At 46.3% G+C, this 72,089-nt stretch overlaps 1 protein-coding gene across 1 annotated transcript; it reads left to right on the top strand.

The window, feature by feature from the left end:
* Window positions 1-31,100: 31,100 nt before the first annotated feature.
* Window positions 31,101-70,451, top strand: LOC143767999 (uncharacterized). Its single transcript, XM_077256617.1, has 7 exons — window positions 31,101-31,267; window positions 33,685-33,825; window positions 33,955-34,134; window positions 34,218-34,341; window positions 34,425-34,522; window positions 34,721-34,811; window positions 67,577-70,451. Exons 2-7 carry the CDS (start codon window positions 33,748-33,750, stop codon window positions 69,196-69,198), a joined length of 2,193 nt encoding a protein of 730 aa, XP_077112732.1. The 5' UTR covers window positions 31,101-31,267; window positions 33,685-33,747; the 3' UTR covers window positions 69,199-70,451.
* Window positions 70,452-72,089: the final 1,638 nt, after the last annotated feature.

Genomic DNA, 72,089 nt, shown 5'->3' with positions numbered 1-72,089 from the left:
CGCTATTTATCTGGATCGTTATGGACGCTGCCTGTGGCATATATAGTGGGTATGCTTGCTGTGAACTAACTGAACATGCGCAGGGATTCATCTTACCCCTGTGACCACACTGATGTAAACAAGGATCCCATTGGACTACTGTTTTTTTGCATTGGACTACTGTTTTTTTGCATTGGACTACTGTTATTTTGCATTGGACTACTGTTATTTTGTTTGGGAGCTGATCGATATCCTGGATACTAATCCTGCTATGCGCAATGGAGACTTCTCCCATGTATGGACTGGATCTGTGCAGCAATCTTTTCTATCACCATGATCACATGATTTGTGGAGGAGTATTTGATTGGACTACGGCCGTTATGACATCATCCTGGGGGGGTGGTTTGTATCTTGACTACGGGGAATGCTATAGTTCTATTGGAGGAATGTCGTTTGTTTACATCTGTTTGAGGGCGATCTTTTTTGCATTTTTATAGGTTAGTTCGTTGGATTTTTAGAGATCAGGACTAGTATGCCTTTTTCTGATGCTGTATTGTCAATGTTTATGTATTTGTACAAGTATTTTTTGTATATTTATATGTATTTTGATGTACTGATGTATTGTGTCATTGTAGTACTATACTCCTATTGGTGTTTTGTTCTAATGAGGGGTGGTGCTTGGGATATATAATGGTGGTTGGAACATGTGTCACACTGTGCTTGATAAAGGTTTATACCGAAACGTCGCCGCAGTTGGCAGATTAAAGCTGTACGTTTTTTCTCATCACTGACCGTTGTGGCGCTGTCCTCTTTTTTACATTATGGAATAGATTTCCAATCTAACACCGGATTATGTACCTGTAACCATGGAAAACCCAGCACAATAGCATCATGCAAATTATGCAACACCAGAAAACGACAATCTTCCTGATAGGCTGGCGCCATGCACATGGTTAGCTGTGTCCAAAACTGGGGTTTATTTTTAGCCAAAGGTGTAGCATCAATGCCCCTTAAAGGAATAGGGTTCTGCAAAGACTGCAAGGGGAAACCACAATGCCTGGCAAATTCTAAGTCCATTAAGTTCAAAGCGGCGCCTGAATCCACAAACGCCATGACAGAAAATGACGACAATGAGCAGATCAAGGTCACAGATAACAGAAATTTAGGTTGTACAGTACTGATGGTAACTGAACTAGCGATTCTCTTTGCACGCTTATGGCAGACTGAAATGACATGAGCAGAATCGTCGCAGTAGAAACACAACCTATTCTGACATCTGAATCCTTGTCGTTCAGCTCTAGACAGAGTCCTATCACACTGCATAGGCTCAGGACTCTGTTCGGAAGACAACGCCACAGTGCGCACAACTCTGCGCTTGCGCAAGCGCCGATCAATCTGAATGGCCAGAGACATAGAATCACTCAGACCGAGAGGCGTGGGAAACCCCACCATAACATCTTTAACGGATTCAGAAAGACCCTTTCTGAAAATTGCCGCCAAAGCATCCTCATTCCATTTAGTCAGCACAGACCATTTTCTAAATTTCTGGCAATACGATTCTGACGCTTCTTGACCCTGAGACAGGGCCAACAAGGTCTTCTCTGCATGATCCACTGAATTAGGTTCATCATATAATAACCCTAGAGCCTGAAAAAAGGTATCTACATTAAGCAAGGCCGGATTCCCAGATTCCAGAGAAAATGCCCAATACTGAGGATCGCCACGCAGCAGGGAGATGACAATTTTAACCTGCTGAGTGGGATCACCAGAGGAACGAGGTTTCAGAGCAAAAAACAGTTTACAGTTATTTTTAAAACTCAAAAATTTGGACCTGTCCCCAAAAAACAAATCAGGAGTAGGAATCTAGGCTCTAAAACCGGAGTCTGAACAATATAATCGGAAATACCCTGTACCCTAGCAGCAAGTTGGTCTACATGAGAAGCTAATCCCTGAACATCAACGCTAGCACCAAACTCCTGAGTCACCCAGAGGAAAAGAGGGAAGGAAAGACAAAACAGACTACAGAAAAAAAAGTGGCTCAGCACTTTTCTTCCCTTCTTCTGAGATGCGTTTAACTCATTGTTGGCCAGTTGTACTGTTATGAACCGGTGACCCTGGAGCAGCATGAGACTATCTCTGGAGTAGGTGGTACCTGTACTGACCACAAACCTAAACTGACACCGCAACTAGAAGTAGCCGTTGGGTGTACCTAACACGGCCTAGACACCTCGACACAGCCGGAGGACTAAATACCCCTAAAGTTGGAAATGGGAATTCTATCTTGCCTCAGAGCAGATCCCTGTCATGAATTCCCAATGGCTAGGGATAGCAAGGGACAAGCAAAGTAATACAAAATATAGGACGAGCTCTAGGGTGATGGAACCTGGGCTGACCGCTGCCCTACGCCTGACAAACGCAACTAGAGATAGCCAGGGAGCGTGCCTACGTTGGTTCTAGACGCCACGCACCAGCCTAAGAGCTAACTAGTACTGCAGAGAAAATAAAGACCTCACTTGCCTCCAGAGGAATGAACCCCAAAAGGTATAGTTGCCCCCCCACATGTATTGACGGTGAAATGAGAGGAAGGCACACACATAGAGATGATATATATAGGTTCAGCAAATTGAGGCCCGCTGTAAACTAGAAAGCAGAACGATACAAAAGGGGTCTGAGCGGTCAGCAAAAAACCCTAATCAAAAACCATCCTGAGATTACAAGAACCCATGTGCCAACTCATGGCACATGGGGAGAACCTCAGTCCACTAGAGCTACCAGCTAGCATAGAGACATAATAAGCAAGCTGGACAAAAAAACCAACAACTGAAAATCAGCACTTAGCTTATCCTGAAAGATCTGGGAGCAGGTAGGCAGGAACCAAACAGAGCACATCTGAATACATTGATAGCCGGCAAGGGAATCACAGAAAGGCCAGGTAAAATAGGAAACACCCAGCCTCTGATGGACAGGTGGAAACCAAAGGCCGCAACCCACCAAAGTCACCCAGTACCAGCAGTAACCACCAGAGGGAGCCCACAAACAGAATCCACAACAGTACCCCCCCCTTGAGGAGGGGTCACCGAACCCTCACAAGAACCCCCAGGGTGATCAGGGTGAGCTCTATGGAAGGCGCGGACCAAATCAGTCGCATGAACATCGGAGGCGACCACCCAGGAATTATCCTCCTGACCATAACCCTTCCACTTAACCAAATACTGGAGTTTGCGTCTGGAAACACGAGAATCCAAGATCTTCTCAACAACATACTCCAACTCTCCCTCCACCAGCACCGGAGCAGGAGGCTCAACCGAAGGAACAACGGGCACCTCATACCTCCGCAACAATGACCGATGGAACACATTATGAATAGCAAACGATGCTGGGAGATCCAAACGAAAAGACACAGGGTTAAGAATCTCCGAGATCCTATAAGGACCGATGAACCGAGGCTTGAACTTAGGAGAAGAGACCTTCATAGGGACAAAACGAGAAGACAACCACACCAAATCCCCAACAAGAAGTCGGGGACCCACGCGGCGACGGCGATTAGCAAACTGCTGAGTCTTCTCCTGAGATAACTTCAAATTGTCCACCACCTGATTCCAAATCTGATGTAGCCTGTCCACCACCACGTCCACTCCAGGACAATCCGAAGACTCCACCTGACCAGAGGAAAAACGAGGATGAAACCCCGAATTACAAAAAAAAGGAGAGACCAACGTGGCAGAACTAGCCCGATTATTAAGAGCAAATTCGGCCAGTGGCAAAAAAGCAACCCAGTCATCTTGATCAGCAGAAACAAAACACCTCAAATAAGTTTCCAAGGTCTGATTAGTTCGCTCCGTCTGGCCATTCGTCTGAGGATGGAATGCAGACGAGAAAGACAAATCAATGCCCATCTTGGCACAAAACGTCTGCCAAAATCTAGACACAAACTGGGATCCCCTGTCAGAAACGATATTCTCCGGAATCCCATGCAAACGGACCACGTTCTGAAAAAACAAAGGGACCAACAGAGGAGGAGGGCAACTTAGGCAAAGGCACCAAATGAACCATCTTAGAAAAGCGGTCACACACAACCCAGATAACGGACATTTTCTGTGAAACTGGAAGATCAGAAATAAAATCCATGGAAATGTGCGTCCAAGGCCTCTTCGGGATGGGCAAGGATAACAACAACCCACTGGCCCGAGAACAGCAAGGCTTAGCTCGAGCACACACTTCACAAGACTGCACAAAGGTACGCACATCCCTAGACAAGGAAGGCCACCAAAAAGACCTGGCCACCAAGTCTCTAGTACCAAATATTCCAGGATGACCAGCCAACACAGAAGAATGGACCTCGGAGATGACTCTACTGGTCCAATCATCCGGAACAAACAGTCTTTCTGGTGGACAACGATCCGGTTTATCCACCTGAAACTCCTGCAATGCACGTCGCAAGTCTGGGGATACGGCGGACAATATTACCCCATCCCTAAGGATACCAGTAGGCCCAGAGTCTCCAGGAGAGTCAGGCACAAAACTCCTGGAAAGAGCATCTGCCTTCACATTCTTTGAACCTGGCAGGTATGAAACCACGAAATTGAAACGAGAAAAAAACAACGACCAACGAGCCTGTCTAGGATTCAAACGCCTGGCAGACTCAAGGTAAATGAGATTCTTGTGATCAGTCAAGACCACCACACGATGTTTAGCACCCTCAAGCCAATGACGCCACTCCTCAAATGCCCACTTCATGGCCAAAAGCTCCCGATTACCCACATCATAATTGCGCTCGGCGGGCGAGAATTTTCTAGAGAAGAATGCACATGGCTTCATCACCGAGCCATTAGAACTTCTCTGTGACAAAACCGCCCCCGCTCCAATCTCGGAAGCATCAACCTCAACCTGAAAAGGAAGTGAAACATCTGGTTGACACAACACAGGAGCAGAAGAAAACCGGCGCTTAAGTTCCTGAAAGGCCTCCACGGCCGCAGGAGACCAATCAGCAACATCAGCACCCTTTTTAGTCAAATCAGTCAAAGGTTTGACAATACTGGAAAAATTAGCAATGAACCGACGATAAAAATTAGCAAACCCCAAGAACTTCTGAAGGCTCTTAACAGATGTAGGTTGTGTCCAGTCACAAATAGCCTGAACCTTGACGGGATCCATCTCAATAGTAGAAGGAGAAAAAATGTACCCCAAAAAAGAAATCTTCTGGACTCCGAAGAGACACTTTGAACCCTTCACAAACAAAGAATTGGCCCGCAGAACCTGAAACACCTTCCTGACCTGTAGAACATGAGACTCCCAATCATCAGAAAACACCAAAATATCATCCAAATACACAATCATAAACTTATCCAGATATTCACGGAAAATATTGTGCATAAAGGACTGAAAGACTGACGGAGCATTGGAGAGTCCAAAAGGCATTACCAAATACTCAAAATGGCCCTCAGGCGTATTAAATGCGGTTTATTCATAGCCAATGGTGTAGAGTCAATTCCCTTCAGAGGAATAGGAACTTCCAGAGGCTCCAGACTAAAACCGCAGCGTTTAGCAAATGACCAATCCATAAGACTCAGGGCAGCGCCCGAATCCACATAGGCATCAACGGAAATGGAAGACAGTGAAAAAATCAGAGTCACAGACAAAATGAACTTAGGCTGCAGAGTACCAATGGCAAAAGATTTATCAACCCTTTTTGTGCGTTTAGAGCATGCTGATATAACATGAGCTGAATCCCCACAATAAAAACACAATCCATTTTTCCGCCTATAATTTTGCCGTTCACTTCTGGACTGAATTCTATCACATTGCATAGTCTCAGGTGCCTGTTCAGAAGACACCGCCAACTGGTGCACGGGTTTGCGCTCCCGTAAACGCCGATCAATCTGAATGGCCATAGCCATAGACTCATTCAGACCTGTAGGCGTAGGGAACCCCACCATAATATCCTTAATGGCCTCAGAAAGACCATTTCTGAAGTTTGCAGCCAGGGCGCACTCATTCCACTGAGTAAGCACCGACCATTTCCGAAATTTTTGACAATATATTTCCGCTTCATCATGCCCCTGAGAGAGGGCTAATAAAGCCTTTTCAGCCTGAATCTCTAGGTTAGGTTCCTCATAGAGCAATCCCAATGCCAGAAAAAACGCATCCACACTGAGCAACGCAGGATCCCCTGGTGCCAATGCAAATGCCCAATTCTGAGGGTCGCCCCGCAGGAAAGATATTACAATCTTGACCTGTTGAGCAGGGTCTCCAGAGGAGCGAGATTTTAAAGAAAGAAACAATTTACAATTGTTCCTGAAATTCAGGAAGGTAGATCTATCTCCAGAAAAGAACTCTGGAATAGGAATTCTAGGCTCAGACATGGGAGTATGAACAACAAAATCCTGTATGTTTTGAACTTTTGCCGCGAGATTACTCAGGCTGGAAGCCAAACTCTGGACATCCATGTTAAACAGCAAAGATCAGAGCCATTCAAGGGTTAAGAGGAGGTAAGAAGCAGCTAGACAGCAATTAAGGGCTAGGCAGCAAAACTCTGAAGGGAAAAAAAAAAAAAAAAAATTTCCCTTAAACACTTCTATTTCTCCTGCTTCAGCCCAAACAATTTAACACTTTGTGGGCCGGCTATACTGTCATGAATCCCCAATGGCTAGGGATAGAAAGGGACAAGCAAAGTAATACAAAATATAGGACGAGCTCTAGGGTGATGGAACCTGGGCTGACCGCTGCCCTACGCCTGACAAACGCAACTAGAGATAGCCAGGGAGCGTGCCTACATTGGTTCTAGACGCCACGCACCAGCCTAAGAGCTAACTAGTACTGCAGAGAAAATAAAGACCTCACTTGCCTCCAGAGGAATGAACCCCAAAAGGTATAGTTGCCCCCCCCCACATGTATTGACAGTGAAATGAGAGGAAGGCACACACATAGAGATGATATATATAGGTTCAGCAAATTGAGGCCCGCTGTAAACTAGAAAGCAGAACGATACAAAAGGGGTCTGAGCGGTCAGCAAAAAACCCTAATCAAAAACCATCCTGAGATTACAAGAACCCATGTGCCAACTCATGGCACATGGGGAGAACCTCAGTCCACTAGAGCTACCAGCTAGCATAGAGACATAATAAGCAAGCTGGACAAAAAAACCAACAACTGAAAATCAGCACTTAGCTTATCCTGAAAGATCTGGGAGCAGGTAGGCAGGAACCAAACAGAGCACATCTGAATACATTGATAGCCGGCAAGGGAATCACAGAAAGGCCAGGTAAAATAGGAAACACCCAGCCTCTGATGGACAGGTGGAAACCAAAGGCCGCAACCCACCAAAGTCACCCAGTACCAGCAGTAACCACCAGAGGGAGCCCACAAACAGAATCCACAACAGATCCCCAAAGGATAGACAGCCCCTCACAAATATTGACTGTGAGTTTAAGAGGAAGGACGTACACAGGCATAAAAACTGGGTTTAGCAAAAGAGGCACTTCTAGCTAAATAGAAAAGGATAGGACAGAATTCTAAGCGGTCAGTATTAAAATCCTAAAAATATCCACAGCAGAAAATACTATATTCTACATCTAACTAAAGACATAGAATGTATTTCTGCATCTCCAGAGAAACCAGGAAGACAGAAAAATCAAAACAAGTCTAAGCTGGACAAAAACATATTAAATTGCACTGAACAGTAAAGCAAACTGCAAGTATGCTGCAGGGACAAAAACCAGACACTTATCTTAGCTGACTTGACAGCAGGGCATGAGGAGCCAGACAGAGATGCAATCCCTTCAAGAACAATTGACAACTGGCACTGACTAAAGGATCCAGCCAGCCTAAATAGCCCAGTCAGATTTGCAATAAGCGGATACACCTGATGAAGGCTGCGATCCAGAGACAGCAGCACTACCACTTATAACCACCGGAGGGAGCCCAAGAGCAGAATTCACAACAACTATGCTCCTGTATAACTCATACCTCCCAACCATCCCGGATCCAGCGGGACTGTCCCAATTTTGACAGTTAGCCCCGCGATCCCGGGCGGGACATTAGTTGTCCCGCAGTGTTTCGGAGGTGTGCGTGCAATATCAGCCGGTCAGCCTCATCACTGCACCCGCAGAGCTGCCTGAGCACAGCACACAACATATTGGCTGTTCCCTGCTCACAGGAGAGGAGGACCTGTGATGAGGTCACAGGGGGGAGGAGTCAGGGGGGTCACATGATCGGGACCTCCGTGGATTGCAGGACGGCTGTGCTGGTTACCAACTTGCGATAGTGTTGCTGGATGAGGTAAGCTGCCTTGTGTGGGGTCAGGAGGTGTACAGTGTGGATGTAGCTGAGCCGTGTGTACGAGGTGTACAGAGCGGAGCCGTGTGTGTACGAGGTGTATGGAGCGAAGCCGTGTGTGTACGAGGTGTATGGAGCGGAACCGTGTGTGTACGAGGTGTACGGAGCGGAGCCGTGTGTGTACGAGGTGGACGGAGCGGAGCCATGTGTGTACGAGGTGTACGGAGCGGAGGCGTGTGTGTACGAGGTGTATGGAGCGGAGCCGTGTGTGTACGAGGTGTACGGAGCGGAGCCGTGTGTGCACGAAGCGGAGTCGTGTGTGTACGAGGTGTACGGAGCGGAGCCGTGTGTGTATGAAGTGTACGGAGCGGAGCCGGGTGTGTACGAGGAGTACGGAGCGGAGCCGTGTGTGTACGAGCTGTACGGAGCGGAGCCGTGTGTGTACGAGGTGTACGGAGCGGAGTCGTGTGTGTACGAGGTGTACGGAGCGGAGCCGTGTTTACGAGGTGTACAGAGCAGATCCGCATGTGTACGAGGTGTAAGGTGCGGAGCCGTGTGTGCACGAAGCGGAGACGTGTGTGTAAGAGGTGTACGGAGCGGAGCCGTGTGTGTACGAGGTGTACGGAGCGGAGCCGTGTGTGTACGAGGTGTACGGAGCGGAGCCGTGTGTGTACGAGGTGTACGGAGCAGAGCCACGTGTGTACGAGGTGTACGGAGTGGAGCCGCATGTGTACGAGGTGTATGGAGCGGAGCGCGTGTGTAAGGAGCGGAGCCGTGTGTGCAAAGTGTACGGAGCGCAGCCGCGTGTGTAGGAGTAGCTATGTGTGGCCATTATGCAGTACGAAGTATCATGTGCAGCCAATATACAGTATGGAGCATCATGTGGGGTCATTATACAGTATGGAGGATCATGTGTGGTCATTATACAGTATGGAGCATCATGTGGGGTCATTATACAGTATGGAGCATCATGTGGGGCCATTCTACAGTATGGAGCATCATGTGCGGTCATTATACAGTATGGAGCATCATGTGGGGTCATTATGCAGTATGGAGCATCATGTGGGGCCATTATACAGTATGGAGTATCATGTGCAGCCAATATACAGTATGGAGCATCATGTGGGGTCATTATACAGTATGGAGGATCATGTGTGGTCATTATACAGTATGGAGCATCATGTGGGGTCATTATACAGTATGGAGCATCATGTGGGGCCATTATACAGTATGGAGTATCATGTGCAGCCAATATACAGTATGGAGCATCATGTGGGGTCATTATACAGTATGGAGGATCATGTGTGGTCATTATACAGTATGGAGCATCATGTGGGGTCATTATACAGTATGGAGCATCATGTGGGGCCATTATACAGTATGGAGTATCATGTGCAGCCAATATACAGTATGGAGCATCATGTGGGGTCATTATACAGTATGGAGGATCATGTGTGGTCATTATACAGTATGGAGCATCATGTGGGGTCATTATACAGTATGGAGCATCATGTGGGGCCATTATACAGTATGGAGCATCATGTGCGGTCATTATACAGTATGGAGCATCATGTGGGGTCATTATGCAGTATGGAGCATCATGTGTGGCCATTATACAGTATGGATCATCACGTGCGGTACAGTATGGAGCATCATGTGGGGCCTGTTATGATCTGGTGGCTTAGGAGTAGCATGAGACGTGCTCTGTAGGAGGTGGTACCTGTACTGACTGCAGACCCTGAACTTAACACAACAACTATAAGTAGCCGTGGGATGTACCTAACACGGCCTAGACACCTCGACACAGCCGGAGGACTAGATACCCCTAAAGATAGAAACAGGAAAGCTATCTTGCCTCAGAGAAAATCCCCAAAGGATAGACAGCCCCCCACAAATATTGACTGTGAGAGGAGAGGAAAATAACATACGCAGACGGAAACAAGGATTTAGCAAAGGAGGCCACTCTTAGCTAAATAGAAAGGACAGGACAGAGTACTGTGCGGTCAGTATTCAAATACTAGAAAAAATCTACCACAGAGAATACAAAAATCTCCACACCTAACTAAAGGTGTGGAGGGTAAATCTGCTTCTCCAGAGCTTCCAGCTTGGCTGAATAAATACTTACACAGACAAAACTGGACAAGAAAAAACATAGAAATGCACTGAACTATAAAGTCCACAGCATGTGGACTGCAAAAGCAAAGCCAGGACTTATCTTAGATGATTTGGACAGAATAGCTGGAAAATCCAGGAGAGATGTGAATCCACCAAGAAACAATGGACAACTGGCACTAACTAAAGGATCTAGCCAGACTAAATAGCCCAGTCAGAATTGGTAATAAGTGGAAGCACCTGATGACTACTGAAATCCAAAGGAGCAGCAGTACCACTTATAACCACCGGAGGGAGCCCAAGAGCAGAACTCACAACAGTACTACTTATAACCACCGGAGGGAGCCCAAGAGCAGAATTCACAACAGGGGCCATTATACAGTATGGAGCATCATGTGCGGTCATTATACAGTATTGAGCATCATGTGTGGCCATTATACAGTATGGAGCATCATGTGCGGTCATTATACAGTGTGGAGCACTGTGTGGCCATATTTTTTTGTTTATAATTATTGTATATGAAACAGTGTGATCAGCAGTGCTAAATGGGTGTGGTTGCGACGTGGATATGGGTGTGACTAATTATGAATGGGTGTGGTCAGAGGCACACCGCTAACTTTGTCCCTCTTTCCCATCTTCAAAAGTTGGGAGATATGTATAAACCCTAATATGTCATCTCCATGAGGCATGGCACAGAAATGAAAGGTAAACCAGACACAAAGACAAAATAGGGATCACAGAAAATCTCTATCATACAAAAACACTAATCAACAATAGGGAGGAGGACAGGGACAGGGAGAAATAAGGTGAATGGGAAAAGAGACCAGGAAATAAACACACACATACAACATCAAACTACAGAACACAACCACTCCAAACTTCAACTACTTAGCTTCATCACAGAGCACAGCATCTCCTAAGAGCAAGGAAGCAGTGCTTTCACCGGCAGGACAGAGCAGGTCTGGTCAGGTTTTATAGGAAGAGTTAATGACCAGATAAGAAGCAACTGAAATGGAGCTTTATGTTTCTGAGAAGCATAGACAGGGTCATTAACCTCTTCAGCACCAAAGGAAACCAAATTAATTTAATATGGGATCCAAATACACAAGCTAAATGGAAGCACTGCGATTCACAATAAGCAGTCATTTTCTACCCACTAGATCTCCTAGGTTGGTGTGACATACTCCTGACAGTTCCCCCCTTCTACGAAGGGAACTAGGACCCTCGGTGCCGGGTTTACCCGAATGGGCCAAATGGGAGGACCATATCAACCTACCAACATTCACCTCAGATGCTGGCACTCACATTGTCACAGAGTTACCGCGACAGTTTGGCGGCAGAAGACCGCATCGTCTGATTGCTCCTATTCCGGCGCTGAGAAGAAGCACGTCTCCTTCATTTTAAATGTGTTTATTTCTTCTGGCAGAACGGGGATAATCGACCATGTTGGAAATCCCTGTTCTCACAGCTGTGCTTGGTTAGCCACTCCTTTTCCCTTTATTATCTGTTACAAATCCTCATCAGAGCTAACATTTGCTCCATGGCTAACGGTGGGACAGGAGTACATATGAGAGGGAGAATTGAAGGAATTATTAGTGACTGTTGTTTGGTTTTGTATGTAAGGTAATTCTTATCCTTCTCTGTTTTTGCTTGTTCCCTTACCTTCACACCCCTCACATTCCTCTGGTACATGTGAGTGAATATTTTGTATTCCTGGAGTTTTCTGTTAACCCTTGTCCATGTTGCCTTGTTTGTCGGGTTGGTGTACTACTGTGCATAGTAGAGCCCCCTTTTTCATGGGCGGGGAAGAAAACAGAAGAAGGTCTAACTTAGATAAGGCAAGGGCGGAGGCACCGGCATCATCTCTGAAGTATCCCAGGGAGCAGGGCGAGCTAGGGCGCCCCCTAACGTTAGGGACATGGAAGGAGCCCCTGGTCCCGGGTCACCCGACAGCTGTGTCATGACATTAGCTATAAAGGCACAGATGATTGGCCTCGGGGAGACCAAAACATCCAACACCGCGGAGACATCATCACGTGTTTCTCAACGCAGTGATCCAGAACACTGCCCCCATCCCTTATGGGAAATATGCAAATGCATGGAGGATAGCTGCGGAGACACCATCACGTGTTTCTCAATGCAAGCAGTGAATAGCCAGGCCTTTCCCCGGGAAGGAACAACCACGGGAAGGGCAGCATCCAATAAAGGAAAACATCCAATACAGGAAAACCACCTATGCCAAGCATGGTATCCATCCACAGACAGCTGTTTCGGGGTGTTTGCCATGACATTAGCTATGACCGCAACCATTTTCTCTGATCCATTATGGATCCAATCACTACTCTGACAGGGCAATTGGAGCAGCTCAGTCTGGAGGTGGCAGATTTACTCACTGTGGTTTTCCAGCAGTCTAATACATCTGGTGTGGGAATCTTGTCTCTGAGGAAAACTACAGTGGAGCCCAAGGTGGCATTGCCTGACAAGTTCTCTGGGTGGTGTGACATGTTTGTTGTTTTCAGAGAGGCCTGTAAACTGTACTTCAAGTTACATTCAGTTTCCTCAGGTGCATCATGTGGGAATAGTCATCTTGATCCTTCAGGGTTACCACCAAGCATGGGCATTTCCTCTCCCATCCGACTCTGTAGCTTCAGACGGTGAAGGGATTTTTTCAGGCACTGGGCCTTATTTATGATGACCCTGATTTCGTCTCTTTAGCTGAGTCCACACTGCACCAGCTTTAGCAAGGAGAAGAGCCTGCAGAGGAATATTGCTGGTTCTGGAGGTGGGCCACTTACACTAAGTGGAATGACCCCACACTCTGTAGTCAGGGTGTAACTGTAAGGGTGAAGGAAGCCTTGGCTCTGTATGAGACTCCTGACTATCTTGAGGCAGCCATGTCTGGATGATTGCCTTCTTCGCTAGAGACATAGGGAGTCACCTCTCTGTGCGGGAGGTCCTGGGTCATGGGAGGTCAGCACTGAGCCTACGGAGGAACCCATGCAGGTGGGTGCAGCATCACATCCTTATAAGTTGTCTGGTGTAAGGGGGGGTGTTTTCTTTTTTGGTGAAAAGGGCCACTTCATAGGCACGTGTCCTTCCCGACCTCTTAGTAAACAACCACCAGAAAACAGATGGCCCGGGTTGCGGGGAAGTTTGCAACCCGGGTGTACTTATCACCTCTGTGGTTAGGACCCAATTTTTTTCTACCTGCTGTAATCCACATGGGTGGAATTTAACTGGATGAGTCGGCATTTCTGGACAGTGGGGGTGGGGTTTAATTTGATTGAAGCTAGATTCCCATATGTCCAAGGCCTCATCCCACATACTCTATCCAGACCCATACCCATAATCACCATCGACTTCGCCCCCTTGAGACAGGGGCACTTTACTCAAGTCTAAGACTTGCGGCTTCAGATGGAGGCCATGCACACTGAGGTGTTAAACTGTTATGTGCTAGAGGGTCTGCCCTCATTGGTGGCACTAGGACTTCCTTGGCTCGCTCTGCACAATCCTGTACTAGATTGGCAGACTCAGGAAGTAGTTAAATAGCGTATGTAATGTCAAGGACACCGCTTGGGTGCGGTGGATACCCTGTCTGTGCGTAGTTACCTGTCGGTTTTTGGGGAAGTGTTCTCAGAGCAGGGGTGCCAAGAATTCCCTCCCCATCGTCCTTATGATTGCACCATTAATCTCGTTCCTGGTGCCAAGCTGCCCAAGAGCAGACTCTATAACATCTTTGATCCAGAGAGACAGGCCATGAAGGACTACATCATGGAAAGCCAGGCTAAGGGTCATAGTAGACCATCCTCATCCCCCATTGACGCGGGGTTCTCTTTTGAAAAGAAAAAGGTTGGGGAGTTACGCCTTTGTCTGGATTTCCAGGGAACTCAATACGATCACTGTCTGTGATCCATATGTGCTTCCTCTCATTCCAGACCTCTTTAATCAAATTGTAGGGGCATAATGGCTCTCTTAGGCTACGTTCACATTTGCGGTGTGCACCGCAGCGTCGTCGCCGCAACAAAACGCATGCGTCGTGCGGCCCTATCTTTAACATTGGCGCCGCATGGGGCCGCATGTACATGTGTTGTCATGCGTTGTTGCGTTGTACGCCGCATGCGGCGTTAGGGCGCACCTGTCAGGGCGCGGCAAACGCAACATGCTGCATTTTTCGGGCGGAGCCGACCTTTTAAAAAACGCATGCATCGTGTTTGCGTCGTGTTTGCGTCGTCGATGCGCCTTTTTCCCCATTGACTTGTATTGACAATGCAGACGACGCAAGTACTTGCGTCGTGGTGCGTTGTACGACGCATGCGTTTTCCAATAAAAAATGCAAAACATTGTCTAGACTTTGTCTAGACACTAAAAAAACACTATATATATATATATATATATATATATATATATATATATATAAAGGGGTTTGGCATTGTCTTTCACAAGGCTATCTACAGAGAAGACTGACTAGAGGGAATCTGCTTTCCAAACCTGTAAGTATATATTTCTCTTTGCATATTTTTTATTCTGTGTTTTATTTCTTGATTTTTATTTAATTTGTGCAATGTTTGGTCTGAGCTATTTTATGGTTATGGCACTGTGGGTTGTTATTGAAAATTTTTTTTTTTTAATCTGGTTCTGATGTACTTCTGGCGTTATATGCTGGCGTTTATTGTCTTCGGCCTTGCTTGGTTTTGGTTTGTTCAGGTGTAATGCGGTTGTTCAAAGTCTTTTTTTGGCTAATTTTTTCTTGTTAAATTTCTGGTGCATGTCTTTTTCTGGTTTCTATTGTTGGGGGTAACCATATGGCGTTTTCTTGGCTCATGTCTTGCTGTGTTTTATTATGCTGTTGGCATTTTTTTTTCTTTCCTTGAGTGTCTTTTCTTGCTGGTGGGGGGGCTACATTTATGATGTTTCATTTGTATTGTATTGTTCCGTGCTGCTATGCCATTCTATTTTCAATTGTATTTTCCCTTTTTTTTTTTTTTATCTCTGATGGTTTTACGTCGTTTTCCGTATGGCATATATCTTCCTTCCTTGACTGTTTGCATTGCCAAGTGTGTAGTATAATGGATTTTTTTTTTTTTTTGGTGGGGCCCTTTTTTTTTAATTTCATGTGTTTTCTTTTCTATTTGACTATGGTTTATCTTTTGGGTTGATGTATTTTGTAACAGCGGTGGTCCCGTAATGTTTATTGCTTATTATCTAGAATGGTATTAATTGCCTTTAACTGATGTATTTCTGTGGTTAGATGTCACCAGATGGTGTTGTTTTGGATCATGTCTTGTTGTAATTGTAATTTTTTTCCTGTAAGGTTTTTTTTGTAAGTTTTTATATTTAAAAATTTGGACATAGGTGTCTATTTTTGCTTAATTTTGTTTGGGTCTATTCTTGTATTGTTTCTTCTATTGTATTCTCTTGCAATGTATGGCGTTGTGGTGTCGCTTTTTGAGTTTGCATTGTCCTATCAGTCAACAGTCAATTGTGGTTGTTTTAATTTTTTTGGCCTATTTTATTGTATGTGTCATTGTTAGCTTTGGATGTGATTTTTTGCTCATTTTTTCATTGCAGAACAAACTTGCAAGAATGCCAAGTTCATCAGCATCTGGCCAATCGGCGCGGGGGAGTGCGGTGAGTAATTATGTCCAGTTGCTTACTATTCGCTGCCATTTTTAGCATTGACAATAATTTTTGTATACAATTTTTACAGGCTTCTTCAAGTGAGGGAGAAGGCACACAGCGGGAGCAGAGAGCTCGGGGCCAAGGTGTGGCGTCAAGCTGGCGAGTGAGTATTTTTTTTATTTATTTATTTATTTTTTTGAGTAGCATCCTGCTGTGAGGAACATTACATTTGAGTAGCATCCTGCTTTCACTAGGGATGTTTACTAAGCTTAATTACATTATAGCTTTTCAGGGCAGCAAGTATTGGGGGAAGGTAACATAAAGTTGAACTCCCTGCACAAAAACATTCCAAAATACAGGTGTAGAAACCATCACTATACATACATCAAATGGCAAAGGATAGGGCAAAGGTACATATCATGACAGGTGCTGGTGGTTGTTAATATTTGCATATTTGTAACCTTTTTGTTTTCTAATTTTTCTAGGTTTCACAACGGGACCAAGGAGACAGTGGCATAGATGTGGAGCTCCTGATCTCCAGCATCCAGGAGCGTGGCCCGTTGTGGGACAGCCGTGACCCCCGGCACATGGACCAGGTGGTGTTGAGGCGTTTGTGGGTTGAGGTGGCAAAGTCGCTGTGGGATGGCTTTGAAAGCGCTTCAAGCACGGACAAAAGCAACTTTGGTGAGTATTGCTGATACGCCCTGCTGATACGCTGCTATGACCCATCTTGCCAGGATAAACACAACCGTGTGTGATGCGATCAACGCCTAAACTTTGCATCGCACACGGTTGTTTTATCCTTTTAAAATGCTAAATATGTAACCTTTTTTTTTCTTTGCATTCACAGTTAAAAAGTTGAGGACCAGATGGCGATCCATGAAGGACCGTTTCAATAAGGGGATCCGTGCTGAGGAGGAGCAATCTCGGAGTGGTGCTGCTGCGGCCAAGTCTGTGCCCTACAAGTACAACAGGGCATTACAGTTCTTAAGACCGATCCTTGGCCGCCGACAGTAAGTATTTTGTCCACATACCATATTGCACAGCCACATTGTACATTGCCCAGCCACATAGCATATTGCACAGCCACATAGTACATTGCCCAACCACGTACATTGTGCATCCACATAGTATATTGCCAGGCCACTATATCGCAGCCACACAGTACACGTTCTAGCCACGTATCCACATAGTATATTTCCCATGCACATAGTGTATTGGCCATCCATGTAGTCAGCGTAGCATATTGGCCATCCACGTAACTTTTTCCCTAGTGGAATGGTATATAGCCCATTAGTAATTTTTTTGGTTAAGCGTGAGTCCTTGTAGTCCATGACAGGTTACGTTCTGAGTCAGGGTAGTTCTGATTGCAGGAATAATGATGACGTCTCGATCACATGATCCTAACGTCATGGCCGTTCCTGCCATCAGATCAGCAAAGTCACTGTGTATTTTTATTTATTTTTTTTTAAATTTTTGTCTTGACTTTAAATTTTATACTATTTTTGCGGCATAGGCAGCGTCAAGAAAGAGTTTTAGACAAAATTTTTTTTACCAATGACAGTGGTATGCGGTCAAAATGAACAGTCATTTTCTGCCGTTGGTATGTCCATGATTGTTATCGTCAGCCATAATGGTCAGCTGGCGATAACAATCAGCAATTTATTATAGGCCACACAGACTGAGAGACAGAGGATTTGTATTGTTGTGTAATGTAATGTTAATTTTATTACAGGAGTTGGCGTATGTGATAGGTTATTAATTGAAGACTAATTTTCCCCTTATCTTTTCACAGGACACACAGCAGCACCCTCGAGCGAGCTCGCCCCGCAGAAGCGGACCTTCATGAATCGCCATCTGACCCGTCACAGCCCTCCCACAGCGACAGCAGGCTTGCACCACCATCTGGAGAACTGGCAGCCGGTCCATCAGGTGTTCCCCTGCCTGGCGCACCTTCGTTCGGGAATTACCGTCAGCGCCAGCGGGCCTCGGACAGGCCAGCCATGCCCGAATTTTTGCATTTGAGCACGGTTTTCCAGAACTGTTTCAAGGCGTTGAGCGATAAAATGGACACTCGTCTGTCCAATATCGACCGGCGCCTTGAAACTATGGAATCCGAGCTCTCGAGTCCGGCCAAACATTTTTTTAGTACCATTGCTAAGGGCATGGTGGAACATCTTACGCCGGAACTCCAGATTTCGGTGATGCAGGCTTGCAACACTGCCTACGTGAGGGCTCTGCAGCAGGCTCGGGTCATGCAGTCAGCGACAATGCCCGTAGTGCCGTCGCTGGCTAGCATGACTCCGACTCCTGCTGCAGAGCCACTCCAGCCACCCCACCGAGGTCCACGTGCCGAGCGACGCCACCACAGGCACCATAGCATTATGCCGCCGACTCCTGCTCCTGCCAGGCCCTCATCCTCCCGTAGCCGTCATTCTGGGGGAGCTGCCGCGGGAGAGAAGAGAAAAAGGAAACGAAGGAGGACACACACGGAGGCTCTGGCTGCTCCAATACAGACACCAAGTGCGCGTCGGGGCTCTAGCCGCAGCAGGAGCAGCCAGGGCCAACCAAGAACCTTGCAAAGGATTGTGTTGCCTCCTCCCTCCCCTACAGATGTGGCGGTTTCATCCCCAGTATACCCTGCGGAGGGTTTGGACCTGCCATCTAGCCTCCTGGACTCTGGCTCAGCATCCTCTTCCTCTCCCCATTCCCAAACACCAGAGACTTACCATTCACCGCTGGTAGCGGAGGTTGATACCCCCTAAGTTTCTTTCCCCTTTTTTTTTCTGTTTCCCCCCAATAAAAATTGTTTGATTTAAAACAACAATATTTGTTCTTATTTTCCAGTATACTTCTCGGCAATTCACGCCGTGCGCCTTCTACACATATTTTGTGCTTCAAACACCTCATATATGCAATGTCAGACATTATTTTTACAATTTTTATTTTGCCTTTTTTTTGGGTGTCTCTCATTGCTGTATGAGGTGTTTACAAACACTAAAGTGTATGAGGTGTTTTCAAACACTAAGGGTATGTGTCCACGCTCAGGATTGCATCAGGATTTGGTCAGGATTCAGTATTTGTAAGCCAAAACCAGGAGTGGGTGATAAATACAGAAGTGGAGCATATGTTTCTATTCTACTTTTCCTCTAATTTTTCCACTCCTGGTTTTGGCTTACAAATACTGATGGAAAATCCTGACAAAATCCTGAACGTGGACACATACCCTAAAGGTACCTTCACACTTAAGCAACGCTGCAGCGAAACAGACAATGATGCAGATCACTGCAGCATCGCTATTTGGTCGCTGGGGAGAGCTGTCTGTGTGACAGCTCTCCAGCGACCAACGATGCCGAGGTCCCCGGGTAACCAGGGTAAACATCGGGTTGCTAAGCGCAGGGCGCGCTTCCGATGTTTACCCTGGTTCCAATTGTTAAATGTAAAAAAAAAACCAGTACATATACTCACAATCGCGTCTCCCGGCATCAGCTTCCCTGCACTGACTGAGTGACGGCCCTAACAGCAGAGCGGTCACGTCACCGCTGTGCTGTGCATTCACTTTACGGCCGGGGCTCAGTCAGTGCAGGAAGCGGACGCCGGGGGACGCGAAGATGAGTATATGTACTGTTTTTTTTTTTCATTTAACACTGGTAACCAGGGTAAATATCAGGTTACTAAGCGCCGCCCTACGCTTAGTAACCCGATATTTACCCTGGTTACCATTGTAAAACATCGCTGGTATCGTTGCTTTTGCTGTCAAACACAACGATACACGGCGATCTGACAAACAAATAAATATGTTATATGGTATGGTATAAATTTGTTCTTTGAAGCAGGGTAGAAAACTTAGAAAAATTTTTTATTAAACAACAACATTTTAAAAACAAAGGGTTCCAATTTTTTAGATAAGGCACATTACATTTGTGAACTATAGGTAGATGCCAAATTTGACAAAACCAAACCAACCAAAACGGATTACATTTATTGCACATTTACTGGAGAATTAGTTTATTATTATATTACATTTTAGCACAGTCACAGTAGAGGTATTTATTGGTGTAGTTAAAACCAGAATACAGTCCAACAGTAACATTATTACTACACCATGACACACGGCCAACATCTGACACAAAATAGGCCGCAAAACGATCCCTCATCTGCGCAATTTCCACACTTGTCCTCAGAGGATGATCATGGTAATCGGGCAATGGGTTGGCTATGGGTTCATCGAGTTCCACATTCAGTCTCTCTTTGGCCATAATGTAATTGTGGAGAACCACACAAGCCTTCACCACCTCATCCACTGTTTCAATTTTAAGATTAATGGCGGATCCTAATATACGCCGTTTGGAGACAAGGATGCCAAAGGCGCACTCCACAGTCCTTCTGGCCCTGGACAGTCTGTAATTGAAAACCCTTTTTGTATGGTCCAAGCCCCGACTGGAGTAGGGTTTCAATAGGTTGGCAGACATTTGGAATGCCTCATCCCCAACCACAACAAATGGCATCGCAGGGCCTTCGGTGTGGGGAAGAGGTCGTGGCTGGGGGAAATTAAAATTGTTGCCATATAATTTTTGGCCTATATCCGACTCTTTAAATGTGCGTGAGTCATTTGCACGGCCAAACGCACCAATGTCCACTGCGAGAAAACGGCAGTCCGCACCGGCAATTGCCATGAGCACAGTTGAAAAGTGTTTTTTATAATTGTAGAAAAGGGATCCACTTTTCGCAGGCTTGGTAATCCGAATGTGCTTTCCATCCACTGCACCAATACAGTTTGGAAAAGAACACACTTGCTCAAATTTCTGTGCGTTGGCCTCCCAGATTTCACTTGTCGGGACGGGTAAAAATTCCTCCCGGAGATTATCCCACAAAGCGCGGCATGTCTCAGCAATAATTCAGGAAAGAGTGGAGACTCCAATCCAGAATTGAAAATGAAGTGATCTCAAGGTCTCTCCGCTAGCCAGGAAACTGCCAAGAAGATAAAGAAATTACATTAAAGTACATTGCAATTTATAAAAGTACATTGACCATACCAAACCCCCCCCAAAATTTTTTTTAAAAAAAAAGGGAAGAACATATCACAGTCATTCAAACAGCTACGTACCGTAGAGTCACCAGCAGCCGTTCCTCTGCGGAAATAGCTCTCCGGAGCTGCGTGTCCTGCCTGCTAATGGATCCTTCCACCCGACGCAGAAGATAGCGGAAGCTGTCCTGAGACATCCTGGTATATTCGAAATATTTCTCCAGGTTGTCATTCAGTTCGCCAAACAAGCAATGGTAGGCTCCACGGCTCTCCCGGACTTCCACGATAGGGTGTATCCAAAAGCGGCGACGACTCCATCTCCGTTTTTCCCTTTCCCTTTGATGAAAACAGGCGACAGCATAGGCATTAGCCAAGGCAAATTCCATCTCCATATCCATGTAGATACTGTCCATGGGACGCTCCATCATGAATACCAGCAAAATGGGAGGAATTCATCTCTGCCAGGGTATATATACACAATTACATTACACCAACCCTCTTCTAGCCATTGGTCGTCCTTATCTAGTGTGTAGACACTTTTTTTTTTTTTTGGGTGATGAAGAATGACTCACTGTAGGAAAACGCATGCGTCGAAAAACGCAGCGTTTTTTGGTCAAAGCGCAACTGCGTTTCAAAAAAACGCAGCGTTTTTCAACGCATGCGTTGAACGCATGTGTCAAAATACCATGCGTTTCTACTGCGTTTTTGTTGCGTTGTGCGTTGCGGCGACGACGCTGCGGCGCACACCGCAAATGTGAACGTAGCCTAAGATGGACCTCAGGGGGCGTATAATTTTATCCACATTAAAGAGGGGGATGAGTGGAAAACTGCATTCAATACGCCTGATGGACACTATGAGAATCTGGTGATGCCTTTTGGCTTGACGAACACGCCCGCTGTCTTTCATCACTTTATAAATGACATCTTGTGAGTATAGCACATGACTTGAGGGAGAATGAAAGTTTTGGAGGAGAAACTGAACTAAAACTGCATGATAGTGCCTCAATCTTCACAATTTTGGACACCAGCCTGAAAGTGAGGGAGAAATTGAATCTAGAGAAAACTAGGGACATGTGGACTGTCTAGGAGTTAGCTGTTTAACTGATTCAATATGCGCTAAACTCGTGAGTAAGACTGCTTAATGCAGCCGAAACGCGTCGACTGGGTCAAAACGACCATGTACATTTTTCTTTTGTATGCACTATATTATCTATTGAAAAACAAAAAGAAAAGGAAAATCCAGTCCTGTTGAACCGGGCTCCAATTTTTTCTATTTTCCTTGATGTTATGCCAGGGCGAGGCCGATGTCTGAGTTCCAGGTGGATGAGCATAGAGCAAGTGGGCGAGCTGGAACCAAGTTTTTATAATTGCTAAACTCTGATGGTCAGTGCCCGCAGTGACTTGATGAACTCCAGAAAATGTCTTCATTACTTAAAGGCTAATTTAATGGTGAGTAACTCACAATTTCCAACAGCATCATTTCTTTCAACAGATGAAAATTGTTTTGATAAATAAGCACCTGGCCGCAAATTGGTCAGTGTTTTGGAACCCTGAGATAAAACTGCCCCAACCCCGACCATACCTCCCAACCGTCCCGGATCCCGCGGGACTGTCCTGATTTTGACAGTCAGCCCCTCGATCCCGGGAGGGACATTAGTTGTCCCACACTACGCAAGGTTTGTTGCTGTTTTATTTATTTATTTATTTATTTTTTTTAATAAAAGCTGGGCCACCTCCTGCCCGCCCCCCCCGCCCCGCCCGCCTCCAACCCACCGTCCTTGAAGACGATACTCACCCTGCTCCAGCGATGCCTGGTTCCGGCTTCTGCAGCGCTCCTGAATGAGCTGTCACATTGTACCGCTCATTAGAGTCATGAATATGCGCATATTCATGACCTATAATGACCGGTAGGAAGAAGGTGCACTGCTGAGCCGGGAGTCGGGACAGAGCGAGAGGGATGACCGCGCGGTGAGGAACAGGTAAGTATGAGGGGGGGGGGGGATGAACCATGCATATAGGGAAGGGGAGAATGAGCCATGCATACAGGAGGGGGAAATATGAGCCATGCATTCGGGGGGGAATATGAGCCATGCATACAGGGGGGGAATATGAGCCATGCATTCGGGGGGGAATATGAGCCATGCATTCGGGGGGGAATATGAGCCATGCATACAGGAGGGGGGAATCTGAGCCATGAATACAGGAGGGGAATATGAGCCATGCTTACAGGGGGGAATATGAGCCATGCATACGGGGGGGGGAATCTGAGCCATGCATACAGGGGAGGAATATGAGCCATGCTTACAGGGGGGAATATGAGCCATGCATACAGGGGGGAATATGAGCCATGCATACAGGAGGGGGGGGGGTCATTATACAGTATTAAGCATCATGTGTGGCCATTATATAGTATGGAGCATAATGTGGCCATTATACAGTATGGAGCATACTGTGTGGCCATTATACAGTATGGAGCATCATGTGTGGTCCTTATACAGTATGGAAAATCATGTGGGGCCATTATACAGTATGGAGCATCATGTGCGGTCATTATACAGTATTGAGAATCATGTGCGGTCATTATACAGTATTGCGCATCATGTGGGGTCATTATACAGTATGCAGCATCATGTGCGGTCAATATACAGTATGGAGCATCATGTGTGGTCATTATACAGTATGGAGCACTGTGTGGCCATTATACAGTATGAAGCATCATGTGCGGTCATTATACAGTATTGAGCATCATGTGTGGTCATTATACAGTATGCAGCATTATGTGCGGTCATTATACAGTATGGAGCATCATGTGCGGTCATTATACAGTATGCAGCATTATGTGTGGTCATTATACAGTATGGAGCATCATGTGGTCATTATACAGTATGGAGCATCATGTGTGGCCATTATACAGTATGGGGCACTGCGTGGCCATATTTTTTTGTTTATAATTATTGTATATGAAACAGTGTGATCAGCAGTGCTAAATGGGTGTGGTTGGGACGTGGATATGGGTGTGACTAATTATGAATGGGTGTGGTCAGAGGCGTGGCCTAAAATTTGCCACAGCGTGCTTCACGCGCCGCAAACTTTATCCCTCTTTCCCGTCTTCAAAAGTTGGGAGGTATGACCCCGACCTCCAAAATATCCAACTCCACAATAAATGGTTCTTGGAGATCGTGTTGAATTAGAACTGGAGCAGACATAGAACATTTTTTTAATTTTTCAAAAGCCCTGATAGCATTCGGTGGCCAAACTTTGATATCTGCCCCCTTATGTAGAGGTTCAGCAATCTGACTAAACCCCTAATGAATTTCCTAAAATAGATGGTGAATCCTACAAAACGTTGTAATGCTTTCAGGTCACGAGGTTTATCCCAATCTATTATGGCTTCACCTTCCCAGGATCCATCTTACACTCATCAGCCAATAAAATGATCCCAAGAAGTGAAATTTCTTGAGCAGAAAAAATTGATTTCTCAATTTTAGCAAACAAACAATTCTCCCTCAAACTTATACTACATGGACAAATGTAAGTGGTGACAGAGACTGGTATATGCCCTCACCCCTTTAAGCACGTCCAGGTTGAAGCTAGTACTAAATGAAGCATGTTGTTGAAGTTAAATGCCGTATCTAGTGCTGTTATATACATATATTTATATATTGTCTTTATGTATATGCTGTTTCATGAAGATAGTTACTTAAGGAAAGCGCAGTACCTTTTTTAGGACACTAAATGGGGCACAGTAGGATTAGGTAGTAAAAGCTTAGTATAGTAAATAGTTATTATAGGAGGAGTTTCCTGGGATAAGGCAGGAACAGTTTCCTGGTTGGAGTCAGAGGGGCTAGGGAGCCTGAACAGCTTGGGTGGGTCTTAGAGCCCGAGCTACCCAGTAGCTCTGAAATGTTGTAAGCGAGCAGCTCAGCCATCCAGGGCCCAGAAGGGTCAGAAGTACAACAGTGTGGAGCAGACGCTGGAAAAGAGGTCCTAAGCAGTACGGGGATGCAAGTCACTCATCATGTGTCAGATCATTGCCTGGGCTGATGCTCTCAGATCCGGCGCGAAACGGACGCGGGAATACCAAGTGTAGTGAGTCTGGACAGGGAGGACGCTGCATTACCGCAAGAGGCGGTAAGACGTGGGCACATACTGAAGGACGTAGACAGAAGTGCAGGGACAGTCGAGAATCTGTAAAGTATGGAAATTGATGCTGATGCTGTATCTGAACAAGATGTGCTGCGAACAGAGGAAAGTAAAGTTTTACGTTATAAGTTTGAAATGGACTCTGTCTCTTTATATGCAACAACGCCAGTAGCCGATCTTCAGCCGAAGGGACCCTGATGGTGCAGAAGGTATGCCGCAGAGGGGACATTATATTCACGTGATGGGAGACCAGGGCACGTTAAAGCACATACTCCGATCCGTACACCTCGTACACACACGGCTCAACTCCTTACACCTCATACACACAAGGCTCCGCTCTGTACATCTCGTACGCACACTGCTCTGCTACGTACACCTCGTACACACTCGGCTCTGCTCCGTACACACGCGGTTCCCGCTCCATACACCTCATACACATGCTGCTCCACTCAGTACACCTCGTACACACACGGTTTCGCTCCGTACACACACTGCTCAGCTCCTTACACCTCGTACACACACGGCTCTGCTCCGTACTCCTCGTACAGACACGGCTCCGCTCCGTACACCTCGTACACACACGGCACCGTACACCTCGAACACACACGGCTCCGCTCCTTACACCTCGTACACACACAACTCCGCTCCGTACTCCTCGTACAGACATGGCTCCGCTTCGTACACTCCGCACACACACGGCTCCGCTCCGTGCAAGTCGTACACACGACCAGGGCCGGACTTAGCCCAAAAGGCGCCCTGTGCGAGACTGCAGGACGGCGCCCCCCCCCTCCAAACTTTGAAAGAAAACAATAACTCTTTAATATTCACAACAACACGTTTACTTAGAAAACTTGTGTTTCCCTGCAAAACACTTGAAGAAACACTAATATTGCAATAACGGGAATTATAAAGTGCTTTAAAGCGGACCAAAAGGAAAAAATGACGCTTGGTCCAAAGCCATATGGGCTGACAGCCAATCAGAGTGCAGAGCGGCGGCCTGCAAGGCCAAACACCGCCCTGCACTCTGATTGGCTGTCAGCCCAACGCTGACAGCCAATCGGAGTGCAGAGATGATGGCCAGCATGGAGAAGAGTTCCGGACGGGTGGCAGCAGGTCGGGTGCCGTGCGGACCAAGAGTCATTCTATGACTTTTGATCCACCTTAATACTAAATAAAATATCTTAAAATATCAAATATAAATAATATAATAAATATGCAACATACATGAGAAAAACTGTCATTAAATATGTGCACAATTTTCAACCTTCAAGACAAAAAAATAAAAATAAAGTGCACTATACTGTAATCCAGCAACAACAAGAACATAATAACGTGCTACATAAACTGATTTAAAAAGCAACTTTCCGTGCTTTTACTTTGGCAAACTCATCAATAGTTTCATTTAAGTCTAGAGATGCCAACACATCATTTTCAATTGACAAGACTGCAAGTGAGGATAACCTGCTCTCTGTCATAGTGGACCTTAAATATGTCTTAATGAGCTTAAGTTTTGAAAAACTGCGCTCTCCTGAGGCCACAGAAATCGGGATGGTGCACAGAATCTGAAGTGCAGTCCAGGTTTGTGGAAAGTGCTCTTTAAACTCATTTTTGGTGAGGAAACCAAGTATCTGCAGCGGAGTCTCAACATCATCAGGGAGCACATTCCGAATGTGCCAGAGTTCATCAGAAAGTTCAGCACCATTTATGTCAGACTTATTGCCATAAGTCAGAGACTTCTGCAGTTCTACACTATGTGCCAACAAGTCTTCCCGTGATTCATGGCTCTTTATATCGTACAAAAAGCCCCATTTTTTATTATGAATACTGAGTTGCTGGAAACGCTCCTCCATTGAATTTAAAGCAGTATCCACCAACACATTGAAGAACTCAACCTTAAATTTCTGCTTTGCATCCACAATTGGTTCATCCCGTCCTTCATAGCTAAAAGTGGGTTTTTTAATTCTAACACGTGAGGTACTCTTAAATATGGGGTCCACACCATTTTCCTCTGCTATATTCTTTGCTCTTTGGAAAGAGCCTTCAAAACCATTCTCCCTGAATTTCTTAAGAAAATCATGGGTTTTTTCAATCATGTCTGCTGCTGTGATGAGGTTGGCGGTCTGGTTTTGCAAAGCTTTGCTCACAATATTGATTTGAAATAATATGTCATACCACACAATTAAGGACACCATGAATTTAAAATTAAGGATATGTTGGGACAACTCTAGAGCATCATGTTTTGTTTTTGGCTCTGTACTGCTGTCTTCAGAAAGGGCAAATAATGCCTCCTGTATACCTGCTAGATTTTGGATCAGTGGTTTGAGGCAGTTTATCCGGCATTCCCATCTTGTGGTACATAGAGGTTTTACAGTAAGACCTGATACATGGTCTGTCAAAACCTTCCATCTCTTGGCTGACCCAGCAAAAATAGTATATACACGCTGAATAATTCCAAACAGGGTTATAGAATCTATGTTAGATTCTGCTGCATCTCCAACCACTAAATTGAGGCTGTGGCATCCACATGGTACAAAAAACGCCCTTGGATTTTTGTTTAGTATGTTGGCTTGAACACCATTATTTTTGCCTGCCATATTGGCACCATTGTCATAGCCCTGGCCACGACAGTCATCAATATCTAGCTCTTTGCTAATTAGGAAATTAAGAATAATATCTGATAATCCTCTACCAGTTGTGTCTGTTACAGCAACATATCCAAGAAAATGTTCACTGATCTGGCATAACCCAAGTTTAACATCAATAAAACGGATGGTAAAAGACATCTGCTCTTGATGGGCTAGATCAGTTGTACAATCAAGAATTAAGGAATAATACTTTGCCTTTTTGCATCTTTCAAGAATTTCACTAATAACCTTTTTGGCCATCAAATTAATTATTTCATTTTGAATAGTTTTACTACAGTAGTGGTCAGATGTCTCCTTTGACTTGACTCGTCGCAGATGTTCTGCCATTACAAAGTCATAATTTCCTAATAACTGTACTATAGCAAGAAAATTTCCATTATTTGCGGTGTATAGACGATCAGAAGATCCTCGAAATGCCAAGTTCCGTTCAGCCAACAACTGAGTAATACGCATGAGTCTTTCCAGTACGTTTCTCCAGTGCTGCTGCTCTTTCTGTATTCTGCTCTGTAACTGATGGTCAATTGTTTTTTTGTTTTTCATGCGAAGCTGAACTTCTATCCACTTTGTTTCTGCTGAGTAATGGTTAATGGAAGTTTCATGGGCCTTTAACATCTGACTCATATGGCTCCAATCCTGTGATCCATCCAATGCAAGTGCCGTACGGGATCTTCTATCAAACAGTTTGCAACAAAAGCAAAATACTTTGTTCAAACTTTTGGAGTACACCAACCACTTTCTTGCTCGTTTCACGCCATTGTCCAAAATTCTAGAGTAAAAGTCCTCTGAAAAATGTCGATTCCTCTCATCTCTCTTAAATTCTATATTTTTAAGTTGCACAGGGCCTGCTTCTACGATTAGATCAATTGATGAAGAATTTAATGTAGGCCAAAGTGCAGGATCTGAGTCAATGATTGCAGAAATTTCACTGCTTTCAGCCTCATCAATGCCCTCCACATGCTGGCATGTGTTATCCCCTTCTGATGTGAGGGCTGGTGTGGTAGACTGATCTTGTTCTACTGCAACCTCATAAACGTCTGCTATGGTAGACTCTTGGTCAACTTCGCTGATCCTAATTTTCAATGACGTTGATGGTTCCCCTGGCTCCAATGGGATTGTATCCATACCACTCCTTATTTCACATTCTTGCTGTGGAATATCTGATGTTGATTCCTCAGCAGTGCTCGGTACATTGGTGCCACCATGTTCAGAAGATTTTTCGAACAGTCTTTTTAAAGACCCTGCTTGCTTTTGATTTGCCTGTTCTGCTAAGGCCTTTCGCTTTCTGTTCTGTGCACCAGAGGCTTTCTTAGGGCTCATCTTGCCTGACAAATGTTATTCTTCCCTGAAAAGGTTAGGTGTGGACCAAAAGTCTTTTTATGCAGTCCACATGCTACTATAACCATCTATCTGCTCATTTAAACCTAAGGTGGCAGAGATGAGCAGGTGATAAGTAACTAGAAACAAGTAAGCCACTGTACACTGCACAAAGTCTGGGAAGAGTGGGAGGGGGAGAAGGAGAAGGATGGATGAATACATTTAGCAGAGAGGAGCGGGAGGAAGTGAGAGTAGGGTGGCTCCTGAGCAATGCACCTAACCCCCAATTGCCCCCCCGGTTGCCATGGTTAGGTTAGGCACCATAGGGCTATTTTAGCCCCTTCTGCCCTGGACATAGTAGTATGTTACATGGTAGACCCATAGGACGCCTGAAAATCAGGCTAAACACCCTTTTGTGTTCCTAGAGCCATATGCAGTGGCGTACACACCATAGATGCGACGGATGCGGAAGCACCCAGGCCCGTGGCTTGGGGGGGCCCAGTGCCGCCCGCATCCATGGTGTGTCCTTTTTTTTTATTTTTGCCACAAGCACAGTGCCCAGCCACACAATGGGCCCCACAGCAAAAGGGTCACAGCAATGGTGCCCAGCCACAGTGTCCGGACCCAGTCACAGTGACCGTGCTTGTGGCTGGGCCCCATTGCTGTCGCTGGGCCCTTTTCTTGCGGCTGGTCCCCTTTTTTTGTGGCTGGGCCCCATTGCTGCTGTTGGGCCCCGTGCTTGCTGCTGGGCCCCATTGCTGTGGCTAGGCCCCACCACAAGCACAGTGCCCAGCCACAGCAACAGGGCCCAGCCACACAATGGGCCCCACAGCAAAAGGGTCACAGCAATGGTGCCCAGCCACAGTGTCCGGACCCAGTCACAGCGACCATGCTTGCGGATGGGCCCCTTGCTTGCGGCAACACATAATACGTTTCCAAAATAAAGCTGCACCCCAACCCCACCCCGCCCCCCCCCCCACACACATAATACATTTCCAAAATAAAGCTGCACCCCAACCCCCCGCCCCCCCCACACATAATACGTTTGCAAAATAAAGCAGCACCCCAACCCCCCCCCCCGCCCCCCCCCCACACACACTGCAAAAAATAAGGCTGCACCCCAACCCCCCCCCACACACACACACACACCAAAAATTAAGGCTGCACCCCAACCCCCCCCCCCACACACACACACACGCACACTGCAAAAAAGCAAGCTGCACCCCCCCCCCCCCCCCCCGGGGCGACCGCCAGCATAGTGGAGGCCATGTGAGGTGGTTATTACTCACGCTTTGCTTGGCTGAGTAACAGTTGGCTCCTCAGGTCCACCTCTGCTCTGCTCTTCAGTGCCGGGAAGAGAGCGGCGGGGCACGAGCGGGGACGTGTGGCGTAATCATGTCACACGCTGTGCAGCCGTTCTCTCCCGCCGGGGACAGCAGAAGGCGGAACTAAAGTTCCTCTGCGTGCTGTCCCTGCCCAGCGGGGAGAACGGCTTGCGCGTGTGACATTACGTCACACGCAGAGAGCCGAGCGACAGGGCGGGCGCCGGGCGGGCGGCACTGGGCAGGAGCAGGCGAGCAGCAGATACAGATAGCGCAAATGGCGCGGCGGGGGGCGCCACAAGAGGTGCGGGCGCCCTCAGGCCATTAAGCCGCAGCGTCTACATTGTGATGTAATGTGACATTAATCTGCTGAGCTCAAATGCGCCCCTTGTATGCTAACGAGCCTTGGCGCCCTGTGCGGCCGCACAGGTCGCACAGGGCAAAGGCCGGCCCTGCACACGACTCCGATCCGTACACTTCGTACACACACGGCTCTGCTACATCCACACTGTAAACCCCTCCTGACCCCACACATAAACTTCCCCTCATCCAGCACCATGACAACCAGCACAGCAGAGTCCTGCATACACTGAGGCCCCTGATCATGTGACCCCTGACTCCTCCCCTCCTGTGACCTCATCACAGGTCCTGTGCAGCTCTGCAGGTGGAGGTCGGTGCTGGAGGCTCCATTATTCTCTATGTGGAGTGCGGCTCTGCGGGTGGAGGTCGCTGCTGGAGGCTCCATTATTCTCTATGTGGAGTGCGGCTCTGCGGGTGGAGGTCGGTGCTGGAGGCTCCATTATTCTCTGTGGAGTGCGGCTCTGCAGGTGGAGGTCGGTGCTGGAGGCTCCATTATTCTCTATGTGGAGTGCGGCTCTGCGGGTGGAGGTCGGTGCTGGAGGCTCCATTATTCTCTATGTGGAGTGCGGCTCTGCGGGTGGAGGTCGGTGCTGGAGGCCCCATTATTCTCTATGTGGAGTGCGGCTCTGAGGGTGGAGGTCGGTGCTGGAGGCTCCATTATTCTCTATGTGGAGTGCGGCTCTGCGGGTGGAGGTCGGTGCTGGAGGCTCCATTATTCTCTATGTGGAGTGCGACTCTGCGGGTGGAGGTCGGTGCTGGAGGCCCCATTATTCTCTGTGGAGTGCGGCTCTGCGGGTGGAGGTCGGTGCTGGAGGCTCCATTATTCTCTATGTGGAGTGCGGCTCTGCGGGTGGAGGTCGGTGCTGGAGGCTCCATTATTCTCTATGTGGAGTGCGGCTCTGCGGGTGGAGGTCGGTGGTGGAGGCTCCATTATTCTCTATGTGGAGTGCGGCTCTGCGGGTGGAGGTCGGTGATGGAGGCTCCATTATTCTCTATGTGGAGTGCGGGTGGAGGTCGGTGCTGGAGGCTCCATTATTCTCTATGTGGAGTGCGGCTCTGCGGGTGGAGGTCGGTGCTGGAGGCCCCATTATTCTCTATGTGGAGTGCGGCTCTGTGGGTGGAGGTCGGTGCTGGAGGCTCCATTATTCTCTATGTGGAGTGCGGCTTTGCGGGTGGAGGTCGGTGCTGGAGGCCCCATTATTCTCTATGCATTCTCGAATGCTGTAGATAAGCCCCCGATGTATTCTGAAAGATGAAAAAAAGAGGTTATAATATTCTCACCCAGGGGCATTCCCCGCTGCGGTCCGGTCCGATGGGCGTCGCGGTCCGGGGCCTCCCATCTTCATTGAATGATGTCCTCTTCTTGTCTTCACGCCGTAGCTCCGGCGCAGGCGTACTTTGTCTGCCCTGTTGAGGGCAGAGCAAAGTACTGCAGTGCCCAGGCGCCGGGCCTCTCTGACCTTTCCCGGCGCCTGCTCACTGCAGTACTTTGCTCTGCCCTAAACAGGGCAAAGTACGCCTGCGCCGGAGCTGCAGCATGAAGACAAGAAGAGGATGTGATTGTAAGAAGATGGGAGGCCCCGGACCGGACCTCAACGCCCATCGGATCATTGTCTCCTGTCAGTGTATCACTGGAGGCCTATAGAGCAATGACATCACCCGATGTCACTGTTCTATAGGGGAGATCGTCGTGGGACACTCGTTATTAATTGGACTGCGTCGGACAGGGAGTATACGGTTGGTATATTATTTTTAATTTTTTGCAGGCGATCGAATATGATAAGTATGGTGAAATTAAGAATATTAAAATACTTTTTTCTGGCTCTTTTTTTTTAACTTTCACTACTATAGGATTAGTAGTTTTTCACTATTTGCAACTGATCCGTTTTTTCAAAAATTTGCAGGATCCTGCCTGCCTGAAAAAAAACCTGATGTGTGAAAGTAGCCTAACTATCCATATATCTATCTACATCTATCCATAGATATATCTATCCATACATATATCTATAGATAGATACATAGATCTATCTATTCATATATCTATAAATCTATCTATATGTAGATCTATCTATATATCTATCTGATTCCTTCTATCTATCTATAGATATGGGATAGATACAAGGAACGGGATAGATAGAAGAAATGAGATAGATATATCTATCTCATTCCTTCATCTCATTCCATCTATCTATCTATCTATCTGTGTGTGTAATGGAGTGTGGGTTGGACAAACGTAAAAGAGGAGGTTGGACAAGAAATTACATCACAAATATTTTTGTAAAATAATACATCTTTATTTAGCTTACAAAAACGCGCAAAAAACGCATCAAAAATTTACCTGCGTTTTCTGCCAAGAGATGCAGATTCAGTGCAGAAAAATTGCAGGCAAATCTGCAACGTGTGCACATACCCTGACATTTCCATCTCCAAAAAGCTTGTCGGCAGAGGGAAGCATGAAGTGCTCTTAAACTTCCTGGTGGATTGCTGCACTGACTTTGCTCTTGATAAACCACAGTGGACCTACACCAGCAGATGGCATAGCTCCCCAAACCATCACTGATTGTGGAATCTTCACACTAGACCTCAAGCAGCTTGGATTGTCTGTCTCTCCGCTCTTCCAGGTCTAGTGTGAAGTATCCACAATCAATGATGGTTTCAGTCCCAAAAAACATGATTCCTACAGCCAATAAGTTGCCTAAGCAGCGGCCAACTTAGCCAGTGATTGGGAGCATGGAAGAGATGTCGTGGTCAGCAATTCAACTTGTGTTCCGGTCTGTACAAGACAAGAGAATACAACATCTACATATTCTTTCTCCTGGTATCCTTCCCCTTGTTGTCATTCTTTATGAGGTTACATTGGCTCATTTTCTTCCTATTCATTTCCCTACAGTGTCAGATCTTCTCAGTGGACATCTTGTATATTAAGAGAATTTTTCTGAATTAATCCTCAAGGATGGATATGGACAGGCACCAGATGGTGGAAAGGATATTACACCTCACCCTAGAGATCCTCTTCCGGGTTACTGGAGAGGTGAGAGATTCTGATGATGTCACATTACATCATTCTCATCTTTGGGAATAACAGATGGACAGAACTGGAGAGGTGAGGACTCTGGAAATGTCTGTAGTGAGATTTATTCATGTGTCTCTCCATAACCAGGATTACACAGTAGTGAGGAAGACCTCTAGTGAGCGCTGTCAGGACCCTGTGTCTGAGGGATGGGGAAGACCCCTAAGCCCAGTTTCTAGGCCTCCACCTCACCCCCTGATAAATGAGGACCGCAATGACCGGAAGATCCTAGAACTCACCTACAAGATGACTGAGCTGCTGACTGGAGAGGTGACACTGCTGGGAATGCTGGGACATTATACAGTAATGCTATGAAGGGATCGGGGGGATGACGGTATCATTGTATGTGTCAGGTTCCTATAAGATGTCAGGATGTCTCCGTCTATTTCTCCATGGAGGAGTGGGAGTATTTAGAAGGACACAAAGATCTGTACAAGGACGTCATGATGGAGGTTCTTCAGCCCCTGACATCACCAGGTAATAGACAGGACTAAATACACACGGCCTATAATTATCTGCATGTAAAGAATGAATTCAGTTCCTGTATGTGTTTCCTCCAGATCTATCCAGTAAGAGGACAACACCAGAGAGATGTCCCCGTCCTCTTCTTCCACAGGACTGTAAACAAGAAGATCTCTATGTTCCTCAGGATCATCAGGTAGATGGAGAGAAGGTGTCATGAGATCTCCCCTATGATGTGTAGACGGCTGTGAAGGTCTTGTGCTCAGTCTTGTTTTATCCCCCAGTATTATATGTTTTATACTTGTGTAATGAGAACGGTGGAGATGGCAGGGTTAGAGCTCTTCATAGATGTGACTTCTCCATCTGTCTGTGACATTTACAACATTTGTTTCAGGGTAAAGATCTGACCCATATTAATACTACAGAGACATGTGTGACGGGTGATGAGTGGTGTAAAGAGGAGATTCCAACATATGACTACCCAGGTGAGTAGTGACCACTAAATACAGAGAAGTCACAGATTCTTCTCAGTGACCGGCTGTGGCTACTTTATCAGTTGTGTAGTTCGGCCGTATCACAATTGTGTGATCACCATTTTGCCTCTAGAATAGAACATTCTCCTCCACCTGAAAATGTTCAAATGATTTTGTGAAAGCCCTTTTCTATTGAACTTACAACCTGGAGGATCCACCTACCCCCTGGGATTAGTGTGGCACCCCAGGAGTTCGGGTACCACAGTAGTGCTGCCTTCCTCTCGGGGAGGGTAGTGCTATGCCTGGAAACAAGAAGAATTTCTTTGGCACGTAAACCATGCACACAACACCTTCTGAATCCAGGCCAGGAGGGGAAGCTCTAAACCCGGTTTCAGTGCTGCTTCCCTGAATAAAGATCCTGGTCTGGAGGAGGAGTCAGTTTAGTCTGGAGCAGACAGTGAAGGGAAAGGAGCAGAGGAGAGATCAAGGGCTAGAGGAGGCTGCGAGTGGGCCTCCTTAAGCCAGAGCGCAGAAACTGGGTACCGGGAGCCCGAGGCTAGGCTGTGGGGAACTGCAAGCCCCATAGCAAAACCAGAGGGCATAGGACTATACGTGAGTTGCCCACACCACACCTGTGGTACAGCAGCATTCAGGAGCCTGGAGTCACCTTGCAGAGACCCCAGAAGGAACTGCTCAAGCTGCCTTCCATACAGATACTGTCCCAGGACAGGGAAAAACGAGGACCTTGTGAGGACACTTCAGGTAGCAAGGGACTAATAGTGAGTGCAAAGTGGAAGGCTCCCAACCTGACCTGCCAAGGGGATTTCCACTTGTTTCCGGGCTGCCTGGACTCCTTCTGTACCTGTTGCTGGTACCCTGGACTGAGGCTGAATATCATCTCAGTAAACCAGGTAAAGACTGCAACCCTGTGTCCTCTATTTATCGGCAACCCCCCCATTTTTTCCATATACCTTGGGAGCCCTGGGGACTCCACTTCACCTGTGGGAAGCATCACCATCTAGCTGCCGTACCATCAGCCCAGATGACCCCTTTAAGCGGCGTCGTCCCCACTGACCGAACACCACAGGTGACGTCCAGACAAACTTTATTGAAAAACCCCTTTAATGACCGTTCCCCTTTAATTGGGCACCCAGGGCACGAACCGGGTCGCAGCCACCGTGACATTCCCTTTAAGATCGGACCTGGTACTGAGTACCCCAGGCCCTGGCGGACGACCCATTAGAAGATTCTGATCTTTACCTGTCCAGATCTGTAAAATCCAAATAACAGTGCACGTAGAATGTGCTGACAAGTTAGAAAATCACTTGAAAAAAATATTATGATGGGCCTGTAAGAGAAAGTGGAGGGTAATGATGCTGTTGGCTTCCTAGAATCCCGATTAGGGATGAGCGAATGTGCTCTATGATACTCAGATATCACTTGATTATCTGGGTGCTCGGATGTGCTCGTTACTCGGTGAGCATTATCCGGTGCTTACTTTCAAAATTGAATCCCCACCCCACATGTATAGCGCCTGTTACACAGCCAAAAAGCATGCGGGGATTGTCTGTGGGTCACTGTAATGCTATAGCCATCTTAGTAGTGGCATTACTCTCATTCCTGGCTGTGTGACATCATCAGGGGGTTGTTAAAATGGTAGGCGGCGTCAGGCTCGGCACAGTGACACCATTGCAGAGCTCTGTGACAGTTGTTATTAGAGGAGAGAGTGCTTGTCCAGGCGTGTGTGTGCAGTACAACGTCTCAAAGTCCTGTAGTGTAGATACTGGTGCTGAAGCTGAACCATCATACTACCAGCCCTTCTAATCTTGTGCATCTTTGTATCAGATGCAATCTGCTTTTAGCCTAGGGAGGAAGGGAGAGTTGCAGGAGCAGGGAGAGTGGCTGAATACAGTCTGTAGGCAGTGATTAGGGCAGGGGTGGGGAACCTCGTGCGGCCCGCAGGCAGGTCCCCGGAGTCAACAAGGCTCGGGCGGCAGCCATATCCTGCCAGCTGCCGGCCCCTTAACCCTCAAGTGCACAGTATTCAGCGTTCATTACAGAACGCTGCCTGCATATGAATGATGTCATTGGGGTGGGCGGGGTTAGTGCCCAATGTACTCCCGTCCTCCTGTTCCGGAAGAGGAGCTGCTGCTACAGAGTTCAGAGTGATCTGTGTCTGCAGCTCTGTACTTTTCTGCTGGTGAGCTCTGCCTCTCAGCTATGTGCCCCCTCCCCCCCCCCCAGTTATTTGCTCCAATATGATCTCTGTGCCCCCCCACTCTATGACCCTCCTCTGATCTGTGTCTCCATCTATGGGCACCCCTGTGATCTCTGTGCCCCAAATCTATATATCCCCTGTGATTTCTGTGACCCCCCCAGCTATGTGCCCCCCTTTCTATGATCTTTGTGCCACCCCCCCGGTGATCTGTTCCCCCTGTGATCTCTCTGCTTCCCCAGCTCTATACCCCCCTTGTGATCTATGCCACCCCTGTGATCTATGTCATTCCTGTGTCCCCCTACTTTGTACCCCCTGTGGTATTTGTGCACCCATGTGTTCCCTGTGCCCCCTGTGATCTGTCTCCTTCAGCTATGTGCCCCCTTGTGATCTCTGTGCCACCCTGTTTTCTTCATGCCCCTTCCCCCCCCCCCCCCCCCCCGGTGATCTGTGACCCCTTGGTGATCTATGTGCCTGCCAGGTGGTCTGTCCCTTCCAGTGCTATATATCCCCCTTCCCCCAGTGCTGTATATCTCCCCCAGGGCTGTATGTGCCCTCAAATGATATGTACATTCCCCAGTGCTGCATTTACCCCAGATGTACTGTATATCCCCCCAGCTGTGATGCATATAGCCCCCAGTGATGTATGTGCCACCAGTGATGTATATTCCCCCTAGGGACATATATACCCCCAGTGCTGTCTGTGCTTCCTAGTAATGTATATAGCCCTTTAGTGTTGTCTATTCCCCCCCCCCCCCGGCCTCCCCAGTGATGAATATGTCCCAGCATCTCCTGTGATGTGTATGCCCCCCCAGCCCCTCCTGTAATTTTATATGTGATATATAACACTCCAAAAAAGCTTTAAAAAATGTTTCCGGATTCAATTAGTCATCCATGCAGGGAAACGTCCTTGGTGGACAGCAAAGATGGTGGAATCACGTCAGACTCCCGAGGGAGAGACCGGAGGAATGTCTGAGCCAGAGAAAGCTTGCACAACAGCAGGGGTGGCAGGAGCAGAATGTTTTCCTGGAACCTCCAAGGACTAACCCAGGCTGCAGCCTTTATTGCTGGGGTTATTGTGGACTGCAGTTGGGAGAGTTAGGACCCAGGAAGTGGTGCACGGACTGCGGGACCTAGGATTGTCAGAAGAAACAAGGAGGCGAGGCAGGACCAGGACTGGAGAAATGCTATGGTGCCCACTAGCCACAAGGTACCCACATGTTGTGAACTCTGTTTTTGGGCTCCCTCTTGCGGTCACAACTGGTACTGTGTGAGTGCTGTCTTTGGGCTCCCTCTGGTGGTTCTTTGTGTCATTTTGCAGGTCTGAGGCTGATCAGCTGTCTCGTTATCTGTTAGCTGGTTTCCTATTTAGTTCACCTGGACTCTCAGTTGTTGCCTGCTGTCAATGTCATCAGTGCTATTTTGGAGCTCTCCTGCAGTCCTTCGTTATCAGTCTCTTCAAGAGAAGCTAAGTTTTGCTTGGTTCATTTTTTGACCATCAGTGGTCATATGTTTCTTGGTTTATTTTTGTTTCTTGTCCAGCTTGCTAATATGTGATTTCCTTGCTTGCTGGTAGCTCTAGGGGGCTGAGTTTCTCCCCTCACACCGTTAGTTGGTGTGGGGGTTCTTGTATTCTCAGCGTGGATATTTTGCATAGGGTTTTTTACTGACCGCACAGTTCCCTATCTGTCTTCTGCTATCTAGTATTAGCGGGCCTCATTTGCTGAATCTGTTTTCATTTCTACGTTTGTGTTTTCCCCTTACCTCACCGTTATTATTTGTTGGGGGCTTCCTATATCTTTGGGGTGATTTCTCTTGAGGCAAGTGAGGTCTTACTTTCCCTCCAGGAGTAGATAGTTTCTCAGGCTGCGTCGAGACGTCCAGGATTTTAGGCACGTTCACCGGCTGCCTTTAGTGTGTTGGTTAGGATCAGGTTTGCAGTCAGTCCAGTTACCACCTCCCTAGAGCTCGTGTCTATGTTCACAAACTTAGCTAGTCCGTTTTGTGATCCTCAGCCACTAGGATCATAACACCCACAATTGGCATCTTGGGTGAGGTCACTGCATACAACTGGCATCGGAGATGGGAGCCCATAGAGTTCAGGTTCCTTCATCACATATCATTGAACCAGTGGGCAGTAGAGGAGGAACACTTGCTTTGAAGGCTGCAACTGCTGACTGCTGGAACCAGTTGTCACATTCCTCAAAATGGAGGGGCAACATCGCTGTTATGCAGTAGGTATGATCTGAGAAGGAAGGGAGCAGGATCAACCCTTCTTGAAGAATGAACGGGCCTGGGAGAAGCTCCTCGATGCCGCTTGAGACCACTCCCGAGAGATCGTACTGTCCCCGGTTTCTCCTCCTCTTATACGGGAGCATCCGATGGTGCAGGTGACAGAATTCTGTTGCCCGTTTCTATATGTCGGGGACTCCGGCACAGCCCGCAGTCAGGTCACTTACAGCCCTTGCACCTGGGCAGGGCTGCCACTAGAAATTTCGGAGCCCCATACTGGCAAAATTTTCGGGGCCCACTTGAGACTCCACCCTGCCTTCACCCCTCGAACTGTCCACAGTCCCACCTCTCTCTCTTGGAAAAACTCCACTTCTCACCTATCAGACATTAACAGTTCCCATCACTAGATCACACATATAGCCGGCAGCTTTTGTTTTGGCAAAAAGATTTTTTAACCCCTTCACGACATGCGCCGTACTAGTACTGCGCAAGTCGTGTCTCCCCCTTTGATGTGGGCTCCGGCGGTGATCAAAGTCGCAACGTGTCAGCTGTTTTGTACAGCTGACATAGGCGCGCAATAGCGGCGGGTGAAATCGCTATTCACCCGCCGCTATTAACCTGTTAAATGCCGCTGTCAAACGCAGACAGCGGCATTTAAGCGGCGCTTCCGGCCGGGCAGCCGGAAATGACCTCGTCGCCGACCTCCGTCACATGATCGGGGGTCGGCGATGCATCAGGCTGGTAACCATAGAGGTCCTTGAGACCCCTATGGTTACTAATGCCGGCCTGCTGTGAGCGCCCCCCTGTGGTCGGCGCTCACAGCACACCTGCATTTCTGCTACATATTCATAGAGAGAAACAAGAGTTCTTTTGGGTATGAGAAGATAAAAGACAAAAGTTTATTGAAAATTCACATTACATATAAATACCAACAATATAAAAAGAAAGAGAGACCCAATAAAGTGACACATGCGCAAACAGGATAACAGGGCAACCAGAAGCCTCCAACAACAGTTGTTGCCTATCCTTAAAAAGCCAACCCTCAATCCAACTGCTATGTCCAGCTATCGCCCAATATCGCTGCTCCCATTCGCTTCCAAACTCCTGGAGCAGCACGTCCACGCTGAACTTTCCTCCCACCTCTCATCTAACTTGTTGTTCGACAATCTACAATCTGGTTTCCGCCCCCATCACTCAACTGAGACTGCCCTGACCAAAATCACCAACGACCGACTTACCGCCAAAGCTACTGGACAATACTCTGTACTCCTCCTTCTAGACCTGTTCTCTGCTTTTGACACAGTTGACCACTGCCTCCTACTACAGATCCTCTCCTCCTTTGGCATCAAAGACCTCGCCCTATCCTGGATCGCCTCGTACCTTTCCAACCGCACATTCAGTGTCTCCCACTCCCACACTACCTCCTCATCCCACCCTCTCTCTGTTGGAGTCCCCCAAGGCTCTGTTCTAGGACCCCTACTCTTCTCAATCTACACACTTGGCTTGGGACAACTCATACAGTCCCATGGATTCCAGTACCACCTCTATGCTGATGACACTCAGAACTACCTCTCTGGCCCAGACGTCACCGCTCTGCTGTCCAGAATCCCAGAGTGCTTATCAGCTATATCCTCCTTCTTCTCCTCTCGCTTCCTCAAACTCAATGTGAACAAATCTGAACTCATCATCTTTCCTCCACCCCACAGATCTTCCTTACCTGACCTATCTATCGCAATCAATGACATCATGCTTTCCCCCATACCGGAAGTCCGCTGCCTCGGAGTAACCTTCGACTCTGCCCTGTCCTTCAAACCGCACATCCAAGCTCTTTCCACCTCCTGTCGCCTCCAGCTCAAAAATATCTCCAGAATCCGTCCTTTCCTCAACCTTCAATCTACTAAAATGCTTGTGCATGCCCTCATCTCCCGCCTTGACTACTGCAACATCCTTTTCTGCGGCCTCCCTGCTAACACCCTTGCGCCTCTCCAGTCCATCCTTAACTCTGCTGCCTGACTAATTCATCTCTCTCCTCACTACTCCCCCGCTTCCCCCCTCTGCAAATCTCTTCACTGGCTCCCATTCCCTCAGCGTATCCAGTTCAAATTACTAATATTGACCTACAAAGCCATCCATAACCTGTCTCCTCCACATATCTCTGATCTAATCTCCATATATCTTCACTCACGTAATCTCCAGTCCTCCCAAGACCCGAATATCCCCCATCCTGTGGAATTCTCTGCCCCAACACGTCCGACTATCAAAGACATTCGGATCCTTCAGATGGAATCTGAAACCTCATCTCTTCAGGAAAGCCTACAGCCTGCACTGACCCCGCTGCCTCCTCATCACCACCGAAGCTACCGCCTCACCAACACCGGAGCTCCTGCAACCCCCAACCTATTGTCTCCTTCCCCATAATCCTGCAGAATGTAAGCCAGCAAGGGCAGGGTCCTCGCCCCTCTGTATCAGTCTGTCATTGTAAGATTGTTTACTGTAAGTGATATCTGTAACTTGTATGTAACCCCTTCTCATGTACAGCACCATGGAATCAATGGTGCTTTATAAATAAATAATAATAATATCACAAACGAGGGACAAATACCGCAAAACAAAAACTGAAGACCACATATTGCCACCAGTGACCGAATAATATCACTTACAAGGAACAAATACCACCGCACCATGACCAGACCACATATTACCACCACAAAATGACCAAATAGCATATACAAGGGATAAATGCTGAAACACCATGTCCAGACCACATATTACCACCACATCGTGACTGAATACCACAATACTGATCAGCAATAATAAAAATAATACAATACTATCACCATAAGTGCCAGTATTCACAGGAGATCTGTACTTAGTATGCAGTGTCTGTGTACAGGTAATACAGTGATCACTGGTGACATTATACACAGGAGCTCTGTATATAGTATACAATGTATAGTGTCAGTGTATAGGTAAGGCTAGTTTCACACTAGCGTTTTGAGGAGCTGCGGAGGGCTGCGGACTTCCTCCGTGAAGCCCCGCCATCGCCCGCTAGCTCCACCTACTTCTGTATGCGGCCTGCGTACCTATCTTTAACATTAGGTACGCAGGTCGTGCCGCTGTATGCGGATGCTTCCGCATGTGTCGTTTTGACGATGCGGAGAAAAAAAAATTGCTACAAGCTGCGTTCTACGCTGGTCACCGCATCGTCAAAACGACGCATGAGGAAGCATCCGCATATAGCAGCACGACCTGCGTACCTAATGTTAAAGATGGGTACGCTGGCCGCATGCCGGCTGCATACAGAAATAGGTGGAGCTAGTGGTAGAAGTGCGGCCAAGGGCGGGGCTTCACTGATGAAGTCCGCAGCCGTCCGCAACGCAAATGTAAAACCGGCCTAACACACTGACTCACCAGTGACGTCTCTAGGTGAAGTCCTTCATCTTTGTTTTTCATCTTTCATCCAGCACAGCCTGGGCTCGTCTCTGCAGGAAATAACAGTTATCTCAAGCTCCGCTTGCAGAACACATTAATTAATTTTTCCCAACTTCTACATTACACCACATGAAGAAAAAAAGGCTACATAGTATCACTCTACACAGTAACAGGACCGCCCCCCCCATTTAAAGCAGTATACTCAAAACATAAATACATCACTGCAGTAATAATATCCCTTAATTAGCCCCTATGGTAATAATATTCCCCATCCTGGCCCCTGTGTGTCTCATTCCTGGCTTCAGCCATATGTTCTCCCATTCTGCCCTCATGAGTATCCAATCTGCCCCATATGATCTCCCCATCCTGCCACATCTGTCTCCATCGTATCCATCCTGCCCCATGATCCTGCCCCATCTGTCTCCAGTCATGCCCCCATGTCTTTCATTCTGCCCCGTGTCTCCAATCATGCTCCGTGTCTCCAATTCTGCCCCATCTGTCTCCAATCCTGCCCCCAGTGTCTCCAGTCATGCCACCAGTGTCTTGTCATGCCCCGTATCTCGCATTCTGCCCCCATGTCCACTATTCTGCCCCCCTGTTGAGCATTCTGCCCCCCCATGTTCACCAATCTGTCCCCATGTCTCAGTCTTCCCCGGGCCCTTCGGTTCGCCACTCTCAGTAAAAAAAAAGTTGTTCTTACCTGGCCATGCTCCTGCGGCGGGCGAAGCTCCCTCCATGCAGCTGAAATGCGCACTCGCCCGCGACTGACAGTGATGTCAGATGTCGGCGACGTGCGTGCTGTGGCTGATGTCAGCTCCCAGCCTCCCGCACGTCAGTAGCGTAAAAACTGCCGCAGCGCCACTAAGGGCCCGGTTTAGCCTGCCGGTAGGGGCCCGGTGAGCAGATGAGACGTGGCCCAATGCGGGCCCCCTCTGCCCACCGGGCCCCATATGCCAGTCAGGGCAGTAATGCCCTGATGGCAGCCCTGCACTGGGCTTCAGGAAACAGGGGACGCAGTCACTCAAGCCTACCGAGGAAGAAGATGCTCACACTTGAAGAGGATTACTGCATTACCCTCCTTACAATTAGTGATGAGCGAGTATACTCGTTGTTCGGGTTTTTCTAAGCACGCTCGGGTGGTCTCCGAGTATTTGTTACTGTTCGGAGATTTAGTTTTCATAGCAGCAGCTGAATGATTTACAGCTACTACCAAGCCTCATTACATGTGGGGGTTGCTAGGGAATCCCCACATGTAATCAAGCTGGCTAGTAGCTGTAAATTATTCAGCTGCAGCGATGAAAACAAAATCTCCGAACATTAACAAATACTCGGAGACCACCCGAGCGTGCTCGGGAACACCCAAGCAACGAGTATACTCGCTCATCACTACTTATAATGTTTTCATGGCTTTGCACATTTTACCTAGCCTTTTTTGATTGTACGAGTACCGCAAATACATTTTAAAAATATTTGAATGAGGCCCGCCAGTTGTTGCCTTTCAGGGGTCTATGGATTATCTTCCTTTATAACAGGGGTTGGGAACCTCAGGCTCCAGGGCCATTTATAGCCCTCAATGACCTTTTATCAGGCCCCTAGCAGATTCTCAGGGACCGCTTTCTTGGGCAGAGAGGTTTATTTTGATTACAACCAGCTCATTAATTTCTTCTTGGTCTGTTAGCACACATATGCAGTGTCCACTACTGAACACTGAAGGGCATGCAATGAAAGATTACGTCCTGAAATCAGTGCCAGTCAGGATGTACTTTTTGGGCGGAGTTTGTACAAGGATTGTATTAATATCCCTTGGCAGAAAAAAGTGTCAGGAGAAACCGCTGGATGGGCACTTAACAGCGGTTTCAGCAGTCCTGATAGTGAGAGCCAGCGCCTCAGACAAACTGTGACAGCTGAACTTGCAGCATCCAGGAGCTGGGCGAGATTACAGCTGTACAGTGGGGCTGCAGACAACAGAGCGCTGGGTGGTTGAGTGTACTGACAGGACCTGTGGCACGTGACCGCAGGTCAGAGGGGAAGGAGGCGGGGCCTCGCGTGCTGCTCCTGAAGATGAGTGATGGACGCTACCGGGACTCCGGGGCCAGGGAGAGGGGAGAGAGGCATGCCAGACACCAGGGAAATAACAGAAAACAGGAGGAAGACGGAATCCAAGACAAGAGGTGGTCAGTGAACCAGAAAGGCAAACACAGTACACAGGGGGCAGGCTAATCAAGAAAATTCAGGGACATAGCAGGAGTCAGAACCTCGGAGAAGCAGAATACACAGTACAGAATCAAAGGACAAAATCTCAACAGGGAACAGAACCAGGTCAAAACCATACAAGCAAGCTAGAACACTGTAATAATTATAGGGGATAATTCAGGAGACTCTTTGCGTGGAACAAGAAAACAGGACACAGTTTTATAAGTGGTAAAGTTTATATTATCACACGGTGATTCAAGCAGGTGCAGAGAGAAACTCAAGTCCACAACACCTGGTGCAAATAATAAACGCAGCTTAGCAGTCAAGAGGAAACTTCAGAGGTAGATGCGAACAAACAAAGTCTATGAAGCACAGTTATTCTTGAGGAAACTTGACACGAATAGATCCTTGACTTAGTCCAGACACAGATAGCTATGCTATTAGGCAGTTCGAATCATATCTTAGCTCAACCAGGGAGGCCTGGTTAATAGTCTCAGGTTTTGCAGAGCACAAACAGCTTACATGTCCAGCAAATGCAGATGGAAGTAACACGAGCAGCAGATGAAGGAGGATTACTGAACACCGGTGTAGGCAGCAGGAACTCAGAGCAGAGTGGCAGGATCTCCAACACAGGTTCACAGGTGCAGGTGCAAGGCCAGGGAGAAATCAGGAGCTGGATGCAAAGCAGAATAATCTAGCACAGACTGAAGGCTGGGGTGGAGTTTTATAGCAGGAAGACAAGTGCACATGAGACCAAAGACGCCATGTTGGAAAAGGGCAGTAATGCACAAAAGGTAAAAAATGTTCAGAGTCCTGACATTACTCCCTCCTTAGTGGCCTCAGGACGATCTTGGACCTGGTTTCTCAGGGAATCTCTGATGAAAACGAGATATCTTCTGTTGGGCATTGATGTTTTCCACAGGTTCCCAAGAGTCTTCCTCAGAGGGATATCCCTGCCATCTTATCAGATATTGGAGCCGATTCCTGCGAATCCTGGAATCAATTTCCTCCACCACGAATTGTTCTTGCCCATCAATCACCACAGGCTGTGGAGGTGGCACAACATGTCCCTGGAAGGTATTAGGAGATACAGGCTTTAGTAAAGATACATGAAAAACTGGGTGTACCTTCATTGTCCTAGGTAGCTTCAGCCGGCAGGCAACAGAGCTCACAATACCTGAAGACACAAAAGAGCACAGTGAGGTCAAAAATACTCTGTTGTAAAAAAATCACAGTAATCAGCAAAAAAACGTATCAACTAAATACCCTGTTTTCTTTACATCTTTTGACTAGCACTTGCTGATTACTGTGATTTTTTTACAACAGAGTATTTTTGACCTCACTGTGCTCTTTTGTGTCTTCAAGTATTCTGGTGGTGTGAACAGGTTCCTACAGACTTGTTCAATGTACAAGTGGCCCATATGTTTCTGGTTCTATAATTGTTCTCTTGTTTCTACAAGACTGGGGAGTCCACCACTCCTCTGTGGGTCATTTGCATTTAACTGCTCCATCCTGCATGTCCACATGGATAGTCCTTCTCTGAACCCTGCTTATACAGGTATTATACAGATGATCAGGTTTTAAATACATCAGATAGGGATTCTATACATTAGTTAGGACTGCTCTATAAGGGTATACCTTGACGATTTGGTGGAGCAGCTTAGTATACATTTTTTTGCAAAAAAACGTATCAACTAAATACCCTGTTTTCTTTACATCTTTTGACTAGCACTTGCTGATTACTGTGATTTTTTTACAACAGAGTATTTTTGACCTCACTGTGCTCTTTTGTGTCTTCAAGTATTCTGGTGGTGTGAACAGGTTCCTACAGACTTGTTCAATGTACAAGTGGCCCATATGTTTCCAGAGCTCACAATACCGTTGATCCTGAAAGGGCCACTGAATTTCTGTCCACGTTTTTGTGAAGGAACGTTTAACTTCAGATTCTTAGTTGCTAACCACACAGAATCTCCTACCTTGAACATGGGTGCAGGTTTACGGAATCTATCAGCCGATCTCTTATAACGTTCTTGAGCCGTGGTCAGAGATTCCTTCAGAACCTCCAGATTTTGTCTCATCGCAGTCAGCCTTTCCTCCACTGCTGGAACCGGAGAATTAATTGGAGACCTAGGTAAAATACACGGATGATAACCCAGATTGGCAAAGAAAGGTGTAAATTTAGTGGAGGCGCTCTGAGAATTATTATATGAAAATTCGGCTAACGGCAACAACTCCAACCAATCATCCTGGAGATGGCTGACATAGCATAGTAACATAGTTAGTAAGGCCGAAAAAAGACATTTGTCCATCCAGTTCAGCCTATATTCCATCATCATAAATCCCCAGATCTACGTCCTTCTACAGAACCTAAAAATTCTATGATACAATATTGTTCTGCTCCAGGAAGACATCCAGGCCTCTCTTGAACCCCTCGACTGAGTTCGCCATCACCACCTCCTCAGGCAAGCAATTCCAGATTCTCACTGCCCTAACAGTAAAGAATCCTCTTCTATGTTGGTGGAAAAACCTTCTCTCCTCCAGACGCAAAGAATGCCCCCTTGTGCCCGTCACCTTCCTTGGTATAAACAGATCCTCAGCAAGATATTTGTATTGTCCCCTTATATACTTATACATGGTTATTAGATCGCCCCTCAGTCGTCTTTTTTCTAGACTAAATAATCCTAATTTCGCTAATCTATCTGGGTATTGTAGTTCTCCCATCCCCTTTATTAATTTTGTTGCCCTCCTTTGTACTCTCTCTAGTTCCATTATATCCTTCCTGAGCACCGGTGCCCAAAACTGGACACAGTACTCCATGTGCGGTCTAACTACGGATTTGTACAGAGGCAGTATAATGCTCTCATCATGTGTATCCAGACCTCTTTTAATGCACCCCATGATCCTGTTTGCCTTGGCAGCTGCTGCCTGGCACTGGCTGCTCCAGGTGAGTTTATCATTAACTAGGATCCCCAAGTCCTTCTCCCTGTCAGAGTTACCCAGTGGTTTCCCGTTCAGTGTGTAATGGTGATATTGATTCCTTCTTCCCATGTGTATAACCTTACATTTATCATTGTTAAACCTCATCTGCCACCTTTCAGCCCAAGTTTCCAACTTATCCAGATCCATCTGTAGCAGAATACTATCTTCTCTTGTATTAACTGCTTTACATAGTTTTGTATCATCTGCAAATATCAATATTTTACTGTGTAAACCTTCTACCAGATCATTAATGAATATGTTGAAGAGAACAGGTCCCAATACCGACCCCTGCGGTACCCCACTGGTCACAGCGACCCAGTTAGAGACTATACCATTTATAACCACCCTCTGCTTTCTATCACTAAGCCAGTTACTAACCCATTTACACACATTTTCCCCCAGACCAAGCATTCTCATTTTGTGTACCAACCTCTTGTGCAGCACGGTATCAAACGCTTTGGAAAAATCGAGATATACCACGTCCAATGACTCACTGTGGTCCAGGCTATAGCTTACCTCTTCATAAAAACTGATTAGATTGGTTTGACAGGAGCGATTTCTCATAAACCCATGCTGATATGGAGTTAAACAGTTCTCATTGAGATAATCCAGAATAACATCCTTCAGAAGCCCTTCAAATATTTTACCAACAGTAGAGGTTAGACTTACTGGCCTATAATTTCCAGGTTCACTTTTAGAGCCCTTTTTGAATATTGGCACCACATTTGCTATGCGCCAGTCCTGCGGAACAGACCCCATCGCTATAGAGTCCCTAAAAAAAAGAAATAATGGTTTATCTATTACATTACTTAGTTCTCTTAGTACTCGTGGGTGTATGCCATCCGGACCCGGAGATTTATCTATTTTAATCTTATTTAGCCGGTTTCGCACCTCTTCTTGGGTTAGATTGGTGACCCTTAATATAGGGTTTTCATTGTTTCTTGGGATTTCACCTAGCGTTTCATTTTCCACCGTGAATACCTTGGAGAAGAAGGTGTTTAATATGTTAGCCTTTTCCTCGTCATCTACAACCATTCTTTCCTCACTATTTTTTAAGGGGCCTACATTTTCAGTTTTTATTCTTTTACTATTGATATAGTTGAAGAACAGTTTGGGATTAGTTTTACTCTCCTTAGCAATGTGCTTCTCTGTTTCCTTTTTGGCAGCTTTAATTAGTTTTTTAGATAAAGTATTTTTCTCCCTATAGTTTTTTAGAGCTTCAATGGTGCCATCCTGCTTTAGTAGTGCAAATGCTTTCTTTTTACTGTTAATTGCCTGTCTTACTTCTTTGTTTAGCCACATTGGGTTTTTCCTATTTCTAGTCCTTTTATTCCCACAAGGTATAAACCGCTTACATCTTAGATATTGTTCCAGCGTCTGGTTGGTACGCTCAGTCTGACCATTTGTCTGGAGATGGTAAGCAGAAGAGAGACAGACATTAATATTGAGTGCAGAGCAAAACCCCTTCCAGAATCTTGAAGTGAACTGTACTCCATGGTCAGAGATGATCTCATCCGGCACCCCATGCAACCGAAAGACATTCTGTATAACCAAGTTCACTGTATCTTTAGCAGAGGGGAGGCCGGTGCAGGGAACAAAATGAGCAGCTTTAGTCAGGCGATCAACTACCACCATGATTGTATTCATGCCCCCGATGTAGGCAGCTCCACAATAAAGTCCATTGATATAGACCCCCAAGGGCGGGATGGAACAGGTAATGGTTGTAGAAGACCCGTAGGTGCCACATGAGGAGTCTTGTAACGGGCACATACCTCGCAAGAGAGAACATAGTCCTTGGTATCCTTCAGGCAAGTTGGCCACCAGAAGAATCGGCTCAGGAACTCTTGTGTCTTCTGTACCCCCCTGTGACCAGCCAACTTGGAGCCATGTACCAACTTGAGGATCTGCAGACGGATGACCTCCGGGACATAGATACGTCGATCTCTGAAACACATGCCACCCTTAAAGACAAGATTAATATCAACAGGTGGGTTGGCCAGAAATACATCACCTTCATAGGCCTCCCTGCACTCCTTCCACAAGTCCTGATCGTGGATAACTCCGATGAAATTGGCATCAGATAGAATGGTCTTGGACGGGGCTCCAGGTACGGAATCCGCTGCATGGATTTGGGATAAAGCATCAGCCTTCCCATTACGAGAACCTGGACGGTACGAGATAACAAAGTTAAATTGATTTAAGAATAAGTTCCGAGCCTGACGAAGAGAAAGACCTCTAGCGGATCTAAGGAACTCTAGATTGCGATGGTCAGTTAGCACTATGATCTGTTGTGCAGCTCCTTCCAGATGATGCCTCCATTCTTTGAAAGCCACAATAATAGCCAGCAATTCCTTGTCTCCCACGTCGTAATTCTTCTCTGCTGAGGTTAGTCTACGGGAAAAGAAAGCACAAGGATGTAGCAGACCCTTCTCTCCAGTTCTTTGGGAGAGAATAGCCACCAAAGCATCAGAAGCGTCCACCTCCACAATGAAAGGATGTGTTGGATCTGGGTGTATCAACAGCGGTGCTGATGTGAAACAGATCAAAAGCTTCTTGAGCCTCTGATGACCACTTAAAGGGCTTTTCCTTCTTTGTCAAGGAAGTAATGGGACGGACAATATCAGAAAAATTTCGAATGAAGCGTCTGTAGAAATTTGCAAAACTAATAAAACGTTGGACCTCCTTAATGTTCTTGGGTGCCGGCCAGTCAAGGATAGCCTGAATCTTACCAGATTCCATGTTCAGCCCCTGGGGAGAGATGATATAACCCAAGAACTGTGTCTCAGAACGATGGAACTCGCATTTCTCCGGCTTGATATACAGTTGGTTCTCTTTCAGACGTCTTAAAACAGTTTTGACCTGTTCTTCATGTTCCTGTAGAGACTCAGAAAAGATTAGTATATCGTCCAAATAGATCACCGCAAACTGGTCCAACAAATCTCTGAAGATGTCATTAACAAGGTGTTGAAATGCTGCAGGGGCGTTACAAAGCCCGAAGGGCATCACAAGAGATTCAAAGTGTCCATACCGGCATCTGAATGCTGTCTTCCACTCATCCCCTTGACGAATACACACCAAATTATAAGCCCCATGAAGATCCAGCTTGGAGAACACCTTAGCATGGCGGACTCTTTCCAGTAATTCGGGAATCAGAGGCAAAGGGTAACGGTTTCGTACGGTTACCTTATTGAGTTCCCGATAGTCAACACAGGGTCTCAGGGTCCCATCCTTCTTCTTTACAAAAAAATGGGTGCCCCTGCTGGTGAGGAAGAAGGACGTATGAAGCCTTTGGCCAGATTTTCATCAATATACTCCTTTTAAGGCTTGAAGCTCAGGTGCGGCCAAAGGGTTTACATGACCAAAAGGAATATCTGTCCCAGGAAGCAACATAATGGAACAGTCATAATGCCTGTGTGGAGGAAGTTGATCTGCATTCTTCTTGTCACAGAGGTCAGAGAACTCTTTATATGCTGGAGGTAAAGAAGATACCTGTACATGTGGTTCCGTAGCCGTGGACTCAGGGACAGCTTCTGTTAACGCTGAGTTGCTCCTTGTTGGAAAGATAATCTCCTTTGTCTCCCAGTTGATAATTGGGTTCTGAGAACGCAACCAAGGAATGCCTAAAATCACAGGAAAATGAGGAGAAAAAATTAGCAAGAAAGAAAGTTGCTCCTGATGATTAGGCTCCAACAAAATTTCAAGGCGTACGGTCTCCTGATCCACAGGCCCAGAGATTAAAGGTGACCCATCCACTGTTTCCATGGTAATTGGAGAGGCTCTTTGCTGAATTTTAATACCATGTTCCTTGGCAAATGCGACATCCATGAAATTGCCACCTGCACCAGAGTCAATCATAGCTCAACTGGAAATCCACTTTCTTGAACAAAGGATCTTAATAGGGAGAGAACAGTGAGCGTTCTTTTCCTTCAGCTCCTTGGGGGGTGAAGTCATAGAAAGTGAATGGAATACAGCGTTTAAAGGCAGGCTACATTCAGCGATGTCAGATTCATCATCACAGTTGTCATACTCCCCTATTTCTGCTAGCACCTTGTTAGGCCATCTAGGACAGAGGTCCCCAACCGCCGGTCCGCGGACCGGGACCGGGCCGTTGGGGTTTTTCAGCCGGTCCGCGGCGCCGCAGCTCTTCCCCTGTTCAGCGGTCACGTGGGACCGCTCATTAGAGAAATGAATAGGCTGCTCCACCTCCCATAGGGGCGGAGCCGCCTATTCATTTCTCTAATCAGCGGTGCCGGTGACCGCTGACAGAGGAAGAGGCTGCGGCACCGAAGAGCAGCTGTCCGGGGGAAGGAGCGGGACGCCGGGAGCAGGTAAGTATCTCATATTCACCTGTCCTGGTTCCACACGCCGGGCGCCGCTGTCTCCATCTTCCCGGCGTCTCTCTCTCCTCACTGACTGCAGGCAGAGGGCGCGATGACGCATATAGTGTGCGCGCCGCCCTCTGCCTGATCAGTCAGTGCAGAGAGACGCCGGGAAGATGGCGCCGAGGAGCTGCAAGCAAGACAGGTGAGTATGTGTTTTATTATTTTTATTGCAGCAGCAGCAGCACAGCTATGGGGCAATAATAAACAGTGCAGAGCACTATATGGCACAGCTATGGGGCAATAATGAACGGTGCAGAGCACTATATGGCACAGCTATGGGGCAATAATGAACGGTGCAGAGCACTATATGGCACAGCTATGGGGCAATAATGGTGCAGAGCACTATATGGCACAGCTATGGGGCAATAATGGTGCAGAGCACTGTATGGCACAGCTATGGGGCAATAATGGTGCAGAGCACTGTATGGCACAGCTATGGGGCAATAATGGTGCAGAGCACTGTATGGCACAGCTATGGGGCAATTATGAACGGTGCAGAGCACTGTATGGCACAGCTATGGGGCAATAATGGTGCAGAGCACTGTATGGCACAGCTATGGGGCAATAATGGTGCAGAGCACTGTATGGCACAGCTATGGGGCAATAATGGTGCAGAGCACTGTATGGCACAGCTATGGGGCAATAATGGTGCAGAGCACTGTATGGCACAGCTATGGGGCAATTATGAACGGTGCAGAGCACTATATGGCACAGCTATGGGGCAATTATGAACGGTGCAGAGCACTGTATGGCACAGCTATGGGGCAATAATGGTGCAGAGCACTGTATGGCACAGCTATGGGGCAATAATGGTGCAGAGCACCAGGGAAACAAGCATGGTGCTCCCACTCATTCCTGAACCTATGGTAAGTTGAATCACATTCTCATTATAAATGTCATAATTATATGATAAGTATGCACTAAGCTCCATCCCTCCATAACCCCACCCCCATATGACCAAAGCCCCGCCCCTGCCCCACCCCCACCGGGCCATGGAAAAATGGTCTGGCTTAAAGCCGGTCCCTGGTGCAAAAAAGGTTGGGGACCTCTGATCTAGGACACTTAGGACAATTGATCAAGAAGTGGTCAGACTGGCCGCAGTAGAAACATAGACTTTCACGAAGGCGATGCTCCCGGCATTCATTGATCTCGCATCTCTGAACGGAATCAATTTGCATGGGTACCTCCTCCACTTCCCGAGATGTTTTACCTGCATGGTCTTTGGAAGGAAGGGAAAAGTTAGAAATACGGTTATATGTAGCAAATTTCTCCTGCCTACGCTCAGTAAGGCGAATGTCTATGCACACACAATGCTGTATAAATGTCTTTAGTTCTTGTGGTGACTCTGAGCGAGCTAGTTCATCTTTTATACTAGACAGACCCCTTTTAAAAATAGGCAATTGTGCATAACTGTCCCAATTGGTATCTACCGCCAATCTCCTGAATTCAGTGGCATACTCAATAACAGAACTTTTAGCCTGGCGTAAAGACAACAAAGCAGATTCAGCGGTTGCACGATGATTAGGGTCATCAAACATTAATGCCATAGCGGCCAAGAAATCATCCAAGTCATTTAACCGTGGGTCACGTGACTCAATCATCGGATTCGCCCAGGCAAGCGCTCGAGAGGTCAGTAGCATTATTACACACAATACTTTGGATCTATCAGTAGGAAAACTGTCAGCATGCACATCAAAATATAGCATACATTGATTCACAAAGCCACAAAATTTGTTGCGATCACCATTAAATCTGAATGGGGGCAACTTAGGTGGGCTAGCTGGTGGCGGTTGCCCAGAGGGTAAAGTCACTTGTGCAGCTATTTGCGTGCTTATGTCCTGAAAAGCCCATCCATACTGGGACTCTATGCCAGTAAGTTTGTTTTCCTGGGCTGCCATGCGATTGCTTAAGTCCTGCAAAGTTTGTCCAAACACTTGTTGATTGTGTTCAAAGCTTCCAAACTACTTCTATTGCAGACCTTCCACATCTTTCTGCAGTGATCTAATTATGGAAAACACCTGCTCTAATCTGCTCTCTGCAGTCATTGTTCCAGCAGTCTCCTTTTTTTTTTTTATGGCTAGATTATCCTGTAATAATTATAGGGGATAATTCAGGAGACTCTTTGCGTGGAACAAGACAACAGGACACAGTTTTATAAGTGGTAAAGTTTATATTATCACACGGTGATTCAAGCAGGTGCAGAGAGAAACTCAAGTCCACAACAGCTGGTGCAAATAATAAATGCAGCTTAGCAGTCAAGAGGAAACTTCAGAGGTAGATGCAAACAAACAGAAAGTCTATAAAGCACAGTTATTCTTGAGGAAACTTGACACGAATAGATCCTTGACTTAAGGTACCGTCACACTAAACGATATCGCTAGCGATCCGTGACGTTGCAGCGTCCTCGCTAGCGATATCGTTTAGTTTGACACGCAGCAGCGATCAGGATCCTGCTGTGATGTCGCTGGTCGCTGAATAAAGTCCAGAACTTTATTTGGTCGTCCGATCGCTGTGTATCGTTGTGTTTGACACCAAAAGCAACGATACCAGCGATGTTTTACACTGGTAACCAGGGTAAACATCGGGTTACTAAGCGCAGGGCCGCGCTTAGTAACCCGATGTTTACCCTGGTTACCAGCGTAAAAGTAAAAAAAACAAACAGTACATGCTCACCTGCGCGTCCCCCAGCCTCTGCTTCCTGCTCTGACTGAGCTCCGGCCCTAAAGTGAAAGTGAAAGCACAGCGGTGACGTCACCGCTCTGCTGTTAGGGCCGGAGCTCAGTCAGTGTCAGGAAGCAGAGGCTGGGGGACGCGCAGGTGAGCATGTACTGTTTGTTTTTTTTACTTTTACGCTGGTAACCAGGGTAAACATCGGGTTACTAAGCGCGGCCCTGCGCTTAGCAACCCGATGTTTACCCTGGTTACTCGGGGACCTCGGCATCGTTGGTCGCTGGAGAGCGGTCTGTGTGACAGCTCTCCAGCGATCAAACAGCGACGCTGCAGCGATCGGCATCGTTGTCGCTATCGCTGCAGCGTCGCTTAATGTGACGGTACCTTTAGTCCAGACACAGATAGATATGCTATTAGGCAGTTCAAATCATATCTTAGCTCAACCAGGGAGGCCTGGTTAATAGTCTCAGGTTTTGCAGAGCAGAAACGGCTTACATGTCTAGCAAATGCAGATGGAAGTAACACGAGCAGCAGATAAAGGAGGATTACTGAACACTTGTGTAGGCAGCAGGAACTCAGAGCAGTGTGGCAGGATCTCCAACACAGGTTCACAGGAGCAGGTGCAAGGCCAGGGAGTAATCAGGAGCTGGATGCAAAGCAGTATAATCTAGCACAGACTGAAGGCTGGGGTGGAGTTTTATAGCAGGAAGACAAGTGCACATGAGACCAAAGACGCCATGTTGGAAAAGGGCAGTAATGCACAAAAGGTAAAAAATGATCAGAGTCCTGACAAACCGGCACAGGCACACAGGGGTCGTCACTCTAAGCCGAGGGCAGAATAATAACCGACAAAGCATGTCCCAGAAAGAGGCTATAAAAAGCCTCAGAGAAGCCAAAATGAGGCTATCCAGATTTAACCCTAGATACTCCAAACAGAAAGATCAAGGTGCTCAAGGACTGGCCAACCCAGTCACCAGACATATGAACATCACTGAGTATGTTTGGGGTAGGATGAAAGAGGAGGCTTGGAAGACAAAACCAAAGAATCTAGATGAACTCTGGGAGGCATGTAAGATGGCATTCTTTGCTATTCCTGATGACTTCATTATTAAATTGTATGAATCATTGTTGAACCGCATGGATGCAGTCCTTCAAGCTCATGGAAGTCACACAAAATATGAAATAGCACCACAACTTCATTCACCAATGTTAAACAACATATATTTGTATTTTAAGTTAATTATTTGTTTGAATATCACATTACTTTCTGTGGGTGACAAAACTTTTGTCTTGCCAAAATCTGACCATTCTGTGAAATATTAACTAATCAATATTTCTGCATTGATGCCAATTTATTTTCTTAACCTAAACCACATTTCGGAGGGTTTCAGCTTTCAAAAGAATAATTTATACAACCAATGGATGAATTTAACGTCAGGTTATAAGCTTTTATTTACATAACATGGATAAGCCACATAACTTCTGTCAGGGAGTATACATACTGTATAACCTGCTTTGGGTGAAATTTTTTGTTTGAAATAAAAAAGAAAAATTGGCCTGCTACAGGTCTGCACATTTGGTTGTTCCAAAACTGACTATTGCCATATATACTGTAGAACTTGGTTTGTGTGAAATTCCCATAGCTAGAAATAAATTAAAGAAATGGCCTGCTACAGGTATACACATTTGGTCCTTTGCTACTTGGTCCCCAGCCGCCATTATTTTGTCCCGGTGAGGCGTCTCCGCCTTATACCAGCACGTGTTCACTATGACCACCCGTGCCCTTTCCAACATGGTTACTGTGATTGTCCAATTAACGCCCAACACGTTGATAATCGCGTGTGCTCAGGCATGCTACAATTCCCTGACAACACACTGAGTGATTTTGTGGAGGCTGGGCCCGAGTCCCACCATGGCATGCCACATGTGCTGCCTACACGTAGGATTGTTGGACCTACTTCTATCAGGGTTTCCTCCACATCCTACTCCAGTTCCTGGAGCCCCTACTTCTCATCTATCATCTTTGATTTGCTATCTCAGAGCATGTTGTCTACATCAGCTGGAAGCTCTGCAGCACTGCCTTAGCAAAGCGGAAACAGACTCCGCTGAAAGTAATTTGTCAAGGAGACAAACTGTATACCGCTGTAGAGTTATTGAAAGGAATAACAGACCAGACAGATATGTGGCTCTCTCCGCAGACCCTACAACCAGCTATGGTGGTGTGTGATAATGGGTGTAACCTGGTGGAGATTATGAAGGTTGGCAAGCTCACACACGTACCATGCTTGTGTAAGGTGACTGATTGTGGTAGTTGTGGGGGAGCTGCTGCTTCTGCACACTCTGGCACCCTACAGACAAAACGTGTCCCGGTCCCAGAGTGCTGCTGTGAGTGGGGTGCACCACACTTACTTGTGGCCCATAGGCTTCCATTGTCTCTGCTCCCATATTCCAGAACCTTCAAAGCAAACAATCCGGGGGATATTGAATTTGTTAAAGCAGTCAAACTTTTATTGACAGCCTTCGGTCATTACAATAAGGCATATAGGATAGGGCCCAATGGGTTAAGGACTTTCCCACAGGTACTGGACTTAACTTTAACCCTAATTCTCGGTATGGGCAGAGCATCTCTCTTGCTAACTCCGCTAGCCCTAGGAATTCTTCTCCATCACAAGCAATGCACCCAAATTCCATCACCTCCTGCCTCTGAGAGTTTAAGTCCTTCTTTCCCTGCAGCTCCGCAGGCTTAGAGCACTTACAGGCCCCGATGTTCATCTCAGGGTTCCCAAGCCTGCAGATGGATTTGCATGGAAGGGTTTTTGACAATGCACTGCTTTGATTAACATACTCACACTTTCCCTAGCAGCCTATTGACTGTGACTGCTGCAGTCACCTCACCACACTTTCTCTAACTGAATGTGACACTGAAATTGGCCCTAGCCCTCAGTTGCTGAAAACCTACACAGTTGCCAGAGCTTCTGATCAAAGTATGCCGCATGGGCGCCCATTTCCACAGTCAGCTACAGCTACCGTCGCTCTGGCAGTGTTGCAGCAGCACATGCAGGTGCCAGCTCACTGACTGGTGTGCCACGTGGCCATGCACTGGAATGCCACACTGCACAAGCTGGCAAGGCTTTGTGAGTGGCAGAGACCAGTTGTGAAATACCAGCTCCATCGTGCTTGTCTGTATTCTGGTCAGACTCTGCACATAACTGAAGAGTCAGCATGGATGTATGACATGTTTGCGGTTCTCCAAGACTTTGAGAACTCCACAAAGATCATGAGCAGTGATGATGCCATCACCAGCACAATGCTTCCGCTTCTATGCCTACTTCAACAGTTGCTGCTGACAAACATGAAGCTTTACTTGCAGATCAGGTGGAAATGGAGGAAGGCATGAGACATGGAGATACTACCCAGCTCAGCCTCATTTAATATGCTCAGTGCAAATTGGCTAACAATGAGGAGGTAGAGGAATAGGAGCACAACAGAGTCTAGTACACACACAAGTTTCCTATGTGGATGGGCTGAGGAGGGGAATGAGTAGGAAGAGATTAGAGGAGATGGGGAATAGTCAGCATGGTGGAGACAGGGAAGTGTTGGCTGTAGGGAACTTGGCACATGTGGCATACTTCATGTACTGCTGCCTTTCCCGTGTCTCTCGTGTTATATTCATTTTAGCCAGAAAAGAGTACTGGTTGTACACCCTGCTAGACCCACGCTTCAAGGAGAAGTTTGCACCCAGGGGTGAACCTAGCCACACTGCTGCCTGAGGCAAACTTCAAAACGGCGACCCCTCAAACACATATACAGTACAGCCCCCCTATAGGGCTCCCATCTCATATACAGTCCCCCATACATTACATGAGTGATAACTATTGTACATGGAGCGCCCCCAGATGCAGGGCCGCGGGGTACCCGGTACTGGGCCTCTCTGTCTCAGTTCTGGGGTTGTCACGGTGGCTAGACCCGGTCCGTGACCCGGCTAAGGGGCGTCCAATAAAAGGTGTGATGGTGGTGCGTGGTGCAAGTCGCGGTGAATAACGAGGACTCAGGGTTGCAGTCTCTTTACCTCTTTACTGAAGGCTTCAGGATCCTCAATCCAGAGTACTGCTAACAGGGCTGGCTGAGACCGGCCGGTCCGATGGCACATCCAGAGTTCCCTTTGCAGGCGGAAATCTGTGCCTAACTTCTAGCGCCTGTGTGTTGTAGTACGTCCCTGCTGAACCCACGGGATAGTCCTCACAACTGTTGTGTCTCTCTGATGTTCTCTCTCTTCCTGTTGTTCTTTCTCTGATGTTCTCTTTCTCTGATGTTCTCTTCTCACACAACTATTCTAATGTTCTTCTCCGTCCTCCAGATGATATGGCTAGGAAGCAACCGTATGACGGGTAGACCTGGAGTTCTTCCGGGACCCTAGTGACGCCCCTCTCCCACAGTTGCCCCCTATGTCTGCTTAGGTGATTTAGGTGAGACGGCCAACCTATAATTAACTGTCCTGCCGTTGCTTTGAATAAATACTTGGAGCCAATACCTCCTCGGCGTTTCCGGCCACCGGCGTCGCGCCTCAGTAGGATGTTGCCTCGATCTTACAGCACGACTCCTACTGGTGTTGTCTCCTTTTTGCTATGATCTCGTTTCTGACTCTTCACAATAAACCTCGCTTCTTGGCCTTTCTTGGGGTACCGCCGCAATGAAGTGCAGGCGCGGTCCTGTAACGTTCTTTCCTGTTCGCTAGGCCTCTGTCAGGATCCCACCCCTGACAGGGACCCCCCTGAATCTTCCCCTGCAACACCCTCTGCCACAGGATGTTGCCTGGTTCCAACCCAGTCAGCTTCTCTCTAACTTTCTATCCAACCCCCAGTTTTACCAGATTGTGAGGAGTGGCCTAATGCATAGTGCCCTTTGCTCCCCCTGGAGGTCAGACTATGAAGTGTATTGGTGTCTGTGATACCTGGTCAGGTGAACTCCTTAAGTGCTATCAGACGTACCATCACTCCCCTTAGCGGCGGAGCATCAGTACTGCAACGACCAGGACTCTGGGGCGCTGCATACATTCTACAATAGGTCATGCTCCATACACATGATGCTGCATACTGTATATTGGCCACACATGATGCTCCATACTGTATAATGGCCCCACATGATGCTCCATACTGTATAATGGCCCCACATGATGCTCCATACTGTATAATGGCCCCACATGATGCTCCATACTGTATAATGGCTCCACATTATGTTCCATACTGTATAATGGCCCCACATGATGCTCTATACTGTATAATGGCCCCACATGATGCTCCATACTGTATAATAGCCCCACATGAAGCTCCATACTGTATAATGGCCACACATGATGCGCCATACTGTTTATTGGCGACAGTGCTCCATACTGTATATTGCCTTTACATGATGCTCCATACTGTATAATGGCCACACATGATGCTCCATACTGTATAATGGCCACACATGGTGCTCCATACTGTATAATGGCCCCACATGATGCTCCATACTGTATATTGGCCACACACAGTGCTCAATACTGTATAATGGCCGCACATGATACTGCGTACCGTATAATGGCCACACATAGTTACTCCTACACACCTTGCACACACGGCTCCGCTCTGTACACATGCGGCTCCGCTCCATACACCTCATACACACCCCGCTCTGCTCCGTACACCTCATACACACGCGGCTCCGCTCCGTACACCTCATCCACATGCAGCTCCACTCCATACACCTCATACACACTTCTCTGCTACATCCACACTGTAAACCCCTCCTGACCCCACACATAAGGTAGCATGCCATGCTTACCATGGCAACCAGCAAAGCAGAGTCCTGCAATCCATGGAGGTCCAGATCATGTGACCCCTGACTCCTCCCCTCCTGTGATCTCATCACAGGTCCTGTGCGCACAGAGCAGCCAATAGGTCCTGGGTTGTGAGCAGGGGCGCGCGCGCACCGCACTAGTGACACTCAGCAAATGTCAGGGATTATGGAGAGTCTGCATCATTTGTTCTGACTGCCTCTCTGCCGCCCCCTTTCTTTGAGTGACGACTGCCGCCTGAAGCAAAGGGCTCAACTTGCCTCATGATAGCGGCGCCCCTGTTTGCACCTCTCCCTCCTGAGATGGAGGGGTGTACTAAAATGGTGATATACCAGAAGGTCAGAAGGAAAAGATGTTGACACATTCTCCATCAGACAACACTAGCAGCAGGGGGCAGCTTGCCCATCCAAGGAGGCAAGGCGAGTGAGACGCACACCATGTACAGCAGATGCAGGGGTACACTGTCAAAGACCTGGCCCAATTTCATGACACCCTCTTAGCGTCCAGGCCCTGATTACTGGGTATTTTTGTCAAGGATGGAAATGTTTTTAAATAGCGTCATGCAGTAACTGGCTTACAAAACAAGCATACTCCATAATTCCTCTGTGACGTTCAGATATTGGGTCTCAAAGCTGGACACCTGGCATGATCTGTCCCTCTATGCCTTGGAGGTGTTGTGCTTTCCTGCGCTAGCATCTTGTCTGAGCGAGTTCTTAGGGTACCGTCACACAGTACCATTTTGATCGCTACGACGGTACGATTCGTGACGTTCTAGCGATATTGTTACGATATCGCAGTGTCTGACACGCAGCAGCGATCAGGGATCCTGCTGAGAATCGTACGTCGTAGCAGATCGTATGGAACTTTCTTTCGTCGCTTGATCACCCGCTGACATCGCTGGATCGTTGTGTGTGACAGCGATCCAGCGATGTGTTCGCTTGTAACCAAGGTAAACATCGGGTAACTAAGCGCAGGGCCGCGCTTAGTAACCCGATGTTTACCGTGGTTACCAGCGTAAACGTAAAAAAAACAAACAGTACATACTTACATTCCGGTGTCAGTCCTCCGGCGTCTCAGCTTCTCTGCACTGTGTGCGCGCCTGTCAGCCGGAAAGCGCCGAGCACAGCGGTGACGTCTGACGTCACCGCTGTGCTTTCCGGCTATGGCGCTTACACAGTGGAGAGAAGCAGAACGCCGGGGACGGACACCGGAATGTAAGTATGTACTGTTTGTTTTTTTTACGTTTACGCTGGTAACCAGGGTAAACATCGGGTTACTAAGCGCGGCCCTGCGCTTAGTTACCCGATGTTTACCCTGGTTACCGGGGACTTCGGCATCGCTCCAGCGCCGTGATTGCAACGTGAGACCGCAGTCTACGACGCTGGAGCGATAATCATACGATCGCTGCGACGTCACGGATCGTGCCGTCGTAGCGATTAAAATGGTACTGTGTGACGGTACCCTTAGTGCCGCTGGGGGATCTTAATAGACTGGCACTTTCACCTGTCAACAGAAACTGCTGACAGGCTCACTCTGATAGAAATGAACAAAGCCAGGATTAGACACGGCTTTTTCACACCACCAGATGACAGCAGTACTACAACTACACTTTGTTCACAATATTTGAATAAGGTAGTACAGTTGGTGCCTTGAAGTGAGTATGAATGACCCTGCTTTTAATTTTTGGCACTTGGCGTATAGCTTTATGGGTTTACAAGTACCACTGCATGACAATTTGGACAGAATGTGTAGTAGGACCTCCCTTATGTCTAATAAAGGGTGTATCTGAGTCCTTAATTTTTGGCTCTTCTTGCTTTCTTCATAAATTACACTGAAATTTCCAGTTTTTGAATTAAAAAAATCAAATTTCGGTTTACTTTAATTGATAATTTTTTTAATAAATACTTTTTATATGCAAGTCATTATACAGTAAAAGTAAAGTACTTTTTTCCCTGTAAACTCTTAATTTCTCTATTCTTGATTGACTTGTGTGAGTCTCTGCGGCCGCATGTCTTGCGACTGTTAGACAGCCACAAAACGTGCAAGAATTACCAATCCACATACTCTAATTATTCCAGAGAAGTTCACCTTTAGTTACTCATGTTTTACTGATGAAGACTGTTTGATCATTTCAGTAGATGTTATTTTCTATACTCGGTTTTTGACTCCAGCAGTTAGTTCCCGAAATACTTTGATTTAACCACTAACCACAGCCAGTTTTATCTTCCTAGTCAGGTCTCATATTTCAAATTTGACATGTGTCACTTTATGTTGTGATATCTTTGGAATTCATCAAAAAGTGTAATAGGAAACAAGTGGACCTTACAAATAATTTTACAACTTCTCTTGAATCCAACAATACCCTATATACAATTGTACACTACTGTCTGGGCACATGGTGGAGTTAAGACGAGAAGGAGCGCCATTTAGCTTTTCGAATTTAAATCTTGCTTGAATAGTTTGGAGACACAATATAGTGGGGGCACTGTTCATGGTCACCTGGCAACTCAAATATGGCTACTACGAACAAGCTTGGCGTGATCTACTCCATTTTCCTTATCACAGGGATTGCCTTTCTCATCTTCCTATAACCCGTTATCGACCAGAGGTATTTTTGGTTTTGCATTTTCATTTTTTGCTCTTCCCAGAGCCATAACTTTCTTATTTTTTGGTCAAAATGGCTATGTGAGGGCTTGTTTTTTGCAGGACGAGTTGTGCTTTTGAACTACACCATTGGTTTTACCATGTCTCGTACTCGAAAACGGGAAAAAAATTCCAAGTGCGGTGGAATTGCCAAAAAAAGTGCAATCCCACACTTGTTTTTCGTTTTTGCTTTTTTATTAGGTTCACTAAATGCTAAAACTGACTTATGATTCTCCAGGTCATTACTTGTTCATAGACACCAAACATGTCTACGTGGTGAAAAAAAAATCCAAACTTTGTTTAAAAAGAAAAAAATTTAAAAAAATTGTGCCATTTTACGATACTGGTAGTGTTTCCTATTTTCGGGATCTCCGGTTGGGTGAGGGTTTATTTTTTGCGTGCCGAGCTGACGTTTTTAATTACCGTATATACTCGAGTATAAGCCGACCCGAGTATAAGCCGACAAAAAACTGGGAAAACTTATTGACTCGAGTATAAGCCTAGGGTGGAAAATGCAGCAGCTACCGGTGAATTTCAAAAATAAAAATAGATGCTCCATACCGTTCATTATGGCCCCATAGCTGTGCCATATAGTGCTCTACACCGTTCATTATTGCCCCATAGCTGTGCCATATAGTGCTCTGCACCATTATTGCCCCATAGCTGTGCCATATAGTGCTCTGCACCGTTCATAATTGCCCCATAGCTGTGCCATATAGTGCTCTGCACCATTATTGCCCCATAGCTGTGCCATATAGTGCTCTGCACCGTTCATAATTGCCCCATAGCTGTGCCATATAGTGCTCTGCACCATTATTGCCCCATAGCTGTGCCATATAGTGCTCTGCACCGTTCATAATTGCCCCATAGCTGTGCCATATAGTGCTCTGCACCATTATTGCCCCATAGCTGTGCCATATAGTGCTCTGCACCGTTCATAATTGCCCCATAGCTGTGCCATATAGTGCTCTGCACCATTATTGTCCCATAGCTGTGCCATATAGTGCTCTGCACCATTATTGCCCCATAGCTGTGCCATACAGTGCTCTGCACCATTGCCCCATAGCTGTGCCATATAGTGCTCTGCACCGTCCATTATTGCCCCATAGCTGTGCCATACAGTACTCTGCACCATTATTGCCCCATAGCTGTGCCATATAGTGCTCTGCACCATTATTGCCCCATAGCTGTGCCATACAGTGCTCTGCACCATTGCCCCGTAGCTGTGCCATATAGTGCTCTGCACCGTCCATTATTGCCCCATAGCTGTGCTGCTGCTGCTGCAATAAAAATAATAAAACACATACTCACCTGTCTTGCTTGCAGCTCCTCGGCGCCATCTTCCCGGCGTCTCTCTGCACTGACTGATCAGGCAGAGGGCGGCGCGCACACTATATGCGTCATCGCGCCCTCTGCCTGAACAGTCAGTGAGGAGAGAGAGACGCCGGGAAGATGGAGACAGCGCCCGGCGTGTGGAACGCGGACAGGTGAATATGACATACTTACCTGCTCCCGGCGTCCCGCTCCTTCCCCCTGCCTGTCTTCGGTGCCGCAGCTCTTCCTCTGTCAGCGGTCACCGGCACCGCTTCATTAGAGAAATGAATAGGCGGCTCCGCCCCTATGGGAGGTGGAGCCGCCTATTCATTTCTCTAATGAGCGGTCCCACGTGACCGCTCAGGGGAAGAGGCTGCGGCACCCGGAGACCGTGGGACGTGTAGGGGGGGCGACAGGAGCCCCGGAAGCAGGTGAGTATATGACGGTGCTCACCCGCCGACCCCACCACCGATCATGACTCGAGTATAAGCCGAGGGGGCACTTTCAGCCCAAAAATTTGGGCTGAAAATCTCGGCTTATACTCGAGTATATACGGTATATCATTTTGGTGCAGATACGATCTTTTGATCTCCCGTTACTGCATTTTAATGGAATGTCGCCGCGACCAAAAAAAAACATAATTCTGGTGTTTTGACTTCTTTCTTGCTACGCCGTTTAACGATGAGGTTAATCCTTTTTTTTTTATCGATGGATCTAGCGATTCTGAATGCGGTTATACCAAATATGTGTATGTTTGATTTTTTTATTATTATTATTATTCTTTTATTTTGAATGGGGAGAAAGGTGGGTAACTTGAACTCTTATACACTCACCGGCCACTTTATTAGGTACACCATGCTAGTAACGGGTTGGACCCCTTTTGCCTTCAGAACTGCCTCAATTCTTCGTGGCATAGATTCAAGAAGGTGCTGGAAGCATTCCTCAGAGATTTTGGTCCATATTGACATGATGGCATCACACAGTTGCCGCAGATTTGTCGGCTGCACATCCCAAAGATGCTCCATACAAGGCAGGATGGATCCATGCTTTCATGTTGTTTACGCCAAATTCTGACCCTACCATCCGAATGTCGCAGCAGAAATTGAGACTCATCAGACCAAGCAACGTTTTTCCAATCTTCTACTGTCCAATTTCGATGAGCTTGTACAAATTGTAGCCTCAGTTTCCTGTTCTTAGCTGAAAGGAGTGGTACCCGGTGTGGTCTTCTGCTGCTGTAGCCCATCTGCCTCAAAGTTCGACGCACTGTGCATTCAGAGATGCTCTTAGGCCTACCTTGGTTGTAACGGGTGGCGATTTGAGTCACTGTTGCCTTTCTATCAGCTCGAACCAGTCTGCCCATTCTCCTCTGACCTCTGGCATCAACAAGGCATTTCCGCCCACAGAACTGCCGCTCACTGGATTTTTTTTCTTTTTCGGACCATTCTCTGTAAACCCTAGAGATGGTTGTGCGTGAAAATCCCAGTAGATCAGCAGTTTCTGAAATACTCAGACCAGCCCTTCTGGCACCAACAACCATGCCACGTTCAAAGGCACTCAAATCTCCTTTCTTCCCCATACTGATGCTTGGTTTGAACTGCAGGAGATTGTCTTGACCATGTCTACATGCCTAAATGCACTGAGTTGCCGCCATGTGATTGGCTGATTAGAAATTAAGTGTTAACAAGAAGTTGGACAGGTGTACCTAATAAAGTGGCCAGTGAGTGTATATTTTTTTAATGTTAAAAACTTTTTTTTTTTACTTTTGGCATGCTTCAATAGTCTTCATGGGAGACTAAAAGCTGCCATAACTCGATCAGCTCTGCTACATACTGGCGATGATCAGATCACCTGTATGTAGCAGAATTACTCACTTGCTATGAGTGTCCACCACTGGGTGGCACTCCTAGCAATCCAGCAGTGACATACCTAGAGGTCTCCAGGAGAGTTCTGGTAGTAATGCCAATGCATCGGTGACCTGCCATCACATTACGGGTCACCGGTGGGTGAGATTTCTGGCCATGATTACCGGAAGAGCATGTTAAAATGCCTCTGTCAGCGTTTGACAGTGGCATCTAACGGGTTAATAGCTGCGGGTGGATCACGATTCCACCCGCGGCTGTTCTGGGCACATGTCAGCTGTTCAAAACAGCTGACGTGAGTGGAAAGATGTGGGCTCACCGCCAGTGCCCTCATCAAAGGCAGAGTGTTCGACAGCGGCGTACTATTATGCCCATATGTCAGAAAGAGGATAAAAGATATACACGGATTTGGACTGATATAGAGACACCTAGGCTTGGGCCACGTTGTTACCTGCTGTTCTGTTGTGAGAGATGGGAAGAAGAATAGTTAGGATGCCGGGTCAGAACAAGGAAGGCGGAGAAAATGCCAAATCAGAAGATGCAAGAGTAGTCAGTAAAGGGGCCAGGGTCACAACAGGTAACGAATTCAGAAGTCGGGAGCTGAGAACAGAGAACTGAACCAGAGGAGAATAAGCTTGTATCTGGCACCTTCCAACAGAGCTGACATTGCTGGATTGGTTTTTAGAAGCCATGTTGCTTTTCAAAAGACTTTGAGCCACTAATAATGTGGAAATCTGTTTTTCCACTGACAGATGATGGACCTGAGTGGGGACTTTTTTTTTTCAAATGAGTATAGTTTTAATTGGTATTATTTTTGCCTACAATACAGTTTGGTGGCTTTTTATTCGAGCACCACAATCTACTCGTGCATGTTATGAGGTTTTCGATTAGCCTATGAACTGTCATTGTCTTGGTAAATCAATATTTTTGCATAACTTGCTATTTTTACAGGCAGTTAGAAATGTTCAAAAATATAAGTTAAGAATATTTTATTAAAAATGAATAACTGATTTTATTCTTGGCAGATGACTGTACCAGGAGAACAGAAGGAGAGCTGATATCTTCAATTTTTAAATCAGATGATCTTGAGATTCCACGGGATACAAATAAAGGGACTGCCATTACTCCAAACACACCATCATCCCTTCACAGCGATGATCTCTCATCTGATGCTTTCAAACATGTCCTGGATTCTGATTCATTACAGACTACTAAGGAAAATCAAAGTCACAAATTAAGCATTCAAAAACTAACTGCTCATGAAGCAAAAAAATCATTTTCAGGTTTAGAATATGGAAATCATTTTCCTTCTGAAAAATCTTTACTGAAACATCAAAACATTCACTCAGTAAAGAATAACTATTCTTGTTCCAAGTGTGGGAAATGTTTTAACAAGAAACCAAATCTGGTTAATCACCAGAGAACTCACACAGGAGAGAAACCTTTTTCATGTTCACAATGTGAGAAATATTTTGCAAGTAAATCAAATCTTATCAGACATCAGAGAAGTCACACAGGGGAGAAGCTATTTTCATGTTCAGAATGTGGGAAATGTTTTAACAGGAAAATGCATCTTGATAGACACCAAAGAACTCACACAGGGGAGAAACCATTTTTATGTTCAGAATGTGGGAAATGTTTTACAGTGAAATCAAATCTTCTCGAACATCAGAGAACTCACACAGGGGTGAAGCTTTTTTCATGTTCAGAATGTGGGAAATGTTTTACAGAGAAATCAAATCTTGTCAAACATCAGAGAACTCACACAGGGGAGAAGCCTTTTTCCTGTTCAGAATGTGAGAAATATTTTACAAGGAAATCAAATCTTATCACACATCAGAGAAGTCACACAGGGGAGAAGCTATTTTCATGTTCAGAATGTGGGCAATGTTTTAACAGGAAAATGCATCTTGATAGACACCAAAGAACTCACACAGGGGAGAAACCATTTTTATGTTCAGAATGTGGGAAATGTTTTACAGAGAAATCAAATCTTGTCAAACATCAGAGAACTCACACAGGGGAGAAGCCTTTTTCCTGTTCAGAATGTGAGAAATATTTTACAAGTAAATCAAATCTTATCACACATCAGAGAAGTCACACAGGGGAGAAGCTATTTTCATGTTCAGAATGTGAGAAATGTTTTACAAATACATCACATCTTAGTGCACATCAGAGAACTCACACAGGGGAGAAGCCTTTTTCCTGTTCAGAATGTGGGAAATGTTTTACAGAGAAATCAAGTCTTGTCAAACATCAGAGAATTCACACAGGGGAGTCTTTTTCATGTTCCCAATGTGAGAAATATTTTACAACGAAATCAAATCTTATCACACATCAGAGAAGTCACACAAGGAAGAAGCTATTTTCATGTTCAGAATGTGGGAAATGTTTTAGATATACATCACATCTTAGCGCACATCAGAGAACTCACACAGGGGAGAAGCCTTTTTCATGTTCGGAATGTGGGAAATGTTTTGCAGAGAAATCAAGTCTTGTCAAACATCAAAGAATTCACACAGGGGAGTTTTTTTCATGTTCAGAATGTGGGAAATATTTTACAAGGAAATCAAGTCTTAACGCACATCAGAGAACTCACACAGGGGAGAAGCCTTTTTCTGTGCAGAATGTGGAAAATATTTTGTGAAAAAATCAACTCTTCTTTTTGACCAGTAAAGTCTCTTAGGGGAGAAACCTTTTTCATAATCTTAATGTGGTAACTGTTTTGCTTGTAATTCAACTTAATGAACATCAGAGCAGTCACACAGGGGAGAAGCTTTTTTTCCATGTTCATCATGTTGGAAATGATTTACCTGACAACCCCATGTCATTACCCATGTTTGGCCTCGTTAAAATAAAAACACTCATCTCGGCTTCCGTGCCGGTGCCATTCCAGTGGTGTCGGGACTTACATTCCCGAGGCTCACAAGAGGTCGTTGCATCACATGAGCCCCTGCTCCCAATCAGTGCCAGCTTTACTGTCCTCCCCACCTTGGATGTATTGAATATCAACTGGAAGCCAGGGCTGCAGCTGTTCTCTGACTTTGTGATGTTTGATGTGGGGATGGTGACACCAGTGCTGATTGGGGGCAGGTTTCACATAATGTAACAACCTTACATCAACCCCAGGAATGCAGGTGCCGACACCGCTGGAAAATGCCAGACAATCCATTATCATACCTATAGCGTGAAAAATTAATTACTGGAAAATCATATTTTATTGACTGTCAAAAATAACTCATTAGAGGAGAAACAATGTATATATTGTTATTGACAAATTGTACAAAAAGATGTAACAGACAGTCGTATAATTAAATAAGAAAGGGAAATTACTTTACAACTTACCATAGTTTTTTGACACTATCATGGAAAACCTTAAAATCCATAAAGCAATGCCTGCCTATAAGCCCCAAATCAGTAGATCGCTGACTCCAGCTATGTCATGTTTACTATCTATATGGAATCGCGCTAAAAAGCATAGTGGTGATCTTGAACTTCTGCAGTCTTCAGGAGTGATGCTATTGCTATTGTTGGTAATTATATAAAATCCTGAAGGACTGAGAACATCCCACTACTCAGCCCACGTGAGGTCATCAAGGAGGGGAGTCTGGGTGTAACTTAGGTGCTGATAAAAGGTCAAGGTTAATTAAGATCTGGGTTCATGCAGAAAGATATACTGTATATCGGTGTATGCACAATCCCTCTCACTGGACATTCCCAATCAAAGTGCTCTCCTTCCCTAAGCCAAATCATCTCTCTGATCACCATAGTAAGCTTCCTGCTTTAATTTTGTTTATTTTATGCACTGCATATGCTGTAGTGTTTGTCCCCTTTGTAAAACTTTTTGTATATTTTTTTTTAATAAACTCTGCCTATCGTTCTGGATTAAACATAAAATTTAATAATTCTGTCCCTTTTATTCTGTAAGCCGCACCCTGAAGCCATATGCTAACAGAAATCAGGCATCCAGTCAGCCTGTATAAATAACTTGGTGGCAGCAAGTTGTTCTTACCGTACGCGGGATATATATACAGTCCATTTATTGAAATGAGGGGTGTATATACCATACGCTTATTGTTATTTTCCCAATAACAGTCCTATTAGTGGAAACAGCCTGAGGCCTGCTCTCTTAATCGTCCGTCAATCGCGTAATTGTTCGGAAGATAGGAGCAGCAGAGCGCTGTTCTTGACAGAAAGATAACAGTGCGCAACCTCTGAGGTGGTGATATTTGACAATTGGTGGTTGTGGAGGGATTCTGTGTGATCTCTCCGGTTCATGTCTTGACAATTGTTGGCAGCGGTGGGGTTCAGCATTACCCCCTTGAGCGGGATCTTTGACGCACACACTTTTAGCAAGAAAAAGATCTTGCTAATAAGTGAGTGCGTCTTATAGACTGGAGGCAGTGCAAACAAATAAAAAAGTCCACTCACCTTTCAGGGTATTAAGCATGAAATACTTCGCAAGAAATAAGCCAGAGTAGCTGCAGCACGAACACCAAAAGTGTGAAAAAGGAAGCTTGTACATTGTTTGTAAAACTTAGCTTTTAATTAGCCATATATAACATGCTCCAAACAAACTTGATGGTAATATGACAGTGCAACAAGAAGGTTTCAGATCTACGCGTTTTGCCAAAAGTCTTACTCGTGGTCTACTTGCTGTCTGAACAATTAGGCAATTTAAGAAAATGATAGTCAAGTAATAGTCGTTACCATACACGTGTGTGGTATCCAATTAGGGAATATCAAATGCCATACAAAAAAAAAGTGCTTGTACAAAATAGAAATACAAATGAATTATTAAGCAAAACATAGCAAGTAATGACAACCCCATTTGCATATAAAAATATTGTTAATATTGAAGAATAAGATCTTGTATTAAAAGAAACCCATCTGGTTTCTAGCATAAATATCCAAAAGGATTCTGTATTAAATAGTTTACGTTTATGGTCTCCCCCACGTATGGGTTTATACACTTTTTCGAGAACAGAAAATCTTAAACTGGAGACATCTCTACTATGGATCCTAGAAATAATGTTTAGACATCTGGAAGACATCCTTGAAGAAGGGACTTAAAATGATTGGCCTCCGGCTGTATTCAAAGAAGGAATTGGGTATCAGTAAGGAGGCTGACCACTTCAATTTGTAGGACACCGCATTAATTTGATGACTTCAAAGGGACAAATGAAGCGAGGACATAACTTGTAGAATGGGATTTTAAGATAAATGTTACATAGTTACATAGTTATTAAGGTTGAAGGAAGACTTTAAGTCCATCTAGTTCAACCTATAGCCTAACATGCCCTAACATGTTGATCCAGGGGAAAGCAAAAATACCCCATGTGGTAAGAGTAAGCTCCACCATGGGGAAAAAAATTCCTTCCCGACCCCACATACGGCAATCAGACTAGTTCCCTGGATCAACGCCCTATCAAGGAATCTAATATATGCCCTGTAACATTATACTTTTCCAGAAAGGTATCCAGTCCCCTCTTAAATTTAAGTAATGAATCACTCATTACAACATCATACGGCAGAGAG

This window comes from Ranitomeya variabilis, chromosome 4 (assembly GCF_051348905.1).
Source record: "Ranitomeya variabilis isolate aRanVar5 chromosome 4, aRanVar5.hap1, whole genome shotgun sequence".
Taxonomy (NCBI): domain Eukaryota; kingdom Metazoa; phylum Chordata; class Amphibia; order Anura; family Dendrobatidae; genus Ranitomeya; species Ranitomeya variabilis.
The sequence above is the reverse complement of the archived record's forward strand: the minus strand, read 5'-3'. Positions and strand labels throughout refer to the sequence as shown.

Coding starts and splice junctions, on each gene's coding strand:
- LOC143767999 (XM_077256617.1), top strand. CDS start 33,748: ATGGATATGGACAGGCACCAGATGGTGGAAAGGATATTACACCTCACC. Junction 33,826..33,954: donor TCTTCCGGGTTACTGGAGAG/GTGAGAGATTCT, acceptor CTCCATAACCAG/GATTACACAGTAGTGAGGAA. Junction 34,135..34,217: donor CTGAGCTGCTGACTGGAGAG/GTGACACTGCTG, acceptor TGTATGTGTCAG/GTTCCTATAAGATGTCAGGA.